The sequence below is a fragment of the Lactuca virosa genome, chromosome 9 (genome assembly GCF_052849685.1).
Source record: "Lactuca virosa cultivar CGN04683 chromosome 9, Lactuca_virosa_CGN04683_v6, whole genome shotgun sequence".
Classification (NCBI taxonomy): domain Eukaryota; kingdom Viridiplantae; phylum Streptophyta; class Magnoliopsida; order Asterales; family Asteraceae; genus Lactuca; species Lactuca virosa.
This window is the reverse complement of record NC_136434.1, coordinates 53,111,426-53,183,514: the sequence shown is the minus strand read 5'-3', so window position 1 is coordinate 53,183,514 and position 72,089 is coordinate 53,111,426. Positions and strand designations below refer to the sequence as shown.

Sequence of the window (72,089 nt, the reverse complement as noted above, 5' to 3'; positions counted from 1 at the left end):
TGTGTGCTAGAAGAATGAGAGTGTATTCTAGCAGAATGCTTCATATTCCATTCAATTTTATTTTATTTTAAGTGAGTGAGTCCTGAAACAAAACACGAACCTATACAAAAAAACCTTAGATGCGAATTTATTCTGAAAGAATGTTATTGCTGACATTAATTACGAATTTAATTAGTTTCCATAAAAAAGAATTATAATTATGGATATCATTTAATATACATACAATTATGAAAATCATTTAATATTTATCTTTATTTAATTAAATAGTTAGTTAATTTACTAAATTGTTATTGGTGTATTTTAGCACACAATAAATATAAGAAACACATTAACATATATATATATATATATATATATATATATATATATATATATATATATATACACACACACTAGGTGTGAGATTTGCATGTTATACGGGTTTATTAAAAACAAAAATTTAATATCAATATATAAACATTAAACATTTTATAAAGTAATTGAAAAAAAGAAAGGAAATCAATATGTTTGTAACATGTATGGGAATTTATTCTCAAATTAATATAATGATAACTTTACAAGAATATAATGAGAACATTTTATATATAACCGTAAATTCTGGGAATTTAATGTAAGAAAATCAGAAACCACAAAAAATGACAAGTGGAAAATAAAAAAATAAAAAAATAACCAAAAAAAGTTATATGGCAAAATGAAGGAGAAGAAGACATGTAACAAAATGATTTTCATTTATTAGGTTATATATATATATATATATATATATATATATATATATATATATATATATATATATATATATATAAAAGAAAGAGAAATATGGACCAATAACCTGTTTTACAATTTTTACAAACACAAGGATGTAACCTATCAAATTTTAAATTTAGGGATCAAAAATAAAAATTCGACCAAACTAGAAGGACCATTTCTTTAATTTACTCCATTTTTTATAAGATACGAAATACGAAAAATAAATACAATATCTACAATTACTAACATGGTAGTATCATTCATACGCTTACAACTTTGTAACTATTTTTTATGCTTACATCATCTTGCTTTATTTTCTTCATTTTCTATATCAATCTTGTTAGATTCATGCATCACCCAATACCTACGCTATCGATTGTTTCTAGTCGTCCTTGCATATTATGTAAAAAAAATTAAAAATTAGAAAAAACTAATGTTGTTAATTAGAAAAAAATAAAAAATAATGTTAGTTGCGTAAATTGAGAAAGATATGAAACATTATTGCATAAATATGCAATTATTCCAATTACTTGTTAAATTTTCAAAAATTAAAATAGAATACTTCTTTTACCAAAATGACATATAAATAAAATAAAATATAGAATAACTATAGCTATTTCATCAAAATTTATATTAAGAAACATGTGTTTTTTTTATGCTCTTGGCTTTGTTCATGTTCAATCTTTCTTGAATTTGCTCGATTGTTTTTTGAAGTTGGTTGATGAATTGATTCAATAGATTGATAGAGTTGTCCATCAGTGGTGAGTGGTGTCAGGTGTGTGAATCATGTTTTGATTTATTTGAGTTTTAAATTTTAGGTTTTTAAGTTCCTTAATTTATCGTTGCAAATTTTTAATCATTAAGAGAAACTTCATCTTCAAATTCTTAAAGTTCTGTCATCTTCTATAACCTCAATCGTCTTATCTTCCTCAAAAGTTTTAAAAGACAGAAACTCATGAACATGTAATATAAATATCACTCTATTTAGCATGTGGATGAATAGTATTCACTTTCACCTTTTTTGATGGGGGGGTTTGCTTATTGGTTTGAGTCTTTTTGATCAACATAAAACAAATTTACACAAAAATCGGCAATAAAAAATAAATTAAAGATTGTAACAAAAAACCAAAACTACACTTTACTCTTAATAATATATTTTTATTTTGGGCAAACGTAACTAAATACACACCAACCCAACATCAAGGTCCATTTATGCACCAATTCAGTAAAAAAAAAAAAAAAAAAAAAAAGCAAACCGGACGATGTCGTTTTGACATAAAACCCAACCAATTTGGGAGGCGGTTGCTTTCATATCAGTCATTCAGGCTTGAGCCTGAGCATTTATGCGAAATCATCCATTAATGAATTAACTTCAGCACATTCATAAGCTCGCTCAATCACGATTTCAAAGGAACTCTTCTTATTATGAGTAGTGGTTGGAGAAAATCATTTGGGAATGTCCGATCGGCTTTCGGAAATGCAATGGGTGGTCTCCGTGGAGGAAGCAACCTAGCATCCTGGGTAGTGGCCGGAACCCTAGCCTACTTTCTATGGGTGAAGCCAGCACAAGAGCTCAAACGAGAGCAAGAAGTAAAATTCCAATCTCTTTATTCTTTCTCTTTCTTATTGAAATTCATACTAATTCGCAATTGCTGATTGGTTCTGTGTAGGCGAGGGCAGCACTTGCAGCAGCATCAGATCGTTATCGATATGTGGAGAAAGTAAAACCGGTACCCGATCCTCAGGTAGGATTAATTGTTAACCTCAATTCAAGAATTTCTTGCGCCTCAGTTCACCTGTTCAATACCAATTTCTACTTTCTAGCATCCGGCATGAATTTATTGAATTCCTCGATTATGTAGGAAACTGGGCTTATCTATGGTAACAAAAAGAAACCCAAAGATCTTGACAAATGATTTGTGGAAGAGGGTGTAAGGAAAATTTGACAGAATACACATAAGTTCTTGATGTTGTATATACTTCTCTTCTTTAATGGTATGTCACATTGTGATTGTGTAACTTTTGTTCTTATCTTCAGTAATTACTGAGAAAAAAGTTCATTGTTGACATCAACCTTGTAATAGTATCCATCTGAACTTCCATAAGGACAAAATATGGTATAATTTTATAATAAATCAATCTTTAATAGCGTGTATACAGTCTTTATCAGTTGTGTGTGATAACTGAAATAGTTTTTGTGTTTTACATCTTGTTCATGGCTCAATTTAGCTTTTTCATGATATTGTTTTACTATATATATATTTACAACCAAAGAGAAATTCGGAAATTGTTTTCTATTGTTTCTTTGTTGAAACTTTTTATTCTTGTAATTATGCCAAAACATTTTTAGTATAAAGTTTAACCATGAAATGATCAGACTATTAAAAATCACAGAGAAACATGTGGAGATTGAACCATAAGGATCTTATCTAATCTTATCTTACTGTTATTTACTTACTATTTAATAAAAGAATCATTTTGACATAAACTTTTACAGTGAACTATCGAATATTTCCTTTTTATTTACATGAAATATCCTACAAATTAGGAACAAAATCAGTAAATCATAATTAGTTGATTATACGTGTCCGAATTTTTTATTATTATTTATTATTATTCACTTTTTTAAACTAGTTTATAACCGTGAGAACTACGGTTTTAAAATTAATTAAACTTTCATAGTAAAAAATCAAAATTTTTAATCAATTATTTTAAATAAATTATTACTTAAGAGATATTTTTTTAGTATATAAAATTATAATCGTTGATATAAATAAATAGGTGAAGTTATATCACCTTATAATCTATATTAATTTTATTTTATTTTTTAACCTAATGTTATTAATTTAATATAATTAGAGTGAAAAAATTTAAAATTTAAAATTTAAAATAGATAATCAATTATTAATTTAATGTAATTAGAGTGGAAAATTTAAAATTTAAAATTTAAAATTGACAATTAATAGGTTGACAAATGGCATGATAGGTGACATATAATATTAATGAAGAGTTATAATAGTATGATACTTGTCAATAGGAGAATAAACTTATTCATTTATTAGAATACTAGACGAATTCTCGCGCGTTGCGCAGCGAAGATTAAAAATATATTGTTAAAATATTGAAAAATATATGTTTAAAATGGTTATGTTATTGACATTAACTTTGAGATAATATTTTTACACTAATTTATATATATATATATATATATATATATATATATAATCTCAATTATTTTGAACAATAATATTCATTGACATCAACCCACATTCCTCATTAATAGAATTAAATATAATTATTTATTAAGTATTATTTTTAACAATTATTATTATTGATTAATTATATTTTTAATTGTTATTCATTAATTTTAAACAACTTATTATTAATAATAAGTTAAAGAAGACTTTTAAGAAACACTTAATATTATTATTAAAATGTGAAACATACACTAAATAATAAAGTGATAAGATAGACAATTTGCATTTCAAAAGAGACTTGCATGGATAATATGACATATCCATGTAATTTGATTATATTATTTATAATTATTGCTTATTAATTTTAAAACCACTTGTTATTATTAATAAGTGAAAGGAACTTTTAAAAAGCACTTATTAATATAATTAAAATGTTAAACATATACTAAAATATAAAATGATAAGATAGACAATTTGCTCTTTAAAAAAGGCTTACATGGATAATATAGACAATATGACATATCCATGATTTTTAATTAATTATTGTTTTGAAGCAACATGAACATACAAACATGTATATAATAGTTAATTAAATATTATATATATCACCTTCAATAACATATGATCGATAACATGAATCTAATCTAATTTACATTAAAATTTCAACCACAACATACAATGATATTCTTAAAAGAATACTTAAATCAAGAAAATACAAAAAATAATTAGTATATAACAAACTTACAAATTAAAAACTTCAACATAATAACATGACTCGAAAAATTGTTCAAAGCCCTCATATCAACACAAAAAACTTTAAACTTGTTTTCTTTGTGAATTTTGTATGTGATTTGTATTTGTGTGTCTACTCAAAAAGATTGACATTTTTATAGTAGAGTATCCATTAATTGTTTATTAAATATATTATATAAGTTATAAAACCTTTGAATTGTTAATCATTATTAAGAGACTTTTGAGTGGTATTCATTAAAATAGGAGGTTTCAAATGCATGAGGTGTTTGCAAATTTTTATGGGGGTTTCAAATGCATGAGGTTCAAGGAAAAATGCTAGCTTTATAAGTATGTATGATGAAGATGGAGATGGAGATAAGCAATCAACCTCATTGGAGTGTATAGTTTATTTGGTTTTTTTATTGACCACTCAATATATATATTAAGTGGTCAATATACCATATTGGTTTGAACATATAACCTATTTGTATTTGATAATATGTCATATTACCCCTTTAATTGTATTAAAGTTTTAAATATATTTTATTTTTCTAATATTTATTTATTCTATTAAATATCATACATGACATATATACATGTATATTACAAATCATCATAAGTTCTAATACAAAGACACTAATATTTATAATAAATTTTAATGTATATGACGGGTGTTAACCTATCCCTCTAGGAATATGTTAAAGATAATAGACCTGATATCTTTAGGAGGACCTAGTTAACGGTCAATGTAACACCCATAAAATCAAGTCAATTTAAAACTTTTCAACAATTAAGTTATTAGTTTATTAAAAAGTGTTTTCAAAATAGTTTAGACATCAGAGTATCCCAGAAATCAAGATCATAAAAATGTAAGGAGGTGCACGATCACGTCTTCGCCTTCCCGCGATCATCTGAGGTACCTGAAACAAATCCAAAAACTGTAAGCCTAAAGCTTAGTGAGTTCTCCCAAATACTCGCACAACAAGTAACACACATATAATAACAACATACTATGGGCCCAATCAACCATCGGGTTAGAATGCCCCAAACCCTCAACCATCGGGTTGGAATGTCAACATACTACAGGTCTAATCATCATCGGGATGGTATACCCTCGACCCACAACCATCGGGTTGGAATGCCCACATACTATGAGTCCAATCATCATCGGGATGGAATACTCTCGGCCCACAACCATCGGGTTGGAATGTCATGGTCTGTTGGCTCTCGCAAAAAGCAGATAAGCCTCAACCCATAAATCATAATCAATCATGTGCACATATATCAGATAATCACATAACAGTCTACAGACAGACAAACCGATCTACAGATCACTAAGCATAGCAACATCCTACCTACCAGGATACCGATCTAACTGATCATAACCACATATAACATCCCATCTACCAGGATACCGATCTAACAGATCACACAAGCAATAAAGCAAGATAACAATCCAAAGGGTCGGCCTTGGTGTAGCACCTGGTTCCTGGTATGTATTTTATTTAAGTATTTTGCATTTTTGGCCTGGGACTCGGCGAGTTGAAGGCCCAACTCGTCGAGTAGAAGCAGATTTGATCCGGGATTTAAATGACAGACTCGTCGAGTCGGCTTCCAGACTCGACGAGTAGACTCTGACTGGACGAAACCCTAATCTGAGGGTTTGCACCCTATTTAAACAACCTTATACAGCCTCCATCGCCCCTTTATGCTCCTAGAACACTCCATACAGAACCCTAGTCGTGTTGTGAAGATCTAAAGGCCTTTTTGGTGATTCTTGGTAGTTTGTGGTGGCAAGAAGGAAGGAAAATCTTGAGGAACCAAGAGGTTGGCCAGAGGAATCAAACTTGTGCATCATCTACAGTTCTTGGAAGGTATAAAGTCGATACCTTGCTTGTTCATTTGCTAGATCCCTTTTTGGGGAGATTTAGGGCTTTTATAAGCCATTCTTGGTAACCAACCATGATTGCAAGCATGGTTGGGGGTTGAGGCTTCAGATCTAGGTCCATGGAGGAGTTACAAGGCAGAAAAGGGCTGCTTTTGCACCCATGGAAGCCCCCATGCAACTTAAGAGCCTCTTTTAGAGCCTTTTTGGCTCAAAGTCCCATGCATGCACGTAAAGTTCATAACTTTACGTGCTAGATCGAGTTTACGGACCTAGATCTATCATTTGGACAAGAGTTGTACACTAGAAATCGAAGAAATAGACTTGGGACTATATCGACTCGGCGAGTCGTTCTTGGGACTCGGCGAGTTCGAGGCTTGATTTCCCTTTTCTGTTATGGTTCAAGAGACCCATTTAAGTGAAAGAAAGGTTTTAGAGGGTCCAGGGGAGTGACCCAAACGTATTGGGATAAGCCATAGTCCTGGAGTTCATAGGACTCGACGAGTGCACGAATAGACTCGGCGAGTCCAAGGCAATCTCCCAACTCTTGAAGATGAACTCGACGAGTTGTTCATACAACTCGGCGAGTCGAGGACAAGACGTGTTCATAGGATGAGGATGGACTCGACGAGTGTTCATACCGCTCGGCGAGTCGGATGAAGGTTCATCCGGGGTTGTGTTAGAAGGAGAACTCGTCGAGTCGTTGCTAAACTCGACGAGTAGAGACGTGGATGATGACAGTTGAAGAGATAGGGACTCGACGAGTTGGCGACCTAACTCAGCGAGTCGGGTCAACTGAAAGTTGACTTTGGCTTTGACTTGGACTTGGTCATGGGTAAAATGGTCACTTTACCCTAAGAATAGATATCAGACTCTGATTAAGTGTTTTGTGGGGATTATAGCCGGAGGATTTCCGGAGCAGCAGCAGATGGAGATTTCCCGCACAGATTATCAGCAGCTACTCGTTCAAGGTGAGTTACCTTCCAGTAGCGGTGGATCTACGGCCACAATGCCGGCCCACCAGTAGGAGTTGTATGTTGGATGATTGTCTTTGTGATATCATCCAGGTTTGTTACTACCTGATATGTTATATGCTGGCATGATATGTTATATGTGATAGTAGTAGAGTTCGGTTGTTAGGACCGAAGGGTAGGTCGGACACCCCAGATATGTCTGACAGTATGTTGTGATATGTTTATATGCTGGCATGATATGTTATATGTGATAGTGGTAGTAGGAGGGGAATAGTCCCCAAGTTCGGTTGTTAGGACCGAAGGGTAGTTCGGACACCCCAGATATGTCTGATAGTATGTTCATGTTATGATATATGTGATAGTAGCAGTAGGGGGTGGAATAGTCCCCGAGGTTCGGTTGTTAGGACCGATGGGTAGGTCAGCACCCCAGAATGGCTTGACATGGGTAGGTCGGCACCCCAGAATGGTCGTACCGGGTAGGTCGGGCACCCCAGAATTTCCCCGACAGTATGTACGCTATGTGATTGTATGGTATGAGATATGATGGGGGAACTCACTAAGCTTCGTGCTTACAGTTTACAGTTTTGGTTTCAGGTACCTCTTCATCGAAGGGGAAGGAGCTGGCGCGGTAGCAGCACATCATACACACACGCATTGATTTTCCTGTTGGATTAGTGTCTAAGTCCGTAACTATATTTGGTATGTACTTGATTCGAGTGTGCATGGTCCTTTTGGGTTGCCTTCACCAAAGCAACTTGACAAGGTAATTTGATATGAGAGAGAAGATATTATGGTTTATTAATATATTATAAGAATGATATATTAAAGGAGAAATCATATTTATTTAATTAGTATTAGTCATAAATTAATTAGGAATTAATTTGGTGACTAAAAGAGATTAATTAAATAAAGGGGTATAAACTGTCAAATGTGTGATAGTTGAGTTTTGGACTGGGAAACCCAATGGAATAAGGAGGAACGAAATTATGATGAGGGATCATCATATTTTCGTCCAAGGGCCTCATTCCAGAAGGTTCCGTGGGCTGCTTGGTGGCTAAGCTATCCATTAGGGTTTAGACTGAAACCCTAGCACCCTACAGTATAAATAGATGCCCTATGCTTCAATTTTCGGCCACTTGATTCCAAGAGAAACCCTAGGGACGAAAATTAGTATCCTCCCTCTCTCTCTTAATTGCCTTCTTGCTTCAAGGTGTTTGTAAGCCATTAGAGGCACTACAATTGTGGTGCTTGCTTTCAAGAGTTCAAGAGTTCAAGGAAACTAGTTGTTATTGCAATATAACAACAAAGGTATGTCTTCTACACTTCCATATGATATTTTCGAAAATTGTAGATGCATGCTAGGGTTTATTTTGTGTTCATCTAGTTGTATGTCTTATAGTGAAAACATAGATCCAATTAGGGTTGCATGCACACATAGGATTGTTTGTATAAAACCTATCAGTGGTATCAGAGCCTTTGGTTTTTTGTTTTCAATTGGATTTGATACATATTATGAACTTGACAAATTAGGGTTTATGGCAAGTAAACCCTAAGGCTTGGTGATTTTCGCAATTAGGGTTGCAAAACCCTAGTTGGCGATTTTGATAGGGTTCTTAAACCCTTTTTGCCTAGCCTCCATATTTTCGAAATTAGGGTTATGAAACCCTAGGGATTTCGAAAATCCCTTGCCCCCCAAGACAAGATCCCAAAATTTTAGGGATTTGGATATTGCTATCTTTGTGATTATCAATTTAATTGTTTAAACTAGATAATTGAAGATCTTGAATTATCCTTTCCATAAAGTTCAAAAACTAGGGGATAAAAAGGATTAGGTAAATTAATAGTTTAATTTTTTGATAATCCTTCATGATTTAATAGTTTAAATTAATTGTTTAATTTTGATAATTATTAAATCAAAGTTTTGTTGATGTTTAAAATTTTAAATTAAAAAGTTTAATTTTCGAAATTTTTAAATACAATTAAGACACTAGTATTTTGAAATGTTTTAAAATACACCCTTATACAATTATAATATTATAAGATTAATTATTATATATATGTATAAGAATAAGCTAGTCTTATCGCTAGTAGGCCTCATTCACGAAGCCAGTCTATAAGGTGGGTATAAGGTTGCTGCCTATAAAATGGCGCTTAATGGATGTACACTCACATCTACCGCTTGCTTGACTGGTGGAGGGTCGTTAGCCGAACGGATAGGATAGGGCACTTAATTTCTCATTATAAGTATAATGGAAATATTAAAGTAACTACATTGTTTTACAAATTCCCACTCTTAGTTACTTTAGGGTAAAATGTGAAAATGATGCTATTCCATGAAATTACACTTTGTAGCCTTGTCAAACGTTAGTGGAGCGTGCGTGGTTAACCAACACACTAATTTGGGATTAACATTGGTGACAAAGGGTGGCTCGATGTCTTATCATAGATCAATGGAGCGTGAGTGGCTAACCAGCACATTGATTAGGTGATGAAAACATTGAGTGCACCACGTTGATTCGCATGGTTATTCACAAACTTGTTTGCGATCCTCGGCATCCCAGTAGCAAATTTGAAGTGCATATCGAGATTTAAACATGCCATTGAAATGTTCAATGAATCTCAAAAGAAATCTAGGAATTTTCAAATACATTTAAAACTTAACCTCTTTCGTTTTTCATGGTGAAAATTAGTGAATCGTCATTCACTTACCTTCAAATTATTTACTTTTAGACTACGACATCCCTTTTCTAAGTTGTAAATAATGTTGTTGGATCCTAGCCCTAATTTCTCATTTGGGTGTTTAATTGGGGATTCATTCTAATCAAACTTTGTTCCTTTCTATTTCAGATGTCAAACGCAAACGCGAACAACAACACTTCTGGGTCATTCTCGTTGATGAACCTATGTCAGAAAGTGACATTTGATGGCTCCAACTTCAACGAGTGGATGAGATACATTCGCATGATAACTCGTTACGAGGACAAAGAATATGTCCTAGACGAGAAGCTAGAAAAGATCAACCCAGAAGAAGCTACTCCTGAAGAGATGGCCGCCTTTGAGGCCCACGAGCGTGATGCAACAAAAGTTCATTGCATCATGTTGGCCACCATGAACCTCGAACTCCAAAAGTCCTATGAGGACATGTATCCATATGAGATGCACCAAGATTTGCTGGACAGGTACCACCAGAGCGCGAGGCAAGAGCGCTATGAGATCATCACCAACATGATCACCGCTAAGATGGGGAGTGGAGAATCCCTAACTGCTCATTTGCAAAGAATGCAAAGATATGTTGATCGTCTTCTCAAACTTAATGTTAAGTTTGATGAGGATTTGGCTATCGACATCATCCTCCACTCCTTGCCTTCCTGCTACAACCAGTTCAGAATGACCTACCACATGAATAAGGAAGAGGTCACCCTAAGTAAGCTTCAAGGGCTCCTGAGGACAGCTGAGAGTAACCTCAAGGACAAATCTATTGCATCATCCTCTAATGTAGCTGCTCCTGTGTTGGCAATTGGCCAAGGAAAGGGAAAGAAGAGGAAGGCTCCTTCCAAGAGCCACCATAAGGGTAAGACCCAAGATGGTTCCTCTTCTAGTGGGACCAAAGCAGGTTCTATTAAGCCCTCTTCTGACCCCAAGGAAGCAGAGTGCTTCTATTGCCACCAGAAGGGCCACTGGAAACGAAGCTGCCCTAAATATCTGCAAGATATTAAGGATGGGAAGATAAAGCCCACCTTTGCAGGTATGTATTTAATTAAATCTAATAACTCATCATTTGCTACTTCATGGGTTCTTGATACAGGGTGTGGTTACCACATTTGTTCTGATATGCAGGGCCTAAAAAGAAGTAGGGAAGTGGAGCATGGAAGGATAAGCTTGATCATGGGAAACAAGAAGTCTTCACCAGTAACCAAGATCGGAGTTTATTCCTTAGTGTTGAGTAATGGGTTAGGACTAGATTTAAATAATTGTTGCTATTTGCCAGATATGGCAAGGAACATCATTTCTTTTCATGGTTTGTTTAGACAAGGTTTCAGATATTCATTTGATAATAGTAATGGTTCTATTAATGCTTATTTGAATGGTGTCTTTTATTTCAATGCATTACCTTGTAATGGGATTTATGAATCTGTGTTAGTTATTGACAATTTAGGAAATGATGTTTTGAATATTGATTCGTCCACAAGTTTGGACAAAGCATGCTTATGGCATTGTCGCCTTGGCCATGTTAATAAGAAACGCATAGCCCAACTCCAAAAGGATGGAGTATTGGAGTCATTCGACCTTAGGGACGATGACGTGTGTGAGTCTTGTTTACTTGGGAAGATGACCAAGTCACCCTTTACTGGCACATGTGAAAGGGGTGAGGGTGTATTGGATCTCATACATACGGATGTATGTGGACCCTTTAGATCCACCACAAGGGACGCTTGTCGCTTCTACGTGACTTTTACAGACGATTATAGCAGATATGGATATATCTACTTAATCAAGCAAAAGTCAGAAACTTTTGAAAAATTCAAAGAGTTCAAGAATGAAGTGGAGAATCAGTTGGGCAGGAAAATCAAGATGCTTCGATCTGATCGAGGGGGAGAGTACCTAAGTCTTGAGTTTCACGACTATCTGAAAGAGTGTGGAATAGTTTCACAATTGACGCCTCCTAGAACGCCACAATTGAATGGTGTGGCTGAGAGACGTAATTGAACCTTGTTGGACATGGTTCGCTCTATGATGAGTCGTGCTTCGTTACCAATCTCATTCTGGGGGTATGCCTTGGAGACTGTCGCCCATATCCTTAACTTAGTTCCCACCAAGAAGGTTACCAAAACACCTCACGAGATGTGGACAGGAAAAGCTCCCTCGTTAGCACATATCAAGGTTTGGGGTTGTGAAGCTTTCGTAAGACGGGAGACTCACGACAAGCTAGAACCTCGTAGTGAGAAGTGTTACTTCATTGGCTATCCATAGAAGTCTTTTGGTTATCTCTTCTATAGACCAAATGACAATGTTGTCTTTGTTGCTAGGAGAGGGGTTTTCAGAGAAAGAGAACTCATAAGCCAAGGAGACAGTGGGAGTCAGATTGACCTTGAAGAGCTTCAAGAGTCAGGAGAAGAAGGAACCTCTGACACTGGCGTTCAAGATGAGGAGGAAACTCCTGTTGAACCAATTGACCAGTCCTTACCTCTTAGACGTTCAAGTAGAGTTATTGTTCCACCCCAGTTTTATGGTTTCCATATTACTACTGACGGGGATACGTTTATTAGTGATAGTACACTAGTAAATCTGGACGAACCTAACAGCTACAAGGAAGCCATGGCAGGCCCAGAGTCTGCTAAATGGAAAGAGGCAATGGACAGCGAGATTCAGTCCATGTATGACAACCAAGTTTGGAATTTGGTTGATAATGTGCCAGGTCGTAAGACGGTCGGGTGCAAGTGGATCTTCAAGAAGAAGACAGACATGGATGGGAAAGTGCACACTTATAAAGCACGATTGGTCGCGAAGGGCTTTACTCAAACTCCTGGAGTTGACTATGATGAGACCTTCTCACTAGTTGCGAAAATAAAGTCTATTAGGGTAATGCTTGCAATAGCTGCGTTTCATGATTATGAAATTTGACAGATAGACGTAAAAACCACTTTCCTAAATGGGAAGTTGGCTGAGGATGTTTACATGAATCAGCCAGAGGGTTTTGTCGATGCGAAGCATCCAAATAGAGTGTGCAAGCTTGAGAAATCTATTTATGGATTAAAGCAAGCATCTCGCAGATGGAATCTTTGTTTTGACGAGAAGGTCAAAGAGTTTGGTTTTCTGCGAAATGAAGATGAGTCATGTGTATATGTCAAGGCCAGTGGGAGTATAGTGAGCTTCCTCGTATTGTATGTCGATGACATACTACTCATAGGAAACGACATCCCAACATTGCAGGAGGTCAAGTCCTGGCTTGGGAAGTGTTTCGCTATGAAGGACCTCGGAGAGGCTGCATATATTCTGGGAATAAGGATAGTGAGAGACAGAAGTAAGAGACTGATAGGACTCAGTCAGGATACATACTTGGAAAAGGTACTAAAACGTTTTAGTATGGAAAATTCCAAGAAAGGGGAGTTACCAATCCAATGCAATACCAAACTGAGTAAGACTTAGAGCCCGAGTACAGAGGCAGAGATAGCTTATATGATCCGAGTACCTTACGCTTCCGCAGTTGGCTCGATTATGTACGCTATGACCTATACTCGCCCTAATGTGGCTTTCGCTTTGAGCATGGTCAGCAGATATCAAGGGAACCCTGGTAGGGCACATTGGATTGCTGTCAAGAATATTCTTAAGTACCTACGAAGGACCAAGGAATGGTTTCTAGTCCTCGGTGGGAGTGATGACTTAAGGGTGCGAGGGTACAGTGACGCTAGTTTCCAGACAGATCGGGATAATTACCGATCACAGTCGGGCTGGGTCTTTACCCTGAATGGAGGAGCAGTGACTTGGAAAAGTTCCAAGCAAGAAACTGTAGCTGATTCAACGTGCGAATCAGAGTACATTGCGGCGAGCGAGGCGTCAAAGGAGGCTATATGGTTGAAGAACTTCATTGGAGACCTTGGAGTTGTGCCATCCATAAAGGAGCCCATGGAAATTTTCTGTGATAATGAAGGAGCGGTTGCCTTAACCAAGGAACCAAGGGATCATGGCAGATCTCGACATATCGACAGGAAATACCATTTTATTAGACATCGGGTAGAAGAAGGACTCCTCGTTGTGAAGAGGGTATCGTCGGAAGATAACCCAGCAGATCCCCTTACGAAGGGACTGAGTAGGGTTAAGCATTTTTAGCACGCTAGGAGCATAGGGCTAAAGGACGATATTAGTTTAGATTAGATAGGTAGGAAACTTGTAATGGATGATCTTATATTCAACATTTGATGATTAAATAAAGGTGTGTTATTTATAAGAAAGTTTCTATCTTGTGTTGATTATTTATCTATTGTTTAAATTTTGCATGTTTTGACTTCCTGAATAATAAAATTATTCGAACAGTCCACAATCGCTCATATGTTGGAAGTAGATATGAAGGAAGATTGTCATAAATTTGTTTGTAGATTGTCTGAAAAGTTTTAGACATAGCAAAGGTTTGCTGCAAAGTTTATGAGTGCTTATGAAATTTGTATTGAGCATTGGAATAGACCCGCACTTGCTGGCATCACTTCATGAATGTTATCACAAGTGATCGCAAGATGATAATATCATATAATCTTTAAACCTAGAGATATGGTTATTGTTTGCTAGTTGATTATACATTGATAATGCAAAACCGCATCAGTAACTTGATGTTATAAAATGCATTATTGTGTGTGGCTTAGCTAGTAAATGATAAAAGCATATAAGTCGACGTTTTCTGTTCCTTTTATTCTATGAGAATAAAAGCGATATCTTGGCCACTTGATGATTTGGTTTGACTTATGTGCCGGGCCCGGTCAGGATGAAGTTGATGTGTTCAACTGAGTTCTATGTCGAACAAATCAGAGATCGAGAAACAAAATGCTGGACAATAAGTATTGTTAGCATGATATCTAGAACAGAGGATTATACGATCCCTTATCTGAAGGACAGATTATTGGTCAGAGTTGACAGCGGCTATTGAAAGCTACGATTGCTAATCGGATACGGAAGTCATATGTGAGATATAGTTACTAGACTTATCCAAGTGGGAGACTGTTGGATTAGTGTCTAAGTCCGTAACTATATTTGGTATGTACTTGATCCGAGTGTGCATGGTCCTTTTGGGTTGCCTTCACCAAAGCAACTTGACAAGGTAATTTGATATGAGAGAGAAGATATTATGGTTTATTAATATATTATAAGAATGATATATTAAAGGAGAAATCATATTTATTTAATTAGTATTAGTCATAAATTAATTAGGAATTAATTTGGTGACTAAAAGAGATTAATTAAATAAAGGGGTATAAACTGTCAAATGTGTGATAGTTGAGTTTTGGACTGGGAAACCCAATGGAATAAGGAGGAACGAAATTATGATGAGGGATCATCATATTTTCGTCCAAGGGCCTCATTCCAGAAGGTTCCTTGGGCTGCTTGGTGGCTAAGCTATCCATTAGGGTTTAGACTGAAACCCTAGCACCCTACAGTATAAATAGATGCCCTATGCTTCAATTTTCGGCCACTTGATTCCAAGAGAAACCCTAGGGCCGAAAATTAGTATCCTCCCTCTCTCTCTTAATTGCCTTCTTGCTTCAAGGTGTTTGTAAGCCATTAGAGGCACTACAATTGTGGTGCTTGCTTTCAAGAGTTCAAGGAAACTAGTTGTTATTGCAATATAACAACAAAGGTATGTCTTCTACACTTCCATATGATATTTTCGAAAATTGTAGATGCATGCTAGGGTTTATTTTGTGTTCATATAGTTGTATGTCTTATAGTGAAAACATAGATCCAATTAGGGTTGCATGCACACATAGGATTGTTTGTATAAAACCTATCATTTCCGCACTTGAGATATTCTGGGATTGTACTCTGACATGTTGCTACTTTATGATTTGGGCTTTCAGACATGATATGTTGATTTACGAAATGATATATTTTTACGTAGTTTTCTTATGAATGCTTTTATACTCAGTTAATTAAAATGAAATTTTTGGACTCGAAATTTGGGATGTTACACTTGGTGCCTTCGACCCTTGAGTATAGTGAGGAAAACTCACCTCACAAGTAGCTCGGGATGATAATGTCAAACTCCCCAAATACAACTCCAAACTCAAACACCTACATCAACCAATAATCCACTTCCATAAATTTCCAAATTACTAAAATACCCCCAAAGGTCAACTGGTCAACCCTTGGTCAAAGTCAAAGTCAACAGTCCATGTTGACCCAACTCGTCGAGTGTAGCTAGTTGACTCGTCGAGTTCCATTAGAAATCAAGAAGTTGTGAAAACCCTAGTCGACTCGCCGAGTTTCCAGTCAACTTGTCGAGTCCATGTGGTGTCCAAATGTCAGGAAAAACCTAACTAACTCGTCAGGTCATCTTACTGACTCGCCGAGTCCATGCAAAAACCAAAAACGGCCAAACTTCATCCAACTCGTCGAATTGACCATGCAACTCGTCAAGTTCCTTCAGTCCATTTCTCATTCAGATGATTTTACGTGAAACTAAAACTCCAAACTATAGATCTAGGCTCCTAGGGTGTTGTTATCACGTAAAGTTGCTAACTTTATGTGCATGTAAGGCTCCATGAAGCTAAAACACTTATAACTAGCATTAGAAGGAGGTTTGGACATGAAGGAGAGCCAAAGCTTCATAAAGCTTAAGGCTTTTTGTCCATAAGGGCCTAGAGGAGTCCAGATCTGAAACTATGCCCTTGTGACAAGCTCAAATCCGAATGTAACTCCATTTTTGCACCAAAATGCCATATTCACACTTAAGAAGAGATCTAACAAATAGAAGGCCAAGGTAAAGACTTTTTACCTTCAAATGCAAGCTAAGACAATGTAGATACTAGATCTACCCTCATCTTCTCGTTCCAAGCTTCTAAAACTCCAAGCTTCTTCAACAAAAGCACCAAAAACACACTTTAGCATCTCAAACGCTAAAAATTACGGTCCTTTAAATAGGGTGCAAACCCTAAAAATTAGTTGGTAAGGGGCTGGAGGAAAGGACTTAAGGTCCTTTAAATAGGGTGCAAACCCTAAAAATTAGGGTTTCCATGCACAACCTCTACTCGTCGAGTCAGGGTCCTCCGACTCGTCGAGTAGGAGTGAAAAACCATGCAGACTGACTAGGTTCGACACGACGAGTTGGGGCCTCCAACTCGTCGAGTTCCCTCGATAAAATGAATATAAAGCTTTCGAAAATTATACCTGGGAGTCGGGATATTACAATTATCCCCCACTTGAACTAGACTTCGTCCTCGAAGTCTGCTGCGGTAAATAACTCGGGGTAATGCTCCCGCATATCTGCATCCGGCTCCCAAGTCCACTCGGATTGTAACACCCGCAGATTCGGGCAAGTCAATTAAGATATAATAAGCGTTAAAATGATTCTTTTATAGAAGATTATCTAGGATAAATAATCTTAATCAAAGTAATAGTTAGGGTTAACATTTGTAACCTATTTGACGTAATAAAGAAGAATTATTTGAATATTATATGTTTCATGATTATTATATGTTTCATGATTATTATATGTTTCCCAACCTGACGCACTTAGGAAGTACACGTCGTCCCGATCCCAAAAATATAAATTTCGTCGAAATCCGAATCCGTATAAATTAGATATGATTTTTATAAGATATAAAAGTCAGTGCACAACGAATTTATGACGTAAAAAGCTACGAAGAAAATGGTTGACTTTTAGCTAATGCAACCAAAAAGAAAATTGTAGTACTCCTTAAAATATGAATTTTGAGAAAAAGAATGCCAAAAACAGAGTCTATACGAGAGAATTATGATTTTAGCAAAATTATTTAATTTTATAAAAATACGGACAAAAATATAAATTCAAAATTAGCCGACGGAGTCTAAACGAAAGTTGTAGATCTCGTCGATAGCTACGCGTGGATATAAAGAACGGCAAAAACGGAGTTCGTATGAACGAGTTATAATTTTTAATAACACATTTACGTATTAAAATAAAGTGTAAATCATATATATATATATATATATATATATATATATATATATATATATATATATATATATATATATATATTATTAGAAAGGCATCGACGATACGGTCGTTATAAGACTAGTGTTGAGTACTTTCGACATTAGTTTAGTACAAATACAATTAAATCTATTTAAAATAGTATTATAAAGGGGTGTTTAGTCATTTAAGTAAATATAGAGGGTGATTTTTGAAAATTCAATTACTATAAAACTCTCATATTTCTTGCACCATTCTCTTGATTCAAGAGTCTTTCTCTTCTTATCCCTGAGCATTTCGGTTCCTCGTGATTCGACTTCTCTTTCTGTAGTTTTAGTATAGTAAGGTAAGCGCTGAAACGCTTCAAGAATCTTTCTTGGAAAGATTCAGCGACGAAGTTCTGCCCCTGTAGAGTCCGACACCTAGCTAAAACTCTCTTGTAAGTAAGTTATGTTTACCCTATTTTAAATATAACTTATATTTAAAATTAGTATTGTTATTATGAACTTATAATAAATATTTGGGCTATTATTATGACTTATATAAGTGTCGTTATAATATCTTTTTAACTACTCGCGGTACGGAGAATCTGGTTTAAAGGGCCGCATAGGGTTGTTGGATTTCAGAAGTGCTATATGCCAAAATGGTCCTGCCCTCCGGTGTTTTATGTCTGGCCCCTGTATGTACATAGTGGTTGGAAAATATTGTTTAAACGCTTATATAATAATAATAATAATAATAATAATAATAATAATAATAATAATAATAATAATGCTAAGACTAATAATTAGTCACGGTAAATATTAGACTAAAATCTAGTGGTAATAATACTAGGTTTCGTCGAAGGAAATTATATTGTTAAGAAGCAAAGCGCTCTCCGAGTTTGGAATCATCACTTTAACAAATGAGTGCATAGTTACTTTCATCTTACACATAGATATGAAGTATTCAATATAAATTGCGTGCTATGTGTGCATATTATTTGTGTTCCTGATATCTATGTTGGATGAACAAAAATATACATGTTTTAATTATTTTAAACTCTATATGTATTTTATACCTATAATTATGATGGGTAAAAGATGGGTAGATTGAAGATGAGATGAATGATGAGCGATGAAAGATGAGATGAATGACGAGCGATGGTATATGAGTGGTAAAAGATAGTGAGAAGCAATGAGCCAAGCGATAACCCAAGCGATGACCTAAGCGATGGCCTCGTCATCTAGCATAGTATAGATGGCAACCACAGACTATTCTAGACAGTCCAGTGGAACACTAGCACGCTCGCAACCTGTAGGTGTTGTGAACGATGTGTTCACATGGTGTACTCTAAAAACCCATTGACATGTATTGCGGGTGGACTCCCTAAAATAATACTGTCAATAAATGAGATAAACCCTGTCAGCTATGGACTTAGCGCCTGTTAGATGAACCCTTGCAACTATTGACTTAGTGCCTGTTATATAAACTCTAACAACGATGGACTTCGTGCCTATTCCTTAGGACAATCCTTAGGAATAAATAATGAGGAATAAATGATTCTTAGAGAAGATACTTAAGAATGAAGAAGATAATGGGGATAGGTAAGTGGGTTTTTTGTTTGATGATTAAACATAATAACTTTATTATTGTGGGTTGAAAACCCTATGTACTCACAAGTTTTCCCAACCTGACGCACTCAGTTTATTTGTATCACAGGTGTCGATACGAAGCTACATTACACTGAGAGATTAAAGGAGATGTAAATCACTAGTGTAAAAGAACGTAAGGTCTGTTTATGCTTATGTTTATGTATTGACGATGACATCCCAATGTTTTAATATAAACAAATACATTTCTTAGGAAATGCTTTGATAAAACCTTTATCATGTTTTCTGGGAACAAAATTCCGCAACATTGTTCTTTAAAAATGATACCCTGATTTTAAAATAAGCATAAATAAAAATTTTAAAATGACCGTGAATTTGGGATGTCACAGTTGGTATCAAAGCATTAGTTTAACCGAATTAGGAATTTTAGGAAAATTTCTAGACTTAAACTTAGAATGTCAAGCGATGATTGTGAGATGAGTGTTTGCTATGTTTAGGATGTATGCCTGAATAGACACGAGCACTAGCTTATATTAGGAAAGATGCCTAAAATGATTTTATATGCTAAATGATTTATGTTATAGCTATAAAGATGCCTTATTTGCTATTATTTGATTGGATCTATGGTCTATTGTCGACCGGATCTACAAATTTTATGTGTTCAGATTTCTAAACGTTTAACTACGATATTAGAACTAGCATGTAACTTTTCAGAGTGATAAGGAGATTTATACGTCTATCGTAAATAAAATCTTGCCTATCTTAATTCTCGTCGTTACACACCGAACGTCTGATCAACAAAACGGATCGGATACAACCCGCGTGTTTAACAACTTTACCATATCGTTATTTCAGTCCAATATTTATACAAACTGTACAACATATATCCTCCTGCACAAAACCATAACAAACACAACCATATATATATATATATATATATATATATATATATATATATATATATATATAATAAATAAACTAAACTATTAAAAGGATACTCAAAAGGATACAGTGAATTATAAGTTTGTAACCTTAAATCTTTATAATTCAACACCCCTCCGCAAACTTATAATTCAAAACTAGTTCAACACTTATTCTGAAAAGGATCAACAAGCCCTAAACTTTTACAAATCCATTCATGTTGAACAACTCCCAAAGGTTTAGTAAAAATATCTGCCAGATTAAAATCTAAACTTACTTTATGAATTTCAACAACCCCTTTAGACACTTTATCTCTTATAAAATGAGTGTCCACATCAAAATGTTTTGTTTTTTCATGAAACACTGGATTATGAAAAAGTTTTATAGCTGACTCATTGTCACAAAAAATGGAAACAGGAGTTAGATCTTTCAACCTAACATCAAACAATATCTTTAAAATCCACATAATTTCACATGAAATTACACCAAGTGCTCTATACTCTGATTCTGTAGAGGACCGAGAAACTATGTCTTGTTTTTTACTTTTCCAAGATACAATAGTATCACCAAGAAAAACAACATAACTTGTAACTGATCTTCTAGATACTAAACACTTAGCCCAATCAGCATCAACAAAACTTTTTAAATTCAAATTACTGTTTGTAACAGAAAAACCCATTCCAGGATTTAACTTTAAATATCTAAGTAACCTTATTGCAATATTAAAATGTGATTTCCTTGGTGAATGCATAAATTGACTTAACACTTGTACAACATATGAAATATATGGACGAGTAATAGTTAAATAAATAAGCTTTCCAATTATTTTTTGATAAAGAACAACATTTTGAATAAGCACATCATTAACATCAATCCCTTCTCCTCTAATTACAACATTACAATCCAAGGGAGTTTTAACTGGTTTACAGCCTAACATTCCAAATTCATGTAATAATTCCATACAATATTTCCTTTGACTCAAACATACACGTTTATTTAGGTCTATAACTTCAATACCTAAAAAAAATTTAATTTTCCCAAATCTTTGATCAAAAACTTGGATTTCAAAAAACTTTTAACTTTGTTAATTTCTTCATCACAATTTCCACTCAAAATAATGTCATCAACATATACAAGTAATATAACAATATTACCATTAGAAGTTTTAACAAATAGTGAAAAATCATTCATACTTTGAACAAATTCAAACTCGAGCAAAAAACCACACAACTTTTCATTCCACTTTCTGGGAGCCTGTTTCAGCCCATATAAAACTTAAGCACCTTACAAACCTTGTTATTATTTTTATCATTATAACCAAGAGGTAATGACATATAAACATCTTCATATAACTCACCATAAAGAAAAACATTATTTATATCTAATTGAAATAAATTCCAATTAAAATTAATTGCAAGAGAAATAACAATCCTGATAGAAACCATTTTTGCAACAGGTGAAAAAGTTTCATCAAAATCTATTCCTTCTCTTTGGTTATATCCCTTAGCTACAAGTCTTGCCTTAAATCTCTCTATTTTTCCATTAGATTTATACTTTATTTTATATACCCATTTACAACCAATTGGTTTTCTATCAGCAGGTAAATCACAGATTTCCCAAGTATTGTTTCTATACAAAGATTCAATTTCTTCATTCATAGCATTTACCCAGTTAGGATCCAAGGATGCTTGATAATAAGATTGTGGTTCAATAGACTTATCTAAATTGGTTGCAAAGCATTTGTTATCAAGACTAAGAAAGGAATAATTAACAGATCTTTCAATCCCACATTTATACTTTCCTTTTATAATAAAATCATTAAATTTTTGAGGAAATTTAGACTCCCTATTAGACTTTCTAATCCCTAGTGAATGAGAATCAGAAGTAGAAATATTATTATTAACATTTTCCTTAGAACTACTAGTGGGATCTGATGCATCAGACTCAGGTTGCGAACCAGAAGTTTCATAACCAAGAGTACCTTCCTGATTAGATATAGTTGCATCTAAACTAAGACTACCATCAATACCAAAATCAGTTGCACTAGATGGTTGATTAACAACTGTACCACCATCATGATTATTACAACTTGACACTCCACTATTTTGATTATAATCAAATTTCTCAGAAAACACAAGTTCATCATTGGAAAACGGATCCCAAGGATCCTTATTATTTAAAACAGTTGTCTCAAGAATTTGCGAAACTTCATTTGATTTAGAAGCCAACTTAAAAGGAAAGACAGACTCATAAAATTTCACATCCCTGGAAAAGAAACAAGAACCATTATCAAGACTAAATAACTTGTATCCTTTTTAACATTAGAATAGCCAATAAGAACACATTTCTCAGAACGTTCAGAAAATTTATCAGTATTGTTTAACTTTGTAGCAAAAGCTAGACATCCAAACACACAAATTTTATCATACACTGGAACACAATTATAGATTAATTCAAAAAGAGTTTTACCATTTAAAACAGAAGATGGAGTTCTATTTATAAAAAAAAACAGTTGTTAAAATAGAATCTCCCCAAAAAAAAATTAGGCAAACCAGCTTGAAACAATAAAGATCTAACAACATTTAATAAATGGCTATGCTTCCGTTCTACCACTCCATTTTGTTGTGGAGTGTGTACATAGGAAGTCTGATGAATAACTCCATTAGTTTCAAGAAAACTATTCTTTTTTTATTAACAAATTCTGTTCCATTATCAGATCTAATAACCTTTAGGTTAACACTAAATTGATTTTTCAATAACATAACAAATTCATGAAAGCAATCAAACACTTCATCTTTAGATTTCATTAAGTAAACCCATGTTGCTCTAGTGAAATCATCTACAATAGTGAGAAAAAATCTAAAACCACCAATAGCAGCAACTCTATAAGGACGCCAAACATCTAAATGAACAAGTTCCCCTAGTCTAAAGGACTTATGCTCACTCAAAGGAAAAGGTTACCTAGTTTGTTTAGCCTTATGGAAAACATCACACGGCATAATTGACTCGTTATCAAAATTCAAAAAAGGTTTTAAAACATTTAAAGCTTTATCTGTTGGATGTCCCATTCTATTATGCCATGTTAATTTTGATACAAAACATTTATGACTATTAATTACTGAATTTGACCTACCTAACAATTGATTTTCCAAATAGTAAAGACCTCCAAACTCTTTACCAGTCTTCACAGTCTCCATTGACAGTGAATCCTGAATAACACAGTTATTTTCATCAAAAACAACTTTGCACTTATTTTCTTTACAAATCTTGAGAACAGACAATAGATTGACAAGAAAATCAGGAATAACAAAAACATCAGACAAAACAATAGAATCAGAAACATTAATATTTCCAATCTTATCTATTTTAGCAGTTGAACCATTAGGATGATCAACTCTTAGATTAAGTTTGGAGACATCAACTACATCTGAAAGTTGTGATCCAGAAGCAGTCATATGTTGACTAGCTCCTGAATCAACAATCCATTTTCTTTTATTAAAGAAAACATTATTACAAGTCATACCTGTCATATTAGCATTAGCATATACACCTTCTGATATCTATTTCTCATGAAGATGTGACATTAACTTTGTGTATTGATCATTTTTTAGAAACCGATGATCAGATTTATCAGAAAAAACAACTAAAGCATTAATACTTTCACCAACATGTGAAGCAGTACCAGATACAGTAGAAGCAGATGACTTATTAAACTCAGACTTGAGTTTAAAATCCTTAGGATATCCAATAAACTTATAGCACTTTTCAATAGTATGACCTTTAATTCCACAATTTTTACAAACTAGATTCTGATTTTTACCTTTAAATTTTTTATTATCAGTAATTTTCTTTTGTTGAGGTTCTGGCACTTCTTCCTCCGGCCCTCTATTTACATGGCGAAGAAAGGCAAAGTCTCTTGCTCGAATGCGTGACTTATCCTAGGAGGCTCAGAAGTCTTAGGATGAGATCAGACGATGGAAGGAACGTGTGCTGCTCTGGATGGGCATGAGGTTGTGGTGAGTCCCCGATGCCTCAGGTCAAGCCAATGGTGGAGATCGAAATCGAGGGGCTACCCAAAAGCAAATACCGTCATATCTTCACATCCTAGTGCCCAGCCTGACAAGGAGCATGTGTTACTAATTGGCTTGATAGTTCAAGTAGTAAAGGAGGTCTGTGGTAGTCAAGTATGTATGTGGCTAGAGGATAAAAGCAGTGAATCTTAGTACCCTGTAAGTATAGAGAGCTCGGGTGGGGCATCAACCACTGGTTGCGGGCCTGTCGAGATGCTTCCTTGCAGAACCCGACTGTAACTCAAAAGAGTGAGTAGGAAATTTTGTACATTGGCTTGAATTCCTTGCCTCACCCTGAGATGAGAGGGAAGGTCGATTTGACTCGAATCCTGGACCTGATCTTTGATCCTACACCGGTGATGGCATAGAAGGAGCTGCAACTGAATCAAAGAAGAAGTTGTTGTGCTAGAATCCACTGTTACAGAATAGGCAGCTATAGAATCAGCTCGGTCCTTTCTTCCGTTATGCCTTTAATAGCTATCCGATGATCCTGTAACTACCGCAGCCGAAGATTCTCGATTCGTAGCTACCTGATGACCAACTTTCTCGATTTCGTAGGACATAAGAGTATATGAGGGGCCTTTACCTACAAAAATACTAGACTCAACCCAGACCATGAGAGGAACAAGGCACAAAGCCATGTTTATTCGGTATATATATCACATGTGATTTTACGCTCATTGTATAAAGAGTAGTGAATGAGAAATATAAGGAGTTTTGAACCTCTAACGAAAAAAGGATACGATAAAGAATTAGGGAGCCAAATGGTCTTTTTGGGGATAGAGGGACTTGAACCCTCATGATTTTTGAAATCGACGGATTTTCCTCTTACTATAAATTTCATTTACTTGATTCACACGGTTGTCGCCGGTTGACACAAGGTGTTTTATATACACCGTATTCCGTTTGTATTCGTAAGAACTTTTCTGGAATTTACCAGCAAAAGCAGAAGAATTTTGACTTTTATTAGACAAAACTGAAATATCCCCATGTTTCTGATTAGCCTCTTCTCTGGATACAATGGAAAAAGCAGTTTTAACATTAGGCAATGGTTCCATTATCAGAATATGACTCTTAACCTGATTATAAGAGGCATCAAGACCACTCAGAAATTGCATATGTTTCATGAGTTTAGAATGATTTTTAGTATGAGTAGCAGCTTCACAAGTGCAATCAAGACACTTAGTTAACACATCGAATTCTTTCCATAGACCATCCAACTTATTAAAATAATCAGATACAGACAAACTACCTTGAGTGAGATTATTAATGTGTTGATGAATATTAAAAATAACTGAACCATCAGCCTTATAATAGGTTTCACAAAGTTCATTCCAGACATCCAAAGCATACTCAGAACAAGCATGTCCAATGTGAATGGATTCAGAAAGAGAGTTAAGTATACAAGAACATACAATAGCATTGACCGTGTCCCATTTTAGAGATTTAACAGCATCCTTAATATCTTTTAATACAGTTCCTTCAATAAACCCTTGTTTATTTCTTGCTTTAAGAGCCCTAGTCATGGAACTTTTCCAAACTCTAAAATTCTCAGTACCAAGAAGTTTGAAACTTATAATAGTTGTCACAGAATGATCTGAAGGATGCAAATATAGTGGATCATCAAAATCAACATCATTTTTACCAGATGATTCAGGAGGTGTATCAGACATGATTAAAACAAAAAACTAATCAAGAAATCAAAAAAATTAGAAATCCAACACCCAACCACAAACTTCCACAATAGTTTCTATAAAATAGACAAGCATCATAGCACGTAGGAGTCCAGAGCAAGCTAGTTTACAGACGTGGAAAATATATGATCAGAATATACTGATCTATCAAGAACAATACAAAAAAAAACAGATAGGTGTGCGAAACTAACAAAGATCCACAGATAATAAGCTCAGCAAGCAGCAATGTAGTTCCGATGAATTCTGAAAACAAAATCACCACTGAAAATCGAAACAGACATTCAAATGCCAGAACCAACCCGATTTTAGAACCTTGTTTGCACAATCTTAACGTTGACCGTCATGATAGCGTTGGCCGTTAGGATTAACACAAATTAACCCTAATCGTTTACAACTATCACAATCGTTTACTCTTAAGATGTGACAAGAGAACAACCGGGTTGATGAACTCCAACCTCAAGATCTGAACAGATCAAAAAACAAACCCTAGATCTAATAACAGATCTAAAAAACCCAGGAGAAGAAAACAACGAACCAGTATCAGATCCTGATACAAGACCTGAAACCCTAACTCGATCTAGTTGAAATAACCTAAAACCCTAACTCGCTCTACACATGAAACCCTAACACGGTCTAAATGAAGATCATACCACAAACCACCGTAACCGGCTCCGATACCATCAAAAGAAACACAAACACATGAATATACAACATCAACAGTTCTTATTTATTAAGAACCAGAAGGTTTTCAAGTGAACTTACAGATCAAAACCTCACTACATCAAACACTCTTCACTCTACATAAAACCTCACTACAACTCACTCTCCTAATCTACACACCATGTGAATGACAGATTAAGAACAGAAGGTACAAAACTATGAGTTGTAAACCCTAATGACGAGAGAAAGAAGACAATATCAATACGTGTATGAATAGTTCTCTCACACAACATCATATTTATACTCCTGACTACTCAAAAGGATACAGTGAATTATAAGTTTGTAACCTTCAATCTTTATAATTCAACAAATATTTATACCTTGATATTTGATTTTTTTAATCAACTCGTATAGTACACGAGTCTCGCACCTAGTCAATGATAGAATCATATCCAAATTCAAATTCAAAATATTTCTTATCTACTCAATTACATTTAAAATATAAAAATAACTAAAAAATGAATGTGCCCGAATTAATGATAGAATCGTGGGTTTCTAGTCCTGATGTCATAGAAAATAAAAATGAAGTCTTCAATTTCTTTTCAGCTAAGTTTGAGGAAGATAACTTTAAGAGACCAAAGCTTCTTTGTAACCGTTTCAAAAAGCTATATATGTAACATCCCAAAATATTTCGACAAAATTTAACTTTTTAAAACAATCCATTTACTAAAGAGGTAACTACAAAAACCATTGTTTCCAAAAGATTATTTAAAATCGGAATCGTTTACAACATAGTTTTCAAAACATTTTCATTATCAGAGTTTCCCAGAAATCATAAGTCCCAAAAACACGAGGATGTGTACGGTCACGCTTTCACCTTGCCACGATCCACTGAAGTACCTGAAACCATAAACCAAAACTGTAAGCACAAAGCTTAGTGAGTTCTCCCAAAATACCACCACACGAACAAATAACATATACCAACAACTAACAGCGTACTATGGGTCCAATAAACCATCGGGTTGGAATACCTCATGCCCTCAACCATCAGGTTGGAATGCCAATACACTATGAGCCCAATCAACTGTCGGGTTGGAATACCCCAGACCCTCAACCATCGGCTTGGAATGCCAATACATTATGAGTCCAATCATCCTCGGGATGGAATACTCTCGGGCCCATTCAACCGTCAATTTCCGGTCAAGTCAAAGTCAAATAAAGTCAACAAGTCAAACCGGTCAACTCAATTACCCCTTGTATATTAGGGATTACATTATGTTACTATTGTACAACTTACTATTTTTTAATAAAGAGTTATCACTTGGAAAATTCATATGTTCAGAATTCTTAAACCCTAATCAAGGTAAGTGATGGAACTACTCGATAAAACACTGATACATACCCTCCGGGGGTGTATAACACTCATAACAAGTCATAACGGGGTTTACGAACCTTGCATTACAAGGTAAAACACTAATAAAAGTCACAAACGAAGTCTCTCTCAAACCTCTCTCACTCTATCTCTCTCTATCTCAAATCTCTCCCAAATCTCTCCAAGTATGTGAAATCTCTCCCAAATCTCTCTCAAAATCTCTCTCAACTTTTTATAATCACTCGGGGCATCCCGACCCTTAAATTAGTCAAAAACAACTCGAAACGGGAAGATAAATGGAAAATCAGCCATATAGAACCGAAACCTCTTAGGAACCGAAACTACTCCTTAAGGACCGAAACTAGCTTAAAGAACCAAACCGGCCATGGACCAAACCCGAACCTCGGAGGACCGAAGGCCCCTTCGGACCGAACCTCCTCTTTCGCCCCATTTCACTTTCGGTTCCTTCTGACGGCTTCGCCTGCGAGACTCGGACCGAACCCTTCTATCAGTTCTCATCCAACAACCGAACCCTCCTCTCGGTTCTAAGCACCCAAGGACCGAACCTTCGGCCCTGAACCCGGATTTTCGCAGCTTCGCCATTATTTCCCGGTTTTCGACCCCAACTTCGTTTTAGGCTCGTTTTTCGTGATTTTAACGCGGGATTTTCACCCAAACTCGTATTTTGACATAAGAGACCCTAAATATTCATAAATTAATCATATTTTGGGGGAAATCCTTGTCCAAGAATAAAATCTATTAAGTTAGATTTTGAGGTGGAGTGTTGTTTTCTCCATAAAGCTATGACACAAGCAACCTCCCATACCCACTCCATGACACCTCCATGTCACTATTTCTATCATCTCTAGTCTATTCCTTGTTCCCTCACACCCTTCTCCAGCAAGTTATCTTAATCAAGTATTGGGAAATCCTTGTCTCTCCTCCAAGATATTCACTCTTTCACCAAAAGCAAATACACTTTTTCTCTCTCATTTCTCTCCAAGATTTCGAGATTCTCCAGAGGTTTTGAGCTTTTCATCCTCTTTTGGTAAGTAAAATTTCATCCCTCACTTGATTATCTTACACCTCTTCACTCAAGTCATGGATTTCTCACACAAATATCATCATATTTGTTGCTAGATCTTCTAATCTTCAAGTATCTCCCAAATGTTCTTGACTTGGAAACCTCTCTTCTTCCACCTTCATCTCAGGGAATAACTCAAGGTGAGTTCATACCCCCACATTTTCATGTTTTCTTCAAGTTTTAGGGGGAGAATACAAGTTAAAATACCAAAAACTCAACTAAACTCAAACATCAGCTTTCAACAGGAAAGTTTAGTTCCATTCACGGACTGTTTTGACCATCTTAAACTTAATATCTTTCAAAAACTGTTTAATATACAAATAGTTCAGGTTCATACCTTTAAAATGACTACTTTCACATCTCCATACTATTTTTCTACAATTTATGGTGATTTTTACAAAACTGCCTATCATTTCATAAACGAATTCGGACCAGTATGTGAATATGAACATTTTCACACAAGTTAGAGACTTCTAAAAATCATAATAAAATTTATGAACAAACTAGAAATATTTTCTAAACCCTCAGAGTTTACGGAGTCAGTTTTCAACTTTGTATGATTTTTCTATGATTTTTCTAAAACAGTGTAGAAAAGTTAAAAACTAGTTAACAACTTACAACTTTCATAACACTTTGTAACATGTTGAGCAAAGTGTAATCTTTGATGACTTCATATTTTGCATGTGTTTTTCTGTTGTGATATGTTTGTATAATAGAAATATTCTCTGAAATAAAAGAGTCCTTTGTAATTACAAATAATGCAAGATGAAATATAATAAGTATAGTTATGCATTGGTTAAACTTTTTCATACACATGAAGAGTCTTACCATAATACAAACGGATTTTTAATTACTACATGATAAACTATAATAGTTATATTCTATGAATTTCACATCACTAATTTAGTACACAAAAGGGAGATTTCACTTCCACCACGGAAAAGGTTTTATATTCAAACTATATGTAAAATAGTTAACGTAAGTTGTGAGATAAATCTTCCATCATACTCTTAGAGTACGTGTTCAAATTCATGTAAGTTATAACCATAGTCTCTTGTAGGGAGAGCGTCATAATTATGTATAGATCTATATTGGGATTGACACCCCACACCTCGCTGCTAGCTACAGCCGGACCTGCAGGTCTACGGGTGACAAGAGTCATAGGATCTTGACTTCTGAAAAACGTTGTTGCAAGTTATTTCTCGTTATAGTATGGTTATAACGACTCACATAGGGAGTTAACAATCTTTCAAGTTTACAGGGAAAATTCTACTTTGAAAAGGGGGTTTTATCTATTTAAAACTACAAACACGTTATAAGTATAAAACACACTCATACTCTCGGACTTGGGATTTAGGACTACATGACTGTTATAAGGAAAATATTGGATTTTCTTTGGAAACACATTTCTATCAAAACTACGTTTCATCTAGAATTGTTAGACTTCAGCTATAATTGGTAAGTGTACATGTTAGAGTTATACATGAATTTAGTCTCAATCGACTTAAAATTGGTGGGTCCGCCTTACTTCATGTTCCTTGTTTGGTTGTGGACCTAGGGCAGACCCATTATATTCGACGGTTTATTTAATTTAAATTTTATATAACTTATATACACTGGGTGATTATAGAAGGAATCTACGGGTATTTCTAGGGTACATTGTTGCATAACATAAGAGCTTTCTTTTCACACTTAATAAAGAAAATATTGAATGTTCTCGAATCATACTCTGTCGTTTTTACAAGGAAAACGGCTTCTTTCTCAAATAAAACTCTTATGAAATCACCAACTTAATTGTTGACACTTTTCAAAACTACTTGTATTCTCAGGAAATCAGTGAAACAGGAAATCAACAACATTTTGAGGATGGGACGTTAAATCGTCAAACAGTTCATTTTGTCATCATAATGTAATTGATTTTGAAACATGTAAACACATTCTATGGTGTAACTTTTTCAATTATATTTATGATGGTTGTATTTACTTTGAGCACTATTATACTCGTTGTTGTGATACTATACATGAAGTCCTCCACCCCCGGACGTTTCCGCCATCCTTGGTTTGGGGGTGTGACACATGCCCCGGCCTGTTGGCTTACGCACAAAGCAGTGAAGCCTCATCCACCAACCAAACATGCACACATATAACAGATATTCATATAACAACCTACAACCAGTTCCACAAATCTACAGATCACTAAGCATAGCAACATTCCATCTACCAAGATACCGATCTAACAGATCATAACAACATAAAACACGCATAACAAGATATCAATCTAAGGGCCGACATTGGTGCCTTCAACCCGCAAGTACAGTGAGGAAAACTCACCTCACAAGTAGTGCAGAACTGATAAGGTCTGACTCCGAATCTCAGCTCCAAACTCAAATGCCTACAACCACCATGTGACCAATTCCATCAAAATCCTGAAATACCCAAAATTCCTTCAAAAGTCAAACTTGGTCAACCTGGGTCAAAGTTAAAGTTAACGGTCAAGGTCAACAGTCCATGTTGACCTAACTCGTCGAGTGCACCAATGAACTCGACGAGTTCCTACATAAATTAGAAGGTCGGGAAAAGCCCAGCCAACACGCCGAGTTGGCTTGCAAACTCACCGAGTTTGCACAAGATTAATACATTCAGTCGATCCTATGATTTCAGGGACTCAAAGACTCAGATCTAACCTCAAATGCTATCAAAAAGGATAAAGTTTCCAACTTTATCCTTTGGGGCTACTCCAAGTGTTCAAAAACCCATCCACAAGGCTTGAAGATTCAATGGTTTAACCCATAAGCACAAAATCCTTGAGATTTGGAACCCAACCTTTCCAGAAGAGATTTTAGCCTCAAAATCGACCCAAATGTTAGTGCTTTGTAGACATGCATGTCCAATGCATGTCCTGAACCCAAAATGGGTCAAAAAAGGGGAAATATGACCTAAACTCCATGCATGGCATCAAAACTTGACTAAAGATCAGATCTAAACCACTACAAGGATATCTTGACCTGGAGATTCATAAAGTTGCAAACTTTATGGGATCCATCCATTGCAAAATCCAAGAATAAGGTGAAAAAGGGACAAAACTCAAGATCTAGCTACATAGAGGAATAAAAATCGGATCTTGGACACTTACAAAGGTCCAGAAGAGTGTCAAACTGATATGAAGGCTTTGCTTGCTAGATCCTTGCCTCCTTCTTCCAACTATCTTCTTCTTTTGCTCCAAAAATACCATACTAGCTCACAAATGATCAGCCCTAGGGATTTAAGGGGATTAAATAGGGTGCAAAACCCTAAAATTTAGGGTTTTCCAACTAGCCGCCAGCACGTCGAGTTTCCCCTCACCAACTCGGCGTGTTGGTCCATAAAATACGCGGCCCAAAAGTCCTTCAACACGCCGTGTTGAGGCTACCAACATGCCGTGTTCCAAAGGAAAAACATGCTTAAAGAAATAAATCTCATACCCGGAAGTCGGAATGTTACAATATATGGTGGACAGAGATGCGTTGGAGGCTCCTTTTTCCTTGGAGGAGATTAAGTGTACAGTTTGGTGTTGTGGTAGCGAGAGAGCCCCGGGACCGGATGGTTATACTTTTAAATTCTTTAAAAAGTATTGGGAAGTCTTCAAAGTTGATTTTTCAAGATTCGTTAAGCACTTTGCATTGTCATGTTCATTCATTAATGGGTGTATGTAGCTCGTCTTTTGTATCTCTTATTCCTAAAGTTAATGTTCATATTTCCTTGAAAGAGTATCGGCCAATAAATCTAATTGGTGTTTTGTATAAAGTTATTTCAAAGCTTATTTCCTTGCGGATCAAGAAAGTGATGGATAGTATTATTAGTCTCGAGCAATCGGCTTATGTCAGTGGTAGAAGCATTCTTGATGGGCCTCTCATTTTGAATGAGCTTTATTCATGGGCTAAGAAGATTAAAAAAACAAAGTCATGCTATTTAAAGTAGACTTTTACAAAGCTTTTGATTCTATAAATTGGAGTTTTCTTGACTCAGTATTACTACATATGAATTTTGGGGATAAGTGGAGGAGGTGGATTATGGGTTGCCTCAAGTCGAGTAGGGCTTCGGTTTTGGTCAATGGATACCCGACCAAGGAATTTGATTTCAAAAAAGGTGTGAGACAAGGAGATGCTTTGGCTCCTTTCTTATTCATTATTTCAATGGAAGGTCTTCATATAACTATGGAAGCAACTTGTGCTCAACATCACTTTTGTGGTATTTCTCTCCCCAACAATGGGCCCATTATTTTGCATCTTATTTATGTTGATGATGTTATGTTTATTGGAGAATGGTCCGAGATGAACTTCATTAATCACATTCGGCTCCTAAGGTGGTTTTTCCTTGCTTCGGCCTTACAGTGAATCTTTGCAAAAGCAAGGTGTATGATGTGGGGGTTGAGTATGTGGAAGTGTATAGGCTTGCAAGTATTTTGAAATGTGAACCTGCGACTTTACCTTTTGTGTATCTTAGGCTCCGATTGGAACCAATATGAAACTTGAAAAAAAAATTGAAGTGTGATTGTTGAGAAATTTAAAAATAAGTTGTCCAATTGGAAAGCTAATAATCTCTCCTTTGGTGGAAGACTCACTCTTGTGAGCTCGGTGCTAAATAGTCTTCCTCTATACTATTTTTCTTTGTTTCGGGCTCCCAACAAGGTGACCTCTTTGTTGGACTCTATTAGACGGAGATTTATTTGGGGTGGAGGTATTGACAAAAGGAAGGTTTGTTGGGTGGCTTGGAGTGTGGTTACCAAACCCAAGGATAAAGATGGGCATGTTGTGGGTTGTAACCCGTTAAACCTCTCCATCCTTGCTAAGTGGTGGTGGAGATTGAAATCCGAAGAAAAGGATCTTTGGTGTAGATGTATCATGGCCTTGCACAAGCTATCAATTATGGATGGAAAGCTTATTGCTAAGAAGACTAGACCGGGGGTGTGGCTTAGTATCTCTAATATATTCTGATTTTGAAGAGCTTGATATCTCTCATAGGAGTCTCTTTGGTAGGGTGGTGGGTTCAGGGAAAAAACTATTTTTTTGGAAAGATTGTTGGCGTGATGATGAGACTCCTTTAAAAGAGATGTTCCCTAATCTCAACAATAAGGATTGTCTCGTCTCGGATAAAATCCTTTTAGGGGTTGATTTGGTGCCTTAGTGTTTTGGGGATTGAAGCAGGAACATAAGAAGGGGACGTGAAACTCAAAAACTAGAATATATTTTAAATTTAATTGCTAATTTTAAATTTTAAGGAGCAAGAGACAAATGGTGGTGGCTGGGAGACAGCTCTGATGTGTTTTCAGTCAAATCCTTGAGAATTATTGTTGCGGACGTTGAAGGTGTTGAGGCTAATTTGAACTTCCATTGGATTATTTGGGTTCCTCTCAAAGTTAATTGATTTGTTTGGAGGTTTCTGAAAAGGAGAATCCCGATCTTGGTGAACTTATGTCATAAAGGTGTTCATGTTAAATCCTCCACTTTTATAATCGCGAGGAGGAAGACATCGATCATGTGTTTTTTTTTTTTTTTTGCTGTGAGTATGTCACTGTAGTGTGGAGGTGGCTTTAGGCCTCTTTTCTGCCATCGGTTCCAAGGAACCTGTTAGAGTTTGATATCATTTTAAATTTCTATCTTCCAAACAAAAATTGTGCTTGCTTAAGGAGTACTCTAATGTATACCAGTATATGGTTAATCTCGAATGCTAGAAATAGGTGGATGTTCAACAAAAGCAAGGTTGTCCATTTGAAGACGCCGTATGATATCTAATTGATAGTTTTTAATTGGATCAATCATCGATCTAATTGAGTTCACTGGAGTGGTCGATGTAGATCTGTAATCCCCTTCTTAATTGTTTCTTATAAGTGTTTTCTTTAGCATCTTGCTAGTGTTTTTGTGTTTTTTATAATATTGTGTCATTCCAAAAAAACAATAATAATAAATAAATAAAAAAAACTAATCGGCATCCAAAAAATGAGGGACAAACTTATTTATTCTCTTTTCTTAATACCTATTTTAATCGCTAATTAGTAACAATCTCATTAGTTACCACTAGAGGTGGCAAATCGGGCCATCGTGTCGTGTTTTTGTCTGACACGACAAGGTTTTATGTAACACGAACACGACACGACACGATGTCGTGTTTTTTTTAACAAACACGAAAACGAACCGATTAAAATACAACAAACACGACACGACAAAGATAACATAAAATAAAAATTAGTTTATTTAATTAATAATTAATCATATATAACACGACAAACACGACAAACACAAAAAAACACGACAGACAAATGCTTAATCGTGTCGATTTCGTGTCGAATTTTGAACACGAACACGACACGACACGACATCGTGTTTTTTACACTTGACACGAACACAAATTCGAATTTCAATTTCGTCTCAATTTCGTTTTGTGTCGTGTATTTTTATCGTGTCGTGTCATCAATTGTCATCCCTAGTTACCACCAATAAAACAAAACCAAATATCACAAATAAAAAAAATAATAAAAAATAATAAAAAATAAAGTTACAGCCCTATAAATAAAAAGTTACAACCATGTGTTTCATGTTCCACCAATTTTCTTCTTTCATTCACGCCAAATAACAAAGTCTTAGTGGCTTTTTACTTTTTATTTTATAACTAAATTTCATAAACTATATTACATTAGTTTAATCAATAATTTTGTTATTTATAAACGCTGATCAACATTGATATATTTTATATGTGTTTTTCATATTTTTGTTCTATAATCACAAACAAAGAACAAAACATATCATTATGCACCATTTAATAAGTAATTTTGGAAGAAATTCAAATCGATTCGACTATGAATTTTTTATTATAGATTTTTTTGATTTCACATGTGTGATTGATGACTTTGTAACGGTGTTTTCCCTCTTTGAGGTCGAGGGTTCAAGTCTTATCATAAACATAAGTGAAATTAAATGTTAGCTTAGGAGTAGATTATATTTGCCGTTAAAAAATTATGTTCTTTTATAATAAGTTTGTTTCAGTGAAATTGTTTTTTATTTGAAAGTATAATTTTATAATAAATTTGTTTCAGACTCCAATTTATAAAAAGATATGAAATAGTTGGTTACCTTCACACAAACTGTTGTTTTATGATATGTATTTAGTGATGTCCTATTATGGCATATATTATGTAACAATCATGTTCATCATTCTTTCTTGAATATGTACCCAATTACTTTACCTTTCATTGTTCAAGTGTGTCGTTATTTTCTTATATATTAAAAAAAAAATCTAGACAATACTTAGCTGAAAAAAGAAGAAGCATGCCGTGATTGACTAAGCGTTGAATAGCATAGCGATTAAGAAATGTAGAAGAATTTAAGAGGAATGGGTAAGTCTTAGGTGTTTGTCTTTTTGAAGCAAAAATTCATAAAGTCCGCGGACCATCTCTGCAATCCTCTACAGTAGAAGAGGTGGACCAAACGGCTGCAAACTGCAATAAGAAGCGTGTTTGTTTTTTTAACATATGCATGCTGCTGCAGATATTAAAAAGTTAAAATAAACTAATTTTATAATCCAAAAATAGTTTTTTAACACCGAAAATTTAATAATGTATGACATTTTGGGAAGAATATATGATATTTGAGCAAAAAGTAATGATTTTTTAACAAAAAATAAAGATATTTTAGCATAAAATAATGATATTTCATCAACAAATTATTATTATTCAATATAAAAAAAATTCAACAAGAATAAACAAAAAAAATGTGAAATAAGATTTTAGCAATATATAATCAATATTTTAGCAAGAAAAAAAGAAGTAGAGGAGGTTGGAAGAGGTAGGAAGAGGCAAAACAAGTGTTGCGCCAAGAAGAACACGCGCAGAGGTTTTTTAATCCGAAAACTTCTGAAAAACAAACAGCTGCGAGATGAAAAGTGTTGCGCGTGTGCTGCGCCGCGCAGCAATAAGAGGTTTGAAGAGGTTTTTTCCAAAAAAACAAACAACACCTTAGTCTTGTGGATGGTATCATAATTGGAGAATTATGTAGAGTAGGGGATAATGATAGCTTTTGTTCTTTTTAGAACAAAGTTATTCATGCAAAATAAAGTCTTATCAGATGTACAATTAATCTATGACATTTATTTGTTAATGTGGATTGTTTGTGGGAGTTTTGGATTTGAGTTTAGGGATTAGTCGGACGACTAGTGAGTATAGATTTTAAATTGTAAATTCGTTAAATTTTAAACTATTAAATATAATTAATATCGTAACAAATTTGGTAATACCACTATTAACATACAAAATATGTTAATATGATAATACACCACTACTCGTTCATTAAATATTTCTATTAAGATAGAACTTCCTTCAAATGTTAAAAAATTAATCGGCTTCTACAACTTCATTCATTGTCTAGGCGGAGATTAATTGTTAGACGTCTTCTAAATGGCCGAGTAATGCCTAGGGATCAATCGGTTTTTAATCAGGGTTTAGTTAAAAAATTTACAACACACACACACACACACACACACACACACACACACACACACACACACACACACACACACATATATATATATATATATATATATATATATATATATAGGCTTAGGTTATTTTATTCTAACTAATTATTGTGTAGATGTAAGAATAATTGTGAATCAATCATTTTAGTCATTTTAAGAAAACCATTTATCCATATTATTAAATTAAAAATAAATAGAATAATACCATTTATATAAAAGAAGGGTAAAATTGTATATTTACATTACTTTAAATTAGGAAACACAAATTTAAAAATGGAATTTACGGAATTTTATGAATTGCTTTTATTATCTTAATTTTGAATTCTGTTTTTTTTTTAATTAATTCGATTAGAAATCTATCAGAATTTTATTTTGTTATAATGATGTTCTATGAGATTGTTTTGTCAGAATGTTATTCTACTAGAATATTATTGAATAATAACAAAATTTTTGAACATGCAGTCGAATAATAACAACATTCTTGAAAAAATATCTTTCTTAAATATAAAATTCTTGATACATTTTAGTATAATTAAACATATTCTAACAAAATGTCATCAAAATGCATAAAATTCTTAAAAAATATCATTCTCAAATATACAATTCTTGAACAAATTCTTAAAAAATATCATTCTCAAGATGCATATTCTAACAGAATGTCATCAAAATGCATAAAATTCTTAAAAAATATCATTCTCAAATATACATTTAGTTAGAATACAATGCTTGTGGACATGATGCACATGTTGCAATGCTTCTTGGTGCTGCCAAAATCTTGAAACAACTAGAAAACGAATTACGGGTAGGTAAACTGATCATAAAGATCAACTGGGGTTCGATTTTCAGTAACAATGTTGGATGGTGGAACTGGGCTTAATGCAATTCCAGATTCAGTCTCCATTACTGGTACTTATAGAGCTGTTAGCAAAAAGAGCTTCTATGCACTTGCAGAAAGAATACAAGAGGTGATTAAAGCTCAGGCGTATGTATATCGTTGTTCAGCTACAGTTGACTTTGAAGGTCCAAACATCCAATTTAAGAAATTTAGAAAGTCGATTTCATTCTTCTCAGCTTCAATCAAGAACAATAAAAAGAAAATAGAAGAAGAAGAAGGAACGACCTGGGATTTTCAAGAAAAAACCACCGAGCCCCCTCCACTGTTACGGATCGTTGCTGCTGGTTCATCCCTTTTGTTGCTTCGTTTCGTCGAACCCAAGGGACAACCCCCTCCATTTTGCGATCGATTAGCCACCACCGAGAATCGACACAACTTGCTGCTTCATTCTTCTTCTTCCGTTCGGACTCATCAACTCCGTAGACAATCGGACTCCTCCTGCCGAACACCAAGCAACACAAACACCATCAGATTTGCGACTTTTTTTGGGTTTCTGGTAGAGATCGTATGTTCTCTGGTGAAGAAGGCTTGGAACGAGATTTAGGATTAATGCTATGAAACTTATTCTTATTTAAAGGGAAATTAATTGATTTAAATTTACCAAAATTAATTAATAGCTAAGATTACAATTTTACCCTTATTTAGGTATTTGAAATGATTGGTCCACATTCATCCCTACATCCATACAATATTTAGTTAGAATACCCGAACCTCTCTCTCTCTCTCTCTCTCTCTCTCTCTCTATATATATATATATATATATATATATATATATATATAGAAGTAAGTTCAAATAAAAACAGCAAATAGTGTGAGAACGTAAAAACACTATGTTTATGTTATTATTCTGTAATGAATTTTGTATATGTGTATTGTTGAAGTAATTCTAATATAAATATTAACTTTCGATTAGTCATATATTCATTACAATGTTATTATTCTATTATAAACTTATATATGTGCATTTTGTAGTAAATTCTAATTTTAATTTTAACCTTTAACTATTCATTTATTCTTTGCTGAATAATGACATAAAGTTGTCGATACAAAATTCATTGCAGAATAATAACATAAAAAAATGTTTTTACGTTCTCACACTATTTACTGTTTTTATTTAAACTGTCTCCTATATATATATATATATATATATATATATATATATATATATATATATATATATATTATTGACCACTAAATATATATTGAGTAATCAATATACAATGAAAGTTTGAACATCTAACTCCCTTATATTTAACAATATTTCATATTATCCATTTATTTATATTTTAGTTTTAAATATATTTTATTTTTCTAATATTTTATTATTGTATTTTGTTTCATAGATGATAAATATAATACATTTATATATCTAAGTTTATTTTAAAGATCATACAATTAAGAGCATTGTTATTTTTTTATTTTTCTAACATCTAATTGATTAAAAAATGAGGGTTTTATAGAATATTCTAGATAGACCTGCTGATGAAGTTATATTAGTTAAAAAGAATTTAAAAAATTAAACAAAAATGTTAACTATTAGATGTTATTTAATAAGAAGTTAAAGTTAATGGAATAATAAGTTATAGTATAGCTTTAAGCTTTATCATCACAAATTTTCTCGTTGAAGGTGTTCTTAGACTAGTCGGTACAGGCCCGTGGAATGACGTTATTGCCTATGTGGCACGTCCTCCATGACATTACCACAGGGGGAACACCGCCCCCCTCCAGCCGTTACGTGGTGTTTCGTTTTCGTTTCAACGGACGATAACGCGTCTTTTTTTCAATTTCCTCACTTTACCATTGATTAACGGTAATACTAAAAAAAAACTTTACCTATAAAATCACAACTTTTATCTCTATTTAATATAAAAAGCACCACTTTTCTCTCTATTTCATATATTTTCAAAACAATAAAAAAAATGAATGCATTTGGTGATAGTGACGACGATGATATGTTTGTGTCTATGATGTAGGAGTATTGCACGAACGTGTTACTACGACCAAATCCAGCCCCCTTATTAACCAAGCGTGGGGCGTTAAACAGATATCGCGAAGAAGGGCACAAACGTTTAGTTCACGATTATTTTGCGGATGATTGCGTCTACCAGCCACGCGATTTCAAAAGAAGGTTGCATTTGTGGAAAAATGTTTTTGTTCGGATAGCCAACGCGTTGGAAAGCAGGTATTGTTTCTTTCAAATATAGATTTTGCATTATTTAAATACAATGCTTTGTTTAAATATAGCTTTTACATATTAAATATACGTTTAGGTATGAATTTTCCAAATGAGATATGATGTTAGAGGTAAGCAAGGATTCACATGGTTGCATAAATGTGTTGCTGCAATTAAGCTTATGGCAATGGGAGAGTCGCCTAATTCGACTGACGATTATATGAGAATGTCTGAGAGAACCGCAAGAGGAAGTTTGTATAGATTGGCAATGGGCGTTGTTGAAACCTTTGGTGACGTTCATTTGCACAAACCTTCTTTGAATAATATACAACAACTATATGCGGCATATGAAGAAAGACATGGTTTTCCGGGTATGCTAGGAAGCATTGATTGCATACACTGGAACTGGAGAAATTGTCCCGTGGCGTGGAAAGGCCAGTACACAAGTGGTCAGCATGGAACGTCTTCGTTGGTATTGGAGGCTGTTGCGTCCCAAGATTTATGGATTTGGCATGTTTTTTTCGGGGTTGCGACATGTTTTTTTGGGGGTTGCGGGTTCGAATAACGACGTGAACGTTCTTGATCAGTCGCCAATATTCGACGATATTTTGTCAGGAAAGGCACCAAATGCTCCTTTCACAGTGAATGGAAATGAGTATAAGTTTGGGTATTACCTTACAGATTAAATATATTCAGCATATTCCACATTCGTGAAGGCGTTTCGACACCCAGTAACACCAAGAGAAAACAAGAAGGAGCACGTAAGGATGCGAAACGTGCTTTTGGAGTTCTGAAGTCGAAATGACACATAGTTGAACATGCAGCATGACCATATCAGTTATACGTTCTACAAGATATTATGTATGCATGAATCATAATCCATAACATGGTGGTTGAAGATAAAGGACGAAACATTGCGGAATATTCGGCTTCGGAGCCCAGACACTTGCAATTTCAACTCGGGACAGCGGAATATTTACATAGGGCCGTAGATATTCAAGAGGCACGAAAACACAGACAACTTCGAGGGGATTTGGCTGATTTTATGTACGATGGAAATGAAAACGAATAAATTATGGGCAAAATGTAATTTTTTTTAAATGTTATGTTTTCGTAATGTTTTCTAAATGTTATGTTTAATTAAAAAATAGGTTTTATTTAAATAACATGTTTTAATTAATTAATTAATTTTGTTTAAAAAATAAAAATTAAATCGAAAAAAAATAAAAAAAGAAATGATGAAATAAAAAATTAATGATGTTATAACTAGTTGCTTATTTCCTCCGTTTGATGTTATAACGCCACAATGACATGGGTGATAATTTTTGGGTGTGATAACACCCCTTAACTAGTTGCTCACACCCACTAGTCTTTATAAAGATACCGGACTTTGTCGAAAATGATAAAAAAAACAATGGAAGCTGACAATTCATTTGCCCGTCGTTACCTCGAATTATAACCGTTGAAAAAAATGTGAATTTTGGGTATAAAAGTAGACAAAATATAGAACTAATTATCCGAATTTGACTTTAATTCTTTATGGAGAAACACAGCTTACTTTTAAAAAGTAAAATCTATTACTCCGTATTTTCTTTCTATAATTTCTACTTAATAATAAACATGTATCGAGTAACGCACCAGTATAACATTCGTTTAACAGTAACAGAGATAAAAAGTTGTACACTTTTATATAATATTTTCTTTTTCCTTCAATTCATTTTAATTTTACAATTAATGTAGGATAAGATAAAGGCGTGGGAGTCTTTATTTAGTGGGTGGAAGCCGCCGGTTTGCACTTTAAAGATTGCTGCAAGTCAAGACTTACCAAGTCTTCAATGGCGGATCACGACGACCACCATAAACACCACTCCAGCTCGATTCACCACCTACTAGACCCTGCTTCACCAGAAGAAACCGACGGCAGTGGTGGTCCTACCCGCCGTTCCCGTGGTCGTCCACCGGGATCCAAGAACAAACCCAAACCACCGGTCATCGTCACCCGTGATAGCCCCAACACCCTTCGCTCTCACATTCTTGAGGTATCCGCCGGCGCAGACATCGTCGAAAGCCTCAACGTTTTCGCTCGCCGTAGAGGAAGGGGAGTTTCTGTTCTGAGCGGTACAGGCTCCGTAGCTGACGTCACTTTGCGTCAGCCTGCGGATCCTTCGAACAACGCGGTGACGCTCCATGGGAGGTTTGAGATACTGACGTTTTCAGGCACGGTGCTTCCGCCGCCGGCGCCTCCCAATGCTGGTGGGTTGTCGGTATTTTTGGCCGGCGGAGGAGGACAAGTGGTGGGTGGGATCCCGGTTGGTACATTAGTTGCTTCCAGCCCGGTGGTTCTTGTGGCGGCTTCTTTTGCGAATGCGGTGTTTGAGAGACTGCCGTTGGATGAGCCGGAGGAGGAAGGTGGAAGCGCACAAGTTCAACCGACGGCTTCTCAGTGTTCGGGGGTAACAAGCGGCGGCGGAGGGGTTTCTGTTTTTAACACGGCGGCGGCAGGAACCAACAACAGCGGTTCCGATTACCCGTTTACAGGTGATGTAATGGGTTGGGGATCGAATTCAAGAACTCCTTACCAACGAGATTAATATTTGAAAGTTCAAGTTTTGTACTTTTATCTTATCAATGCAATTATGCAAATGAAAACGAACAAGAATTTGGAAATTTTGCATGTACTTTTGATCATTAATTTCAATGATAAGTTTTTAATTATTTTTTTAAATAGTATTTTAATCTTAGATAAATTAACCATTAAACAAGTCGATTTATGTTGAAATTCATAAAAAAATATCTAAAGAATTATGAGTTCAATACATCCTCTCTTTGTCTGAAAGACAGATATTTCTCGCTCCTATCACTTGTTCACAAACTTCATTAGAATTGTAAACGAACACAAATAATTACATGTTGTTGGTTCATTTAAATTAACCGAACACAAACGGATAAATAAGCGGGTTTTCTTTTTAATATTCGTTTGTTTAACAAATTACATTGTTCATGTTCGTGAATATGTTATATCAACATAAACGAACAAATATAAACAAACACAATTGAATATATACGAACATATAATATAGTAATGTAATAAAATTAATTGAACATAAATAAATATAAGTAAACTTAAATGAACTAATACAAACGAACCATATAAACAAACATTCACGAACATAAATGAACGAAGGAGACCATTGTTTATGTTTGTTCGTTTAACTTACCGAACAAGAATTTTTGTTTATATTCGTAGTTTATTAGAAAACGAACTTCCCGTCAAACGGTTTACTGAACGTTCGGTTCATTTACAGTTTTAGATACAAACATTATAAAGTTGGTTAATATTATGTCAAATAGCATAACAATTATTTAAATGCCACTTTAAGAGCATATTTTATATTTTATATGATTATGGTGAAGTCGATCGAAAGTCAACCTTCAAAGTTTGAGGCTAACGAATCTTCCTAGAAGCGATGTAGGAAAAACTTACTGGGTTTTTGAGATGTGAAGGTGTAAAACAATAAAAATATAATAATAATAATAATAATAATAATAATAATAATAATGGTAACATATATTTACAACATCCGATGAGAAGTGATATCGAGCAATTATATGCGACACATAGCAATAAACACGGTTTCTCATGAATGATTGAAAACATTGATTGTATGCATTAGGCGTGGGTAAATTGTCCCAATGCAGGCGGGGTCAATAAACATGCAGTGATCATGCATATCCTACGACAATGCTAAAGTGTGACAACCCGAAAAAATTTTGTTTTTAAACCCAGTCAATCAACTCCACTGAGTGTCAAACTCACTGGTAATGAGTTCCAGCCTGGTTAAAGGTCATTCTAAGGAGTTTTAAGCCTAGTACACTTAAGGAATGAGTGTTAGAATGTACCTGCTAAAGACATTGTCCAAGAAATCAAGCAGTAACCCCATCATAAGGAGTTCACGGCCACAAGACCAATGAGTTTACGGCCGTAAACTCTAGTGTATATATATATGGTCCTTGACCATTTTTCTCATTCTTTCCTTTCCTTGGCCGATTTTCTTCAAATCCTCTCAAGTATCATCAAGATTTTCATCCTAGATCTTCATAAGTGGTAAGTATTCTTCCTTGATTTGATGATACATCTCTTAATCTAGTATCCTTACATGATTTCATCCATGGAAATCATTCTTTTCTTAGATCTTCAAGTTTCACCAAGAACACACACTAGTGTTCTTGGCCAAAACCGACCATTTCAAGCTTCTAGATCGTAAGTACTCTTCCCTATACTTCATATCTAGTTAGGACTCATGCTTAGAGACTTGAAACATGCATTTCCCAAGAACATCTTGAGTTTACGACCCAAGATCTCCCTTGGCCGTAAACTCAATGTTGAAGCATGTATGGACCATAAACCCTCCTATATGCAAAGCTAGTGACCCAGGACCCTTCATGGATGAGATTAGGACCTTAAACTACTTTCAAGTGCACAATGACCATGAGTTTACGGCCGTAAACTCCTTTGGGCCGTAAACTCATCAAAAGCCTCAATGGAGGTGGTCTTTCTCATACTAGTGTGGAACAAAAGTCCCTAAAGTTTCCCTAGCTTTCAAACCAACACTTAGCCATGTTTAACCATGAGTTTACGGCCGTAAACTCCCTTGGGCCGTAAACCCATGGTAGTAAACTCAAGTTTGTGTCATTTCACTTCCCTTTGATGAATCACATGTGATTCCAACACTTGGTCAAAGTGTTTCCTAGTCGCGGAAGGTGTTTCCTTTCATATAGTTGTTTATAAACACTATATTCATGCAAATATGTATCATTATATGTCATTTAGGACCTATTGTGTCTCGGGACTTCATTCGTGGAACTTCTCATCCTTACACGCATACCCGTTTGAATCACCCACATCAGGTGAGTTCATACCCCGTAATGAATCTTTTAACTGTTTTAAATGTTTTAAGGGGAGGAATACAAGTTGAACACAATGATAATTGTGTAACTGTTCGTTATAAACTCCCTTGGGCCGTAAACCCATGGTAGTAAACTCAAGTTTGTGTCATTTCACTTCCCTTTGATGAATCACATGTGATTCCAACACTTGGTCAAAGTGTTTCCTAGTCGCGGAAGGTGTTTCCTTTCATATAGTTGTTTATAAACACTATATTCATGCAAATACGTGTCATTATGTCATTTAGGACCTATTGTGTCTCGGGACTTCATTCGTGGAACTTCTCATCCTTACACGCATACCCGTTTGAATCACCCACATCATGTGAGTTCATACCCCGTAATGTAACGCCCGGGTTTCGGGGCTAAGCATTTTTAGACGATGTAATAGTCTAGGTCAACTATTGTAACTCTTTTGATGTAATAAAAATGAAATATTTGAGTATTTTGTGAATTTATGTGCTTATTATTTAATTATAAATGTATAATTAATAAAGAATAAAAATAAGCGTCAAAATTAAAATATGAGATAAGCCCGATATCTTTACATAAAGTTGTAGTGGTCAAAACAAGGATTCCGGAGATATAAAGAACGCCGAAATCCGAGTTATAACGAAGAAGTTATGACCCGACGAAGTTTCACGACGGAACCGGCACGATACCGGGAAGCGTGAATAGTGAATTTATGATAAAGCGAGTTTTTAGCCGACACGACCTAAACGAGAATCGAAGAGCTCTTTAATTGTGGCGTAACAATAAAAAGACAGACGAAAACGGACGTCGGATGAAGAAGTTATGAATTTTTAACGGACCAATCCTGTCCCGGCCTGTTAAAAATATAACTTTTAAAATAAATTCAAAATTAGCCAACGGAGTCTAAACGAAAGTTGTAGATTACGTTCCCGCCTTCGCGTGGATATAAATAACGTCAAAAACGGAGCTCGTATGCGAGAGTTATGATTTTTCTAAGACGGGAGGCCGATACGCGATATTGGGTGACGTGGCACCACCAGAAATTGGACATGTGGCACCACCAGAAATTGGACATGTGACACCACCAGAATTTGGACAAGTGGCACCACCAGAAGGCCACCACATGCCCCAACTCACTATAAATAGAAGTGCCGGGTTCTCTCATTTCTTACACATTTCCTCTTCCATTTTCTCTCTCTAAACTCTCTCTCTAAGCTCCCTTGAGCCCCTAAAGTCTAGGTAAACCCCCTAGCACCCGAAGGAAGTCCCGAGGCTCCCGGAGTCCCGAGAAAAGAACCTTTCGGCTCGGAAACGCTGCTCCAGCGAAGCCCGGTTTTGAGAAAAAAAACTCGTTGTAAGTAAGGTACGCCTACGAAATTTTTAATATAACTTTTAATAATTATAGTAATGTTATTAGGTCCTTAAAATAATTATTTGGGCTATTATTATTTATATATTGAGTGTTATTTAACGCTTGTATAATAATAATAATAGTCAGACTATTAATTAGTCGCGGTTAACGTTAAAACTAAACGCTAGTGGTATTAATACTAGGTTTTGATCAAGGAAAAATTGTTTTGAGATAACGGAGTGCTGTTCGAGTACCGAGTCACCACCTAATCAGGTGAGTGCATAGTTACTTTCATCTTACACATAGATATGAAGTATTTTATATTAATTACGTGCTATGTGGGCATATTATCTGAATACTTGCTGCCTATGCTGATGAAAGATTTTTATACATGTTTTAAATAATTTAAACTGTATATGTATTTTATATCTACAAAAATGTTGGGGTAAAACATGGGTAGATGTAATAAGACGATGTGTGAAAAAAATGATGAGAGGCCTCGATGTTGTTGTTGTTGATTCTGTCATCTAGCGGAGTATGGATGACGACCACATACTCTTCTAGACAGTCCAGTGGAACGCTAGCAGGCTCGCAACCTGTAGGTGTTTGTGAACGATGTGTTCACCGGTGTACTCCATCCCCCTCATGGTTGCCTTTAGGACATTTATTGCTGAGGAAACCCCTTGGCAGTAGTGTCCATCCCGATATTGATCCTTAGTCTAGGTCCCTTATGATAGGTGTTTTAGGGACGTAATGTGAGGATAACGGGAACGGGTAATCGGGTTATTGTTGATTGATGAAACTAATAAACTTATTTATTGTGGGTTGAAAACCCTATGTGCTCACCAGGCTCCCAAGCCTGACCCACTCAGTTTCTTGTATTACAGGTAGTGGCGCACGAGCATAGATATGATGTTTGGGATGAGAGATTATGAATAAATGTAGTAAGGCTATATTGTACTGTTTATGCTTTTGATCTGTATCGAACATGACATCCCGATGTTTTTAATGAAATACATTTCTACGGAAATGCTTTGATAAGTCTTTATCATAATTTTATTTTGGGAACAAATTCCGCAACACTTTTATTTAAAATGTTACTCTGATTTTTAAACAAAGCATAAACAAAATCGGTCTTTTCTGGCAGTGAAAATGGGGATGTCACAGTTGGTATCAGAGCATTAGTTTAAGCGAACTAGGAATTTGTAGGATTTCTAGACTTAAACTTAGAATGATAAGCAATGATTGTGAGGTGTGAGCACTAGCTTATTTTAGGAATTGTGCCTAAAATGCTTTTATGTGCTAAATGATTTATGCCTTATATGCTGTTATTTGTTCGGATCTATGGTCTGTTGCCGACCGGATCTGGAAACCTTATGTGTTTAGGATTCTAAACGTACAACTACGATATTAGAACTAACATGTAAACGTTTCGGAGAGATAAGGATGATTTAAACGTCTATCCTGAATAAAGATCTAAATTCACCTTATTCGGTGTATAGATCAAAATGGCAAGAACCCGCAGTGGAGCTGGAAACGCAAACGAAAACAGGAATCGACCACCTGTAATTGAGCAAATACCTGTTGTAGCTGCATCACCTGAGCCAGTAACGATGGCTGGTGTACAATTGATGATTCAGGCGATGTTGGATAATCAGATGGAAGAAACTAGACGTCTGCTTCGACAAAATTGTGAAGAACTTTCAATCCAAGTTGAAGAGCCCGAAGTGAATGGAGGGTCATCGGAAGGTGGAAACTTCAGTGGTACCATTGGTCAAGACAACCCACAAATTGTTAGACAAGGCAATCGTAATGGAGAAAATGATGGAAGAGGATGTAAATACAAGGATTTTATGGCGTCTAAGCCACCGTGTCTATCCGGAAGCCCGACGCCGGTGCAAATTATGGATTGGATCTCCGAAATGGAGACAATGTTTGAAAGTTGCGAATGCAGCAACAGGCAGAAGACCGCTCTTGCGATCCCGTTGTTGAAATCTGGCGTGTTGAGTTGGTGGAAGCTGTTAGCTGATTCTATGCCCAAGGGAGAAGCGAGTAAAATGTCTTGGGAAGATTTTGTGGAACAACTGAAACTGCAATACTGCTCAGAGCAGGACCTACTGGAAATCAATAACGAGTTTCAGAATTTGAAGAAGGGAAAGATGAGCGTTGCTGAATACGCTGCAAGTTTCACAGAGAAAATGAAGCTTATCCCATACCTAGTTCCAACAGAACTCTCAAAGGTCAATAAGTTTGCCCTTGGACTACCAGCGGACTATGGTCCAATGGTTAAGCAAGCAACCACGTTGAAAGCCGCCATCTGGGCTGCCAGAAATGTTGAGACCCAGATCAGGGAGAAAGGTCTGGAAAGGTCAGAGGTTGGTGAGAAGAGGAAGTTTGACGGACCCTCGGGGTCCAGCAAAAAGGGTAAATTCTCAAAGTCTAGTTCGAAAGGAGGTGGAGGAGGCGAAGTGAAGTGGTGTGACAAGTGCAAGAAGAAGCACTCTCGGAAGTGCGACGAAGGGGTCACTTGTTTCAAATGTGGGAAGCCTAGGCACTATGCCAATGAATGCACATTCACTAAGAAGGTCTGTTATGAGTGCAACGAGGAGGGGCACATTTCGAGGGACTGCCCGAAGAAGAAGGAAGCAGGAAGACCCAACATTCCACCAAAGCCGAAGGCTAGAGCCTTCCAGATGACACTGGAAGCTGCTAAGGAAGAAGCTGATGTCGCTTCAGGTACCTTTCTCGTAAACAAATTGCCTGCCCAAATTTTATTTGATTCTGGAGCCAACTACTCCTTTATTTCGCATGAATTTGGTAGAAAGCTAGCTTTGCCTGTCGATAGACTAGATAATGCCTTATTAGTCGAAGTTGCTAGTGGCAAGTTTGTACCTGTTAGCCATCGTATGAAAAACATCTTAATTGATTTGAACGGGAATAAGTTTCACGAGGAATTATTGCCTATCGAACTTAACGGTTTCGACATCGTGTTGGGAATGGATTGGCTTAGCACCAATGATGCGGAAATACTGTGCAAAAAGAAGATCGTAAAAGTAAACCCGCTTGGGAAAGAGTCGTTTATGGTGTATGGGGACAAACGCAGGGTAAATTCTGGAATCATTTCTCTAATGAAAGCCAGAAAATGTTTGACCAAGGGATGTACATCATATTTAGCATTCGTGATCGATGCTAAGAAGGAAAAGAAGGTGATACAGAGCATTCCTGTCGTGTGTGATTATCCGGAAGTATTTCCCGAAGATCTTCCCGGATTACCGCCTGATTGACAAGTAGAATTCCGTATTGACTTGTTACCAGGAACGACACCAATAGCAAAAGCACCTTACCGATTAGCACCGACGGAGATGAAGGAGCTGATGATGCAACTTCAGGAGTTATTGGACAAAGGTTTCATTAGACCTAGTTCATCACCCTGGGGAGCTCCGGTGTTATTCGTGAAAAAGAAAGATGGAAGTATGAGAATGTGTATTGATTACAGAGAGCTGAACAAGGCAACAAAAAAAGAATAGATATCCGTTGCCAAGGATTGATGACCTGTTCGATCAACTGCAAGGTTCAAGTTACTTTTCAAAGATCGACCTAAGGTCAGGATATCATCAGCTGAAGGTAAGAGAGCAAGATATAGAGAAGACTGCATTCAGAACACGATATGGACACTACGAGTTTTTGGTTATGTCGTTTGGACTAACCAATGCTCCAGCAGCATTCATGGATTTAATGAACAGGGTTTGTAATCCGTTTCTTGATAAATATGTGATAGTGTTCATAGATGACATTCTGATTTACTCAAAAAGCCAAGAAGAGCATGGTAGACACTTGCGGGAAGTGTTAGAAGTCTTGAAGAAGGAGAAGCTGTATGCTAAATTCTCCAAATGTGATTTTTGGATTCGAGAAGTCCAATTCTTGGGTCACGTGGTCAACCAAGAAGGGATAATGGTCGATCCAGCAAAGATTGAAGCGGTAATGAAGTGGGAACAACCAAAAAGTCCCACGGAGATCCGAAGCTTTTTGGGATTAGCCGGATATTACCGAAGGTTTATCCAAGGATTTTCTTCAATCGCTGGTCCATTAACAGCGTTAACCCACAAAGGAGCTACCTATGCTTGGAGTGATAAGCATAAAGAAGCATTCGAGAAGCTAAAGAAGAAACTATGCGAGGCACCGATACTTTCTCTACCCAATGGAGTTGAAGACTTCGCTGTTTATAGCGATGCGTCTGGTGTTGGGTTGGGTTGTGTTTTGACCCAAAGAGAAAAGGTGATCGCATATGCGTCTCGACAGTTGAAGGAACATGAAAAGAACTACCCGACTCATGACTTGGAGTTGGCGGCGGTAGTTTTCGCTCTAAAAATATGGAGGCATTACCTCTATGGCACGAAGTGCAAACTTTTCACCGATCATAAGAGTCTCCAATATCTCTTTAATCAGAAAGAATTGAACATGAGGCAACGACACTGGCTAGAATTACTCAAGGACTATGACTGTGAGATACTTTACCACCCCGGTAAGCAAACGTTGTCGCTGATGCTCTCAGTCGAAAAGTCAACCTTGAAAGAAAAAGGCCAAGAGCGTTGAGAATAGAAGTTGTCTCGACCATTGTGGAAAGTATCAGGGAAGCTCAAGAAGAAGCTTCAGAGAAGAGTGACCGAAAAGAAGAACGTTTGGGAAAAACATTAGTGTTCGGTACAAACAGTCAAGGACTAAAGGTATTCCAAAATCGGATTTGGGTACCTAAGACTGGAGGAATAAGAGATATTCTGATGGAAGAAGCTCACAAGACCATATACTCGATTCATCCTGGTAGCACTAAAATGTATAGGGACCTAAAACCCTACTACTGGTGGCCGACGATGAAGCTCGACGTTGCGAAATATGTGGCCGAGTGTGTAACTTGTGCAAGAGTTAAGGCACAACATCAGAAACCATATGGGAGTTTAGAACCCTTACCTGTACCCATGGGTAAATGGGAAGACATCACCATGGATTTTGTGACTAAACTACCCAGGACGAAGAACGGTCACGACATGATCTGGGTGGTCGTGGATCGTTTCACAAAGAGTGCACACTTCATAGCTGCCAATGAAAGGTGGTCTATGGATAAGCTTGCAAATGCTTACGTGAAGGAAATTGTGAGACTTCACGGTGTTCCTCTAACAATTGTATCGGATCGTGATAGTCGTTTCACGTCAAGGTTTTGGAGAAGTCTACAAGAGGAATTGGGTACGAAGTTATGTCTGAGTACAGCTTACCATCCGCAGACTGATGGTCAGAGTGAAAGAACGATTCAAACGCTTGAAGATATGTTGAGAGCATGTACCCTCGAGTTCCAAGGTAACTGGGATGAGCACTTACCTTTGGTAGAATTTTCCTACAACAACAGTTTCCACTCGAGCATCAAGATGGCACCTTATCAAGCTCTGTACGGACAAAAGTGTCGTACGCCTTCTTGTTGGCTTGAGGCTGGAGAAAAGCAGTTTATGGGCCCCGAGATAATCCATGAGACTGCTGAGAAACTGAAGGTGATAAAGGAAAGGATGTTAGTAGCTCAGGATCGTCAGAAGAGCTATGCTGACAAGAAAAGACGACCGATGACCTTCGAAGTTGGGGATTCCGTTTTGCTTAAAGTCTCACCGTGGAAAGGACTTATACGATTCGGGAAACGAGGAAAGCTGAGTCCAAGGTTTATTGGACCGTTCAAAGTTCTTCAGAAGATTGGGAACCAAGCTTACAAGCTGGAATTGCCCGAAGAACTCGATGGTATTCATAACACCTTCCATGTATGTTATCTGAGGAAATTCACGGGAGAAGTTCCCGACATAATTCCGATCTCGGAGTTAAGAATGGATGAGAATAAGAGGCTAATCGAAGAGCCCGAGGCAATTGTTGACCATAAGATTAAGAAGTTACGACGCAAGATGGTCGACTTAGTGCTAGTCCGATGGAAACATTCGAATGGGCCGAATCTCACTTGGGAAACAGAGGATGACATGATGAGTCGCTATTCGCATCTGTTTGCTGACGCATGATTCCGGGACGGAATCATCCTAAGGGGGAGAGAATTGTAACGCCCGGGTTTCGGGGCTAAGCATTTTTAGACGATGTAATAGTCTAGGTCAACTATTGTAACTCTTTTGATGTAATAAAAATGAAATATTTGAGTATTTTGTGAATTTATGTGCTTATTATTTAATTATAAATGTATAATTAATAAAGAATAAAAATAAGCGTCAAAATTAAAATATGAGATAAGCCCGATATCTTTACATAAAGTTGTAGTGGTCAAAACAAGGATTCCGGAGATATAAAGAACGCCGAAATCCGAGTTATAACGAAGAAGTTATGACCCGACGAAGTTTCACGACGGAACCGGCACGATACCGGGAAGCGTGAATAGTGAATTTATGATAAAGCGAGTTTTTAGCCGACACGACCTAAACGAGAATCGAAGAGCTCTTTAATTGTGGCGTAACAATAAAAAGACAGACGAAAACGGACGTCGGATGAAGAAGTTATGAATTTTTAACGGACCAATCCTGTCCCGGCCTGTTAAAAATATAACTTTTAAAATAAATTCAAAATTAGCCAACGGAGTCTAAACGAAAGTTGTAGATTACGTTCCCGCCTTCGCGTGGATATAAATAACGTCAAAAACGGAGCTCGTATGCGAGAGTTATGATTTTTCTAAGACGGGAGGCCGATACGCGATATTGGGTGACGTGGCACCACCAGAAATTGGACATGTGGCACCACCAGAAATTGGACATGTGACACCACCAGAATTTGGACAAGAGGCACCACCAGAAGGCCACCACATGCCCCAACTCACTATAAATAGAAGTGTCGGGTTCTCTCATTTCTTACACCTTTCCTCTTCCACTTTCTCTCTCTAAACTCTCTCTCTAAGCTCCCTTGAGCCCCTAAAGTCTAGGTAAACCCCCTAGCACCCGAAGGAAGTCCCGAGGCTCCCGGAGTCCCGAGAAAAGAACCTTTCGGCTCGGAAACGTTGCTCCAGCGAAGCCCGGTTTTGAGAAAAAAAAAATTCGCTGTAAGTAAGGTACGCCTACGAAATTTTTAATATAACTTTTAAATAATTATAGTAATGTTATTAGGTCCTTAAAATAATTATTTGGGCTATTATTATTTATATATTGAGTGTTATTTAACGCTTGTATAATAATAATAATAGTCAGACTATTAATTAGTCGCGGTTAACGTTAAAACTAAACGCTAGTGGTATTAATACTAGGTTTTGATCAAGGAAAAATTGTTTTGAGATAACGGAGTGCTGTTCGAGTACCGAGTCACCACCTAATCAGGTGAGTGCATAGTTACTTTCATCTTACACATAGATATGAAGTATTTTATATTAATTACGTGCTATGTGGGCATATTATCTGAATACTTGCTGCCTATGCTGATGAAAGATTTTTATACATGTTTTAAATAATTTAAACTGTATATGTATTTTATATCTACAAAAATGTTGGGGTAAAACATGGGTAGATGTAATAAGACGATGTGTGAAAAAAATGATGAGAGGCATCGATGTTGTTGTTGTTGATTCTGTCATCTAGCGGAGTATGGATGACGACCACAGACTCTTCTAGACAGTCCAGTGGAACGCTAGCAGGCTCGCAACCTGTAGGTGTTTGTGAACGATGTGTTCACCGGTGTACTCCATCCCCCTCATGGTTGCCTTTAGGACATTTATTGCTGAGGAAACCCCTTGACAGTAGTGTCCATCCCGATATTGATCCTTAGTCTAGGTCCCTTATGATAGGTGTTTTAGGGACGTAATGTGAGGATAACGGGAACGGGTAATCGGGTTATTGTTGATTGATGAAATTAATAAACTTATTTATTGTGGGTTGAAAACCCTATGTGCTCACCAGGCTCCCAAGCCTGACCCACTCAGTTTCTTGTATTACAGGTAGTGGCGCACGAGCATAGATATGATGTTTGGGATGAGAGATTATGAATAAATGTAGTAAGGCTATATTGTACTGTTTATGCTTTTGATCTGTATCGAACATGACATCCCGATGTTTTTAATGAAATACATTTCTACGGAAATGCTTTGATAAGTCTTTATCATAATTTTATTTTGGGAACAAATTCCGCAACACTTTTATTTAAAATGTTACTCTGATTTTTAAACAAAGCATAAACAAAATCGGTCTTTTCTGGCAGTGAAAATGGGGATGTCACAGTTGGTATCAGAGCATTAGTTTAAGCGAACTAGGAATTTGTAGGATTTCTAGACTTAAACTTAGAATGATAATCAATGATTGTGAGGTGTGAGCACTAGCTTATTTTAGGAATTGTGCCTAAAATGCTTTTATGTGCTAAATGATTTATGCCTTATATGCTGTTATTTGTTCGGATCTATGGTCTGTTGCCGACCGGATCTGGAAACCTTATGTGTTTAGGATTCTAAACGTACAACTACGATATTAGAACTAACATGTAAACGTTTCGGAGAGATAAGGATGATTTAAACGTCTATCCTGAATAAAGATCTAAATTCACCTTATTCGGTGTATAGATCAAAATGGCAAGAACCCGCAGTGGAGCTGGAAACGCAAACGAAAACAGGAATCGACCACCTGTAATTGAGCAAATACCTGTTGTAGCTGCATCACCTGAGCCATTAACGATGGCTGGTGTACAATTGATGATTCAGGCGATGTTGGATAATCAGATGGAAGAAACTAGACGTCTGCTTCGACAAAATCGTGAAGAACTTTCAATCCAAGTTGAAGAGCCCGAAGTGAATGGAGGGTCATCGGAAGGTGGAAACTTCAGTGGTACCATTGGTCAAGACAACCCACAAATTGTTAGACAAGGCAATCGTAATGGAGGAAATGATGGAAGAGGATGTAAATACGAGGATTTTATGGCGTCTAAGCCACCGTGTCTATCCGGAAGCCCGACGCCGGTGCAAATTATGGATTGGATCTCCGAAATGGAGACAATGTTTGAAAGTTGCGAATGCAGCAACAGGCAGAAGACCGCTCTTGCGATCCCGTTGTTGAAATCTGGCGTGTTGAGTTGGTGGAAGCTGTTAGCTGATTCTATGCCCAAGGGAGAAGCGAGTAAAATGTCTTGGAAAGATTTTGTGGAACAACTGAAACTGCAATACTGCTCAGAGCAGGACCTACTGGAAATCAATAACGAGTTTCAGAATTTGAAGAAGGGAAAGATGAGCGTTGCTGAATACGCTGCAAGTTTCACAGAGAAAATGAAGCTTATCCCATACCTAGTTCCAACAGAACTCTCAAAGGTCAATAAGTTTGCCCTTGGACTACCAGCGGACTATGGTCCAATGGTTAAGCAAGCAACCACGTTGAAAGCCGCCATCTGGGCTGCCAGAAATGTTGAGACCCAGATCAGGGAGAAAGGTCTGGAAAGGTCAGAGGTTGGTGAGAAGAGGAAGTTTGACGGACCCTCGGGGTCCAGCAAAAAGGGTAAATTCTCAAAGTCTAGTTCGAAAGGAGGTGGAGGAGGCGAAGTGAAGTGGTGTGACAAGTGCAAGAAGAAGCACTCTCGGAAGTGCGACGAAGGGGTCACTTGTTTCAAATGTGGGAAGCCTGGGCACTATGCCAATGAATGCACATTCACTAAGAAGGTCTGTTATGAGTGCAACGAGGAGGGGCACATTTCGAGGGACTGCCCGAAGAAGAAGGAAGCAGGAAGACCCAACATTCCACCAAAGCCGAAGGCTAGAGCCTTCCAGATGACACTGGAAGCTGCTAAGGAAGAAGCTGATGTCGCTTCAGGTACCTTTCTCGTAAACAAATTGCCTGCCCAAATTTTATTTGATTCTGGAGCCAACTACTCCTTTATTTCGCATGAATTTGGTAGAAAGCTAGCTTTGCCTGTCGATAGACTAGATAATGCCTTATTAGTCGAAGTTTCTAGTGGCAAGTTTGTACCTGTTAGCCATCGTATGAAAAACATCTTAATTGATTTGAACGGGAATAAGTTTCACGAGGAATTATTGCCTATCGAACTTAACGGTTTCGACATCGTGTTGGGAATGGATTGGCTTAGCACCAATGATGCGGAAATACTGTGCAAAAAGAAGATCGTAAAAGTAAACCCGCTTGGGAAAGAGTCGTTTATGGTGTATGGGGACAAACGCAGGGTAAATTCTGGAATCATTTCTCTAATGAAAGCCAGAAAATGTTTGACCAAGGGATGTACATCATATTTAGCATTCGTGATCGATGCTAAGAAGGAAAAGAAGGTGATACAGAGCATTCCTGTCGTGTGTGATTATCCGGAAGTATTTCCCGAAGATCTTCCCGGATTATCGCCTGATTGACAAGTAGAATTCCGTATTGACTTGTTACCAGGAACGACACCAATAGCAAAAGCACCTTACCGATTAGCACCGACGGAGATGAAGGAGCTGATGATGCAACTTCAGGAGTTATTGGACAAAGGTTTCATTAGACCTAGTTCATCACCCTGGGGAGCTCCGGTGTTATTCGTGAAAAAGAAAGATGGAAGTATGAGAATGTGTATTGATTACAGAGAGCTGAACAAGGCAACAAAAAAAGAATAGATATCCGTTGCCAAGGATTGATGACCTGTTCGATCAACTGCAAGGTTCAAGTTATTTTTCAAAGATCGACCTAAGGTCAGGATATCATCAGCTGAAGGTAAGAGAGCAAGATATAGAGAAGACTGCATTCAGAACACGATATGGACACTACGAGTTTTTGGTTATGTCGTTTGGACTAACCAATGCTCCAGCAGCATTCATGGATTTAATGAACAGGGTTTGTAATCCGTTCTTGATAAATATGTGATAGTGTTCATAGATGACATTCTGATTTACTCAAAAAGCCAAGAAGAGCATGGTAGACACTTGCGGGAAGTGTTAGAAGTCTTGAAGAAGGAGAAGCTGTATGCTAAATTCTCCAAATGTGATTTTTGGATTCGAGAAGTCCAATTCTTGGGTCACGTGGTCAACCAAGAAGAGATAATGGTCGATCCAGCAAAGATTGAAGCGGTAATGAAGTGGGAACAACCAAAAAGTCCCATGGAGATCCGAAGCTTTTTGGGATTAGCCGGATATTACCGAAGGTTTATCCAAGGATTTTCTTCAATCGCTGGTCCATTAACAGCGTTAACCCACAAAGGAGCTACCTATGCTTGGAGTGATAAGCATAAAGAAGCATTCGAGAAGCTAAAGAAGAAACTATGCGAGGCACCGATACTTTCTCTACCCAATGGAGTTGAAGACTTCGCTGTTTATAACGATGCGTCTGGTGTTGGGTTGGGTTGTGTTTTGACCCAAAGAGAAAAGGTGATCGCATATGCGTCTCGACAGTTGAAGGAACATGAAAAGAACTACCCGACTCATGACTTGGAGTTGGCGGCGGTAGTTTTCGCTCTAAAAATATGGAGGCATTACCTCTATGGCACGAAGTGCAAACTTTTCACCGATCATAAGAGTCTCCAATATCTCTTTAATCAGAAAGAATTGAACATGAGGCAACGACACTGGCTAGAATTACTCAAGGACTATGACTGTGAGATACTTTACCACCCCGGTAAAGCAAACGTTGTCGCTGATGCTCTCAGTCGAAAAGTCAACCTTGAAAGAAAAAGGCCAAGAGCGTTGAGAATAGAAGTTGTCTCGACCATTGTGGAAAGTATCAGGGAAGCTCAAGAAGAAGCTTCAGAGAAGAGTGACCGAAAAGAAGAACGTTTGGGAAAAACATTAGTGTTCGGTACAAACAGTCAAGGACTAAAGGTATTCCAAGATCGGATTTGGGTACCTAAGACTGGAGGAATAAGAGATATTCTGATGGAAGAAGCTCACAAGACCATGTACTCGATTCATCCTGGTAGCACTAAAATGTATAGGGACCTAAAACCCTACTACTGGTGGCCGACGATGAAGCTCGACGTTGCGAAATATGTGGCCGAGTGTGTAACTTGTGCAAGAGTTAAGGCACAACATCAGAAACCATATGGGAGTTTAGAACCCTTACCTGTACCCATGGGTAAATGGGAAGACATCACCATGGATTTTGTGACTAAACTACCCAGGACGAAGAACGGTCACGACATGATCTGGGTGGTCGTGGATCGTTTCACAAAGAGTGCACACTTCATAGCTGCCAATGAAAGGTGGTCTATGGATAAGCTTGCAAATGCTTACGTGAAGGAAATTGTGAGACTTCACGGTGTTCCTCTAACAATTGTATCGGATCGTGATAGTCGTTTCACGTCAAGGTTTTGGAGAAGTCTACAAGAGGAATTGGGTACGAAGTTATGTCTGAGTACAGCTTACCATCCGCAGACTGATGGTCAGAGTGAAAGAACGATTCAAACGCTTGAAGATATGTTGAGAGCATGTACCCTCGAGTTCCAAGGTAACTGGGATGAGCACTTACCTTTGGTAGAATTTTCCTACAACAACAGTTTCCACTCGAGCATCAAGATGGCACCTTATCAAGCTCTGTACGGACAAAAGTGTCGTACGCCTTCTTGTTGGCTTAAGGCTGGAGAAAAGCAGTTTATGGGCCCCGAGATAATCCATGAGACTGCTGAGAAACTGAAGGTGATAAAGGAAAGGATGTTAGTAGCTCAGGATCGTCAGAAGAGCTATGCTGACAAGAAAAGACGACCGATGACCTTCGAAGTTGGGGATTCCGTTTTGCTTAAAGTCTCACCGTGGAAAGGACTTATACGATTCGGGAAACGAGGAAAGTTGAGTCCAAGGTTTATTGGACCGTTCAAAGTTCTTCAGAAGATTGGGAACCAAGCTTACAAGCTGGAATTGCCCGAAGAACTCGATGGTATTCATAACACCTTCCATGTATGTTATCTGAGGAAATTCACGGGAGAAGTTCCCGACATAATTCCGATCTCGGAGTTAAGAATGGATGAGAATAAGAGGCTAATCGAAGAGCCCGAGGCAATTGTTGACCGTAAGATTAAGAAGTTACGACGCAAGATGGTCGACTTAGTGCTAGTCCGATGGAAACATTCGATTGGGCCGAATCTCACTTGGGAAACAGAGGATGACATGATGAGTCGCTATCCGCATCTGTTTGCTGACGCATGATTCCGGGACGGAATCATCCTAAGGGGGGGAGAATTGTAACGCCCGGGTTTCGGGGCTAAGCATTTTTAGACGATGTAATAGTCTAGGTCAACTATTGTAACTCTTTTGATGTAATAAAAATGAAATATTTGAGTATTTTGTGAATTTATGTGCTTATTATTTAATTATAAATGTATAATTAATAAAGAATAAAAATAAGCGTCAAAATTAAAATATGAGATAAGCCCGATATCTTTACATAAAGTTGTAGTGGTCAAAACAAGGATTCCGGAGATATAAAGAACGCCGAAATCCGAGTTATAACGAAGAAGTTATGACCCGACGAAGTTTCACGACGGAACCGGCACGATACCGGGAAGCGTGAATAGTGAATTTATGATAAAGCGAGTTTTTAGCCGACACGACCTAAACGAGAATCGAAGAGCTCTTTAATTGTGGCGTAACAATAAAAAGACAGACGAAAACGGACATCGGATGAAGAAGTTATGAATTTTTAACGGACAAATCCTGTCCCGGCCTGTTAAAAATATAACTTTTAAAATAAATTCAAAATTAGCCAACGGAGTCTAAACGAAAGTTGTATATTACGTTCCCGCCTTCGCGTGGATATAAATAACGTCAAAAACGGAGCTCGTATGCGAGAGTTATGATTTTTCTAAGACGGGAGGCCGATACGCGATATTGGGTGACGTGGCACCACCAGAAATTGGACATGTGGCACCACCAGAAATTGGACATGTGACACCACCAGAATTTGGACAAGAGGCACCACCAGAAGGCCACCACATGCCCCAACTCACTATAAATAGAAGTGTCGGGTTCTCTCATTTCTTACACCTTTCCTCTTCCACTTTCTCTCTCTAAACTCTCTCTCTAAGCTCCCTTGAGCCCCTAAAGTCTAGGTAAACCCCCTAGCACCCGAAGGAAGTCCCGAGGCTCCCGGAGTCCCGAGAAAAGAACCTTTCGGCTCGGAAACGTTGCTCCAGCGAAGCCCGGTTTTGAGAAAAAAAAAACTCGCTGTAAGTAAGGTACGCCTACGAAATTTTTAATATAACTTTTAAATAATTATAGTAATGTTATTAGGTCCTTAAAATAATTATTTGGGCTATTATTATTTATATATTGAGTGTTATTTAACGCTTGTATAATAATAATAATAGTCTGACTATTAATTAGTCGCGGTTAACATTAAAACTAAACGCTAGTGGTATTAATACTAGGTTTTGATCAAGGAAAAATTGTTTTGAGATAACGGAGTGCTGTTCGAGTACCGAGTCACCACCTAATCAGGTGAGTGCATAGTTACTTTCATCTTACACATAGATATGAAGCATTTTATATTAATTACGTGCTATGTGGGCATATTATCTGAATACTTGCTGCCTATGCTGATGAAAGATTTTTATACATGTTTTAAATAATTTAAACTGTATATGTATTTTATATCTACAAAAATATTGGGGTAAAACATGGGTAGATGTAATAAGACGATGTGTGAAAAAAATGATGAGAGGCCTCGATGTTGTTGTTGTTGATTCTGTCATCTAGCGGAGTATGGATGACGACCACAGACTCTTCTAGACAGTCCAGTGGAACGCTAGCAGGCTCGCAACCTGTAGGTGTTTGTGAACGATGTGTTCACCGGTGTACTCCATCCCCCTCATGGTTGCCTTTAGGACATTTATTGCTGAGGAAACCCCTTGGCAGTAGTGTCCATCCCGATATTGATCCTTAGTCTAGGTCCCTTATGATAGGTGTTTTAGGGACGTAATGTGAGGATAACGGGAACGGGTAATCGGGTTATTGTTGATTGATGAAATTAATAAACTTATTTATTGTGGGTTGAAAACCCTATGTGCTCACCAGGCTCCCAAGCCTGACCCACTCAGTTTCTTGTATTACAGGTAGTGGCGCACGAGCATAGATATGATGTTTGGGATGAGAGATTATGAATAAATGTAGTAAGGCTATATTGTACTGTTTATGCTTTTGATCTGTATCGAACATGACATCCCGATGTTTTTAATGAAATACATTTCTACGGAAATGCTTTGATAAGTCTTTATCATAATTTTATTTTGGGAACAAATTCCGCAACACTTTTATTTAAAATGTTACTCTGATTTTTAAACAAAGCATAAACAAAATCGGTCTTTTCTGGCCGTGAAAATGGGGATGTCACACGTAATGAATCTTTTAACTGTTTTAAATGTTTTAAGGGGGGAATACAAGTTGAACACAATGATAATTGTGTAACTGTTCGTTATAAACATCTTTCAAAATGTTACTTATGTCATTTATAAGTTGTCAAAACATTTCAAAAACTCTTTTAAAGTTATGTTACTTTATAGTTATACAAAACTCCGTTTTTAAAGGTATCAACATAACTTCGTAGAAAATGAGTCTTTTCAACAACAGTACAAGTAAATTACTAGTAAACTATAAGGGGTATAGTTTAGGGGTTCAGTTCATGCTAGATACAAGAGTAGACACTATTATGAGAAACAAACAATAACATACAGAGAAAGACACTATTATGAGAAACAAACAATACCATACAGAGAGAGACACTATTATGAGAAACAAACAATACCATACAGAGAGAATACTATGATGAGAAATAAACAATACCATACAGAACAAACAAACTAGGTTGCTATAGCATGAGAACATACAGGATCTAATTATACCAATGAATCACTAACTCATTGTTTTAAACAAAAGGTGATAGTTATATTGGGTATACATGATCATATAAAATGTGAATTACACGGCTTGCAAGAATTTGCAGAGGTCGCGTTTGGTTCCCTTAATCTCCAGACAGAGAGAACGTTTAGTAGGGGTACTAGCCTTCACATTATGACCATAATAAAACAACATGTTTTAGGTCATTAGTACATCCGCATGTCATTTTAAACGACCACTTTGTACTTACATTTCCCATTACTAAAACTATTTTTGAGTTAAGATAGTTATAAACTAGGGAAAACATACATTTTTACAAACGACAAACAGAACAGTCGAGTCTAGCACATAACAGTAGATGCCTTGGTAGAAGGCTACGTTTAAAAGAAAGGACCATAATGCTAATCTTATGATTCCTTAATGTATACATCATAGGATATATATATATATATATATATATATATATATATATATATATATATATACACCAATAGGATCCGACAGGTAATAGGATGTGTGTTCTCCGCTTCATTTCCTGTTCCTTGTTTGGTTGTGGGCTTGGAACGAATTCACCCAATCTATTTTCTATTCGATTCTATATATATATATATATATATATATATATATATATATATATATATATATATATATATATATATATGCTTAGTATACATTAAGACATCATAAGGGTACCAGGTATGGGTCAGGTCATAGGACACAGAGTCAAAGCACAGTTTTCTAGTACAAAACATACTTTCCAAATCAGAACTTTTGGTATACAAAACTAGAAACTTAACCAGTAATGGGTTTAATCCATTTTATTAAACCAGTGAAACTTAAAAGACCTTAGGTGATTAACTCTATAATACTTTAGTTTATACATCATGGTTATATATAATTAATACCCAATAGGTAGTTGGATGTGTGCTTTCCACCTTACTTCCTGTTCCTTGTTTGGTTGTGGGCTTAGGGCAGATTCACCCAATTAACTTTCTATCCGATATTAGATCATATATATCCAGTATAAACTAAGTTATTATAAAAGTAGTCACTGTGGTCATCATTTTATCATAAGAAATAAGGGTTTTCTTAAAGGATCTTTTCATCAAATCTAAAGGAACAATTACAACTAACTCCATGAGTAACAAGTGAATACACTAGGGTTATATACAACAATGATCTAACAACCAATGGGATGTGTGCTATCCGCCCTAATTCATGTTCCTTGTTTGGTTGTGGGATTGGGGCAGATGCGCACAGTCGATTGTTTGTTTACTCTGAGTTTTATATAACTTGTATCCATTTAGTACTCATAGAAAGGGTTGTAAAGTCATTTTTACTTACCTTTCATTCAAGTAGGAAATATAGGATTTTCTAGAGGAACAGGCGAACTTTTCTAAACAGAACTTACAACTTACTACATTTTACAACTACATTTTTAACAACATTTTACAGCTTACTCACATCACTAAAATCTTATGAACTCACCAGCTTAATTGCTGATCAACTCTTTCAAATAACTTGTATTCTCAGGAGCCGATTAGACGGGTACTCGTGCCAGGAATTCAGAAGATGGAGCAGTATAGCTTCAAGTCTTGTTTTGTTATTTGCTTATGAATTCTATGTTTTGTGAACACACACATTGTAAACACTTTCTTTCTAAATGAAATGGTTGTTCATTGCTTGCTTACTATATACATATCGTGTGATATTAAACATGACGTCCTCCACCCCCGAACGTTTCCGCCGTTCCGGTTTTGGGGTGTGACATAAAGGCACTGGTGTCACAAGATCCATGGTTTTGGCATGCATACTTTGGTATGTCAGGATCAAACAACGATTTGAATGTTCTTGGCGCATCTTCGATAATCAACGGAATTTTGTTGGGCAAAACACATGAGTTACCTTTTATTATGAATGGAAATGAGTACAAGAATGGTTATTATCTTGGTGATGAGATATATACATAGTACGTTATATTTGTCAAATCATATCCATATCCACAAGATGAAAAAAGAAAACTGTTCAAAACAGCACAAAAAGCGGTAAGAAAAGATGTGGAACGTGCTTTGGATTCATAAAGGAGAAATGACATATACTTAAATACCCGACACAGTCAAGGAACCTGAAAAAACTAAGGAAGGTAATATATGTTCTATTTTTACATAACATGATAATAGAAAAAAATGGTTAGGCTATTTGTATATATAATCCAAACAACGAACTTAACTTGCATTCACAAATAGTACATGGTAACCTACCATACTTTGCGAGCATTTTAGAGATACAAAATGCATAACACCACAAACTTTGTTATGATTTTACGGAACATATATACGAAAGAAAACAACAGCATATGGATGACGATGATGTGGATGGCAATGACTAGAAACTATTTTAATTATGTCATTTTTATTTTTAATTATTTTTATATTGTTAAAGTAAATATTATTTAATTAAATGTTGTATTAAACTAAATAAGAAATTAAAATGATATCGGTGAAGTGAAGCGGTGATCATTTTCTAAGGTTTTGATGAAGAAATGGTAGTGATAAGTATACTTTTGGAATAGTCAAATAAGTGGTAGTCACTCTTAATAACCAAATAACTATCAAGTAGGTATGCTTTTGTATTCTAACTTACAAAATAGTTAAGATTTGTCCTACATTAATATGATTTAATTTTAAGTCACCCTTAAACTAAAAAAGAGTTGGTTGTCAGTTTAATTATTATTTTTACAATTGGTTTTCGTTAATAGGAATAAAGGATTTAGTATTAGCATAAACTCATGGTGATTTAATCATATATTGTCCATTCCTTTGTAATTTTATATCTTTGTTTTTGCTAACTTGTCTCTAATAAATTATTAAGACTTTCAAAAAGAAAAAAAAAAGTTGGTCGTCACAAATATAGAAACATAAAAAATGTTTTTTAATTCAAAAAAATTATAATCTATTATTTATTTAAAAGGTTATTGAATGTGAACTTATAAAGTGATCATGTGATATTCGAATTCGAAAACTGAAATTAGATATAATTGTATTAAAACATGATATACGATATGATTATAATGTGATTTTGATATTTGACGCTGAAATTATCAGACAATCAATTATTTATTTGTATATTGTTTAAAAGCTTTGATTCTTTAACATAATAATATACAAACAAATAAAAAGGTTTTTTTTTCTAAAAAATAAGAGTTGTGCATTGAATTGTAAGTAAAACTTTTAAATAGGTTGTTTTATTTTACTTTCGATAATAATCCAGATTTTGCTATGAATTTATTTATCCAAAAAAATTACAGTAACTAACATGAGATTGGAGATAAAAGAAAGGAAAAAAAATGGTACAAGCTTGCTAAAGCTATAGAGAAAAAGAAAAGGGAGTTAGAGAACCAAGATGACAACGGCCAAGTTCTACTAACGATGAGGGTATTAGGAGTAAGCACCATTTTCATATTGTTTTAGCTACTTATGTTACAAAAGCATAATATGATAATACAAAAATTACAATAAACTATAGTTGGAAGATAATGTGTGACAATTATTTGATCTCCCATTAATATCTTGTTACCCGAAATTATTAACCACACAAGAAATTGACCAAAAAAAATGTCAAACATTAATTGTAATTATAAAGATTCCACACAAAAACATAACAAAAAAACAAGTAGTTGCATTCTAACTGTTTTGCCTTTAAAACTTAAAAGAGAACTCATACTCACTAAAATTTTGAGAAAATATAGAAAACCTGACAGAAGAGTACACACAATGAGTTGAAAAGATCCTCAACTTGTACTACTTCCACTACTCCAACCGCTGTGAGGTCATGACAGATAGAATGTCTGTCACCGATGACATGGCACTCAAAGCCGCCTTCAAAACATCCTGAGAACACCCTGGTTTCACTATCGTTCTCACCTGTAGTACAAAATACAAATTAACACAAACTTAAATCTCATAATAATCTATATATACATACATATGATATGTTTTGACATACTACAGAAAGAAGGATTTAAAATTCAGAACCTTGTCAAGATATTCGTTTAATTCCTTAATACGACCCATGTAATCAAGATCCTCCACACACAAGCTGACAGCTTTAGAATCAGCACCTGGCCCATCAAACTGAAGAGGCCCGGGGTTTCTGTACACATCATCCATCAAGAATCTTGTTGCATTTTGTCTAAGCAACCTGTGCCATTTATCACATCGAATTTCAAGTTTCTTTCTTTCTTTCTTTCTTTCCATAAAAATAAAAATAAAAAATAAAATGATATCACATACTCGTATACTCTGCCTCTCAAGTCCACAGTAGCAGGATGGACTACAGGTTTGCCAAGTGTTATGGCCCCTGACCCTGACCCACGACCATAATGCTTCACTGTCATCATAGCCTTCAAAAAAGGTCAAAATAAGTCAACACATCATGTAATAAAAATCTGATATTGAAATAAAAAAGTATATGACATACTGTTATTGGAGCAGCACCACAACGCCATTTGTTTGAAGGATTCTTGAGGTTAGTGACAGTTGCCATGTAACCGTTTAAACCAGATGCTAGAATATGGTAACAACTATGTCCGAGCACCTACAATAATAAAATTACTTCCACTTTAGGTAAATATTTTGAATTTATATTTTACAATTGGTTAAAACTTAAAAGTGAAGAAATTTACATAGGCGTAGTCACAATCGAATTTTGATGGTAAAGAACCTCGAGCTTGATACCCAAAAAAGTGACAGATGGCATTGAATTTCTTCCCCTTGTATGTACCTTCTTTCTGTTTACATGTCCAAAGATAATGAATCAATAAATAATAGGGTTAAATGGATGAAACAGCAACATACTTTTTATTTATTTGTTTATTAGAGTAGAAAGAAGTGGAAGTAGGATACTATCATAAACAATTAAATTGAAAGTATGTTTGCTAATTTTGTATCTTACCAGTCGTTTATTGATTTCTGCTTCCACAAGTTCTGCAAGAAGCTTTTCTGTTTCAATCTGAGATAACTGAGCTGAGTCATCTGACTCAGGGTGGAGGAGAATCTGCAAAAATAAAGACGATAGATATGAGCATTGAGATATAGGTTTTTACAAGAAATGAATAATTAATAATTACATGAAATTATTTTAAAAAAAAATAAACCTGTTTCCTAATAAAGGGTGGCAAAAATTCAAACAAAGCAGAAGCCCAAGGTGAGAGTTGTGTTGATATTTTATCAGCAGAAACTCCTTGTCTCAAAAGACTATGAATTTCCTGAAAGTACAACATATTAAACTGTTAATATCATAGCATTAATTAATTACCTGGAAAGAAAGAAATTACTGTTGTAAAAGATTTAGTTACCTGCAAAAGTGCATAAACTTCTGGAATGCTTTCAATAAGTCCTTCTGGAAGTAGGATGACTCCATGATTCTTGCCTGAATAATAAAATAAAATAAAAAATCAAAACAATATCATTACATCAATAACCATTATTGCCATATCAACAACAATAGTCAAATAGTCAAATACCTTGTTCTGCCCTAGCTTGCACAGCATCACAAATCTGTTTTGTTATGTCAAAAATGGTAAGCTTTGAAGCAGCAACTTCTTCAGCAAGAATAACCTACAAGGAAAGATACACAAGGGTAATTTGGGGAACAAGATAAATTAGATATAAAGTGTGTATAATGGACAGAAATGTAAGTGTACCATGTTAGGATGTGATTGGAGAGTGCACTCCACAGCAACATGAGATGCCTTCCTACCCATGAGTCGGATAAAATAGTAGTACTGTAAAGAAAGAAAACAAATTAGTTTTTAATAATAAAAATTATAAAGAATCAATGTATTCAAGAGTCAAGTGATTATTACCTTTTCAGCAGAAAGAGCATCTGTGCAGACATTACTGATGAGTTGAGAGTTAACCTTACAGATAGTATCAAAACCAACATTTGCTTCAACAAATTGGTTCTTAAGATCTCCATTTAAGGTAACAGGGACTCCAACCACCTGCAAAATTATAAACATTTTAGTGGTATATACAAGGAAAAAGAAATTTTGATGTGTGAGAAAGTATAAACCTTTGTAGAGCACTTTGCTTCAGCAAAAGTCTCAGCAAGTTGAGCAGCATCTGTGTTAGATGTTACACCTTTAAAGAAAAACAAACAAGTGTTGTTAGTAAATAATCTGACAAAAAGATTATTATTGATAATTGTGTTTAATTATACCTCCAACAATGACTAAACCATCTAAATTCAAGGCCTTGCATGCAGCCATTGCAGAATTTACTTGCTCTGTGGTTCTTATTTGGTCCTTTGTTCTTCCCAATAGATCATAACCACCTTCAAAGGATTAAAATAGTCATAAATGAAATTACTTTAAGAAACTAGAAACAAAGAACAACAAAATTATATTTCTCATTAAGTACCTTGATTTTTGTAGGTTGCAAGAATATCGTCTGTGATCTCGAGAGTTTTTTGAGCAAATAAACCTTCAGAACCACCTAATCACACAGCATAACAAAAAATTTATGAGTAAAACTAAAACCCAAACTCACAAGTGAGAACAATCATAGGAAGTGATAAAATGTTTACCAAGAAATCCAAGCAAAGTGCTTTTAGGGTTGTGACTTTTGAGAGCTTCATGAAGGCCCCAAACAACATTATGTCCTCCAGGAGATTGTCTACCACAAAAAACCAGCCCAACCCTGGAACAATGATATTATAATTTATACACATGTTATTATTTGTTCATGATTTTTTTTATATGATTATTGCAAATCTGACATGAAGGAAAGAAACTGAACAAAGGGAACCCTTACTTTACTGCAGGGTGCTCATTAATGATCTGAGCATTGGATCCTTTAGCTGTTGCTCTGAGGAAATGAGCCAATGGTTGACCATAAGTGTGAGGAAATGAACGAGCAATGGCATGAGCACCTGAAGGATCAGCTGCAGCAGTTGCATCACCAAATTCTACTCGCACAGTTGTTCCCTGTGCACAAAGACATGTACGAATTAAATATGACCAGAAATAAGGCGTCAAAAAAGTCAAACATGATTTACTCTCTTTCAAGCACATAATATGATAATAGGTATAAGTTCAAAAAAAAGTCAAACATGCATCACTCTATCACCACTAAATGCAGTTTCTTCAGTATGTCACATAACATTGAATCGCTCTCTTTTAAGCACATGATAGTTATTAAGTTAGGATAAGTTCAAAAAAAAAGTCAAACATGCATCACTATCAGTCTATCACCCCTTAAAATGCTGTTTTTTCAATGTGTGAAAGAACATCAAATCACTCTCTTTTAAGCACATAAAGGTTATAAGTTTGAAACTTTATACAACATTACAACCTGTCTTTTGGATCCCTAGGTCATATTATCCGTATCTTATGCCACACCAAAAAACTGTTTGGTTTAATATTAGAAGCATGATTGATGTAAAGAAAACTAAAACCAAAACTAAATCTCTGAAATCGCTAGATTTATAACAGCAGAAAAGAAACCATAGCATTTAGATGCTATTCGAACAATTAAAGCAGTCAAAACTAAATCCGAAAACAGACCCAAAGCAATCAAAAAGGTGACGCGAATAAAGGGCGAGAAAAGGCGAAACGAAAACGAATAGATCGCAAAACACGTGATCTACATATGTCAGATCTATTTCGCTTTCAATCTTATCGAATCACCGAATATTCAAAACCTTTAAACATAAACCCTTGATTCGATTCACGATTTAACTTATATGAAACACATCAAAATCAATACAATGCCAACAGATGCATGTAGATATGTGAACAAATCTGAAGAACACAGTTAGTAACTTGTGACCTATATTGTAAAAGAGAAACCTGAAGACAAGGGGGAAGCTCAGGTTTGTACAGAGATCGATTCTTTTGCAGATCAGAAAGCTCTCTTGGAACTCCATAATCCGAATCCATTGCTACACAGAAATTCCAAGTTTTACCTAGCGATTCGTGCGAGAATCTCTCTATCTTTCTCTCACCAAGAACAAACAGCACTCACTCTGCTTTCTTCACCTAAAAACACACACTGGGGCGGATGATGTGGTGAGTTCTATAACTTCTATAGAATGGGGGCGCTACTATAGGCGACTTCACCAACCAACCAATAACTTTTGGAATTTTGCATTCTCATCCCCCCAAATATGTTTTCTAGACTTTGGTCCCTTTTTTCTCAAAAACATTTCAAACATGTAATCCTTGAATACAAAAGGACGTAAGTATCCCTCGAGTTTAATTGTTGATATGGAATATATTTAGCAACGATCATTTTTATATACAGATTTTGTCTTTACATAAACGTTTTTATTATATTTGGGTATAATTTAACAGCTTCTACAGGAACACTTTCCTTTTTCGTTCTTGAGATATATATGGTTTTAAAGAAAAGATATGGCATAAATATAGGATTGATTCTATTAATGGATATTTATAAAATAAACCTTAAATTTGTCTACTTTTTCGTATTATCCTAAGACCGGATGGAGTGATCTCGGTGAGCAACTCGGTTACCTCGGCGAACTCCTGGCCGAGGACTCGGCATGCCATGTCAAGCTCGGTTCGGCAACTCGGTGGGAAAATGCCGATGAGAGAGAGTAAAGTGGTTGGATGTTTTAATTTTTTTTTAACGTTACCTCGGTCAAAATGACTGTTTTTTACAAAAAAAAAAATCAAAAAATACCCTCTTTTTACCCTATATAAATACCATATATTCATCCCACTTCGCCTTCTTCGTTTTTTCACTCAAACAACATAATTTTTGTGAAAAAAAAATGGTTTCTCCGTCCAACCTAAAAGCTCCAAAAAATACCAAAAGAAAACACCCAAAACACAAACTCAATTGTAACAC

The 72,089-nt window shown here is 36.0% G+C and overlaps 4 protein-coding genes across 4 annotated transcripts; 2 read left to right on the top strand and 2 right to left on the bottom strand.

The window, feature by feature from the left end:
- Positions 1 to 2,048: 2,048 nt before the first annotated feature.
- LOC145138407 (uncharacterized) lies at positions 2,049 to 2,902 on the top strand. Its single transcript, XM_079072500.1, has 3 exons — positions 2,049 to 2,337; positions 2,418 to 2,492; positions 2,610 to 2,902. Exons 1-3 carry the CDS (start codon positions 2,173 to 2,175, stop codon positions 2,661 to 2,663), a joined length of 294 nt encoding a protein of 97 aa, XP_078928626.1. The 5' UTR covers positions 2,049 to 2,172; the 3' UTR covers positions 2,664 to 2,902.
- A 21,363-nt stretch (positions 2,903 to 24,265) lies between these two features.
- Positions 24,266 to 26,448, bottom strand: LOC145139235 (uncharacterized). Its single transcript, XM_079073134.1, has 2 exons — positions 25,624 to 26,448; positions 24,266 to 24,514 (listed from the first exon to the last, which is right to left on the bottom strand). Exons 1-2 carry the CDS (start codon positions 26,446 to 26,448, stop codon positions 24,266 to 24,268), a joined length of 1,074 nt encoding a protein of 357 aa, XP_078929260.1.
- Positions 26,449 to 42,902: 16,454 nt separating this feature from the next.
- Positions 42,903 to 43,883, top strand: LOC145138520 (AT-hook motif nuclear-localized protein 27-like). The gene has a single exon (XM_079072600.1). It carries the CDS (start codon positions 42,994 to 42,996, stop codon positions 43,747 to 43,749), a length of 756 nt encoding a protein of 251 aa, XP_078928726.1. The 5' UTR covers positions 42,903 to 42,993; the 3' UTR covers positions 43,750 to 43,883.
- Positions 43,884 to 66,817: 22,934 nt separating this feature from the next.
- LOC145136785 (pyrophosphate--fructose 6-phosphate 1-phosphotransferase subunit alpha) lies at positions 66,818 to 71,305 on the bottom strand. Its single transcript, XM_079070901.1, has 17 exons — positions 71,069 to 71,305; positions 70,032 to 70,204; positions 69,805 to 69,917; positions 69,639 to 69,713; positions 69,439 to 69,552; positions 69,292 to 69,359; positions 69,083 to 69,220; positions 68,921 to 69,001; positions 68,741 to 68,834; positions 68,573 to 68,646; positions 68,372 to 68,482; positions 68,170 to 68,271; positions 67,901 to 68,005; positions 67,696 to 67,812; positions 67,509 to 67,618; positions 67,251 to 67,416; positions 66,818 to 67,139 (listed from the first exon to the last, which is right to left on the bottom strand). The coding sequence occupies exons 1-17, from the start codon at positions 71,156 to 71,158 to the stop codon at positions 67,026 to 67,028; spliced, it is 1,845 nt and encodes a 614-aa protein (XP_078927027.1). The 5' UTR covers positions 71,159 to 71,305; the 3' UTR covers positions 66,818 to 67,025.
- Positions 71,306 to 72,089: the final 784 nt, after the last annotated feature.

What these genes read in the sequence shown, in the direction of transcription:
- LOC145138407 (XM_079072500.1), top strand. Translation starts at nt 2,173, where the DNA reads ATGAGTAGTGGTTGGAGAAAATCATTTGGGAATGTCCGATCGGCTTTC. An exon ending in AGCTCAAACGAGAGCAAGAA is followed by an intron (nt 2,338 to 2,417) that starts GTAAAATTCCAA and finishes GGTTCTGTGTAG; the next exon opens with GCGAGGGCAGCACTTGCAGC. An exon ending in AACCGGTACCCGATCCTCAG is followed by an intron (nt 2,493 to 2,609) that starts GTAGGATTAATT and finishes TCGATTATGTAG; the next exon opens with GAAACTGGGCTTATCTATGG.
- LOC145139235 (XM_079073134.1), bottom strand. Translation starts at nt 26,448, where the DNA reads ATGTCTGATACACCTCCTGAATCATCTGGTAAAAATGATGTTGATTTT. An exon ending in GCGACAACCGTGTGAATCAA is followed by an intron (nt 24,515 to 25,623) that starts GTAAATGAAATT and finishes GGTAAAAATCAG; the next exon opens with AATCTAGTTTGTAAAAATTG.
- LOC145138520 (XM_079072600.1), top strand. Translation starts at nt 42,994, where the DNA reads ATGGCGGATCACGACGACCACCATAAACACCACTCCAGCTCGATTCAC.
- LOC145136785 (XM_079070901.1), bottom strand. Translation starts at nt 71,158, where the DNA reads ATGGATTCGGATTATGGAGTTCCAAGAGAGCTTTCTGATCTGCAAAAG. An exon ending in AATGAGCACCCTGCAGTAAA is followed by an intron (nt 69,918 to 70,031) that starts GTAAGGGTTCCC and finishes TCATTGTTCCAG; the next exon opens with GGTTGGGCTGGTTTTTTGTG. An exon ending in TCCAATCACATCCTAACATG is followed by an intron (nt 68,835 to 68,920) that starts GTACACTTACAT and finishes CTTTCCTTGTAG; the next exon opens with GTTATTCTTGCTGAAGAAGT.